The sequence below is a fragment of the Somniosus microcephalus genome, chromosome 24 (genome assembly GCF_052327205.1).
Source record: "Somniosus microcephalus isolate GS21.2 chromosome 24, FLI_Smic_1.0, whole genome shotgun sequence".
In the NCBI taxonomy this organism is placed as follows: domain Eukaryota; kingdom Metazoa; phylum Chordata; class Chondrichthyes; order Squaliformes; family Somniosidae; genus Somniosus; species Somniosus microcephalus.
Window position 1 is genome coordinate 56712405 of NC_141010.1, and position 71895 is coordinate 56784299.

At 48.8% G+C, this 71895-nt stretch overlaps 1 protein-coding gene across 1 annotated transcript; it reads right to left on the minus strand.

The window, feature by feature from the left end:
* Window positions 1–4934: 4934 nt before the first annotated feature.
* On the minus strand, window positions 4935–48608 carry cyb561 (cytochrome b561). Its single transcript, XM_085966627.1, has 6 exons — window positions 48297–48608; window positions 21235–21473; window positions 13876–13974; window positions 12552–12655; window positions 11304–11461; window positions 4935–9714 (listed from the first exon to the last, which is right to left on the minus strand). The coding sequence occupies exons 2-6, from the start codon at window positions 21440–21442 to the stop codon at window positions 9513–9515; spliced, it is 771 nt and encodes a 256-aa protein (XP_085822753.1). The 5' UTR covers window positions 21443–21473; window positions 48297–48608; the 3' UTR covers window positions 4935–9512.
* Between the last annotated feature and the right edge of the window lie 23287 nt (window positions 48609–71895).

A 71895-nucleotide genomic window follows, 5' to 3' on the forward strand; every position in this document is an offset into this window, starting at 1 on the left:
CTTGGCAGCTGAGAGAACGGCCACCAATGGTGGAGCGATTAAAATTGGGGATGCGCAAGAGGCCAGAATTGGAAGAGTGCAGATGTCTCGGAGGGTTGTGGGCAACGTTCCCTTTAAGATGCGCAGCCACATGGCCACGCAGTGCTCTGTGGCTCCTGCGGAGCCAGCTCACGGGCTTTTAGGAATAAACTCGCATGCGCAGTATTTTGAATGGGCCGCGCAGCCCTTTAAAGGTGCCGCGCACCCAAAAAAATATTAAAGGGAACATTGGTTGTGGGGCTGAAGGAGATTACAGAGATAGGAAGGGGCGAGGCCATAGAGGGAATTGAAAACAAGGATGATAATTTTAAAATCGAGGCGCTGCATAATCGGGAACTAATGTAGGTCAGTGAGGGGTGATGGGTGAGCGGGCCTTGGTGCGAGTTAGGACATGGGCAGCTGAGTTTTGGATGACCTCAAGCTTACATAGGGTAGAACATGGGAGTCTGGCCATAAGTTCACTGGAATAGTCAAGTCTAGAGGTAACAAAAGGCAATGAATGAGGGTTTCAGCAGCAGATGAGCTGAGCCAGGGCGTGTCGGACAATGTTATGCAGGTGGAAATAGTCGGTCTTAGTGACAGCTTGGATGTGTGGTCGGAAGCTCATGCTCAGGGTTAAGTATGGCACCAAGTTTGCAAACAGTCTGGTTTAGCCTCAGACAGTTGCCAGGGAGCGGGAGGCGAGGGAACTGATTTGTGGCTGGGACTGAAGACAATGGCTTCTGTCTTCCCAATATTTAGTTGGAGGAAATTTCTGCTCATCCAGGACTGGATGTTGGACAAGCATTCTGACAATTTAGAGACAGTGGAGGGGCTGAGAGAAGCGGTAGTGAGGTCGAGCTGGGTGTCGTCAGCGTACATGTGGAAACTGACGCTGTGTTTTGGGTGTTGTCGCCAAGGGGCAGCATGTAGATGAGAAATAGGAGGGGCCGAGGATAGAGCCTGGGGGGGACGGTGCGGGAGTGGGAAGAGAAGCCGCTTGCAGATGATAATAATAATTCAACTTTATTGTCATTGTACAATGCACAAGTACATGAACAACGAACAACGAAATGTGATCTTGCAAGCTTCCATGAGTCCAGTACAAATAACATTAACAAAGCCGCTGCGTCTGTGCGCGCCGCCATTCCATTTCCACCATTCCTCCTGTCCGACAATCTTCAGTCCAACGCCCAGGCCTGCTCACCAGCCGCCCCTCCCAGGGCTCCTTCCGTGACCTTCTGCACCTGGTCTTACGCTGATGGTCACCCCTCCAGGTACTAACCAGGCCTGGCTCTACTTAGCTTCCAAGCCTTGCCAGTGACCCTGTCCCTAGTCCCAGGAACAGGGCTACGATTAGATAGATAAGAATGGAACCAGGCCAGTGCAGTCCCACCCAGCCGGACAATGGTGGAGAGACGTTAGAGGAGGATGGTGTTGTCAACCGTGTCAGAGGCTGCAGACACATAGGATGTCATTTGTGACTTTGATAAGTGCCGAAACCCGATTGGAGGGATTCAAACATGGAGTTCTGGGAAAAAGGGACATGGATTTGGGAGGTGACAACACGTTCAAGAACTTTGGAGAGGAAAGGGAAGTTGGAGATGGGGCAGTAGTTTGCAAGGACGGAGTTGTCAAGGGTTGTTTTTTTTTAAGGTGTGATGATGGCAGAATTCAAGGAGAGGGGGGCAGTACCTGAGAGAGAACCGTTAACAATATCAGTTAACATGGGAGCCAGGAAGGGAAGTTGGGTGGTCAGCAGTTTAGTGGGAATAGAGTCAAGGGAGCAGGAGGTAGGTCTCATGGACAAGCTGAGCTCAGAGAGGGCATGAGGGGAAATAGAAAAGAAACTGGAGAAAGATGTGAGGATTTTAAATGAGGCGAGAGGGATGGAACAAGGTGAGATGCTCAGAGGAGAAAGTGTCAGAGGAGTAGTGGGGTGGACCAAGGTGTGACCACCGCGACGGTTTGGCTGGGGCAAGTGGTGAAAAGCAAGAGGCTTCATTTAGGGGGAAAGCGTCATCGCCCCTTAGCCAGGCCATGATGTCGATGCAATCATCCACAATAAGCTCATGGATGGCAAGGGCCTTGTTCACAAGTGAATGGACATTCTGGAGGGAGGGGCGGAGAAGGGCGGTGACAACTGATCCGCTAGCACAGTCCACAGGGTCAGCACTGGGAGGGGCGAGTTGGAGGGGGAGGAGATTGTCAAGATTAGCTGGGCGGGAAGGTCGGCGATAGAGTAGGATGGGGCAGTTGTGGTTGTTGCTCGTGAGGAGGCAGCGACCAGTGTCTCGATGGGCCCTTCTGACGATGCCAAGAGAGGCACAGAGGGAAGCTGTAGGCTTATCTAAGAGGGAGTCAAGTCTGGGATGGTAGTAGGAGAGTAGGAAGTTTGAGGAATACTGAAGGTTTGGGTAGGGATTTGGGAGGGCAGAGTACCCGAGGGGTGAGAAATGAAAGGAGGCATGGCGACAGTTGAGAGAGGGGTAAAGAGGAGAAAAAGTGATGGGCTCGGGTCCGGAGCGGCAGCCAAAATGCGCACATGAATGAACACAGGGAAAACTTGAGTTACATAGACCTGCTGATGGAGCAATTATTAGGATACATATAGCCTGGTAGTAAACAGGGAATAGGAGACAATAGGTGGGAGTCCAGAGTTAAAGTTAATGTGGGCAGGGTGGAGTCCGCATGGAGCATCAACGAACTGTTGTCCAAGTTCGGAGACAGTTGTGGCGGGTGAGTGAAGTCCAGAAGCTATAAGAAGCGTAATATGCTGAGATGTACAAGACCAGCTTTCTCCTGTTTCAATTAGTGTGGAGGAACTACAGCGGAACTGATGCTCATCAGAAGATCTAAATGCAATCTGTCTCTGGGTGGCAATGGTCAGGTAGTGCGACCTCAGCCAAAGGTCAGGTAGTGTGATCTCAGCCAATGGTCAGGTAGTGCGACCTCAGCCAAAGGTCAGGTAGTGCGACCTCAGCCAATGGTCAGATAGTGCGACCTCAGCCAATGGTCAGGTAGTGCGACCTCAGCCAATGGTCAGGTAGTGCGACCTCAGCCAATGGTCAGGTAGTGCGACCTCAGCCAAAGGTCAGGTAGTGCGACCTCAGCCAATGGTCAGGTAGTGCGACCTCAGCCAATGGTCAGGTAGTGCGACCTCAGCCAATGGTCAGGTAGTGCGACCTCAGCCAATGGTCAGGTAGTGCGACCTCAGCCAATGGTCAGGTAGTGCGACCTCAGCCAAAGGTCAGGTAGTGCGACCTCAGCCAAAGGTCAGGTAGTGCGACCTCAGCCAATGGTCAGGTAGTGCGACCTCAGCCAATGGTCAGGTAGTGCGACCTCAGCCAATGGTCAGGTAGTGCGACCTCAGCCAATGGTCAGGTAGTGTGATCTCAGCCAATGGTCAGATAGTGCGACCTCAGCCAATGGTCAGGTAGTGCGACGTCAGGTAGTGCGACCTCAGCCAATGGTCAGATAGTGCGACGTCAGGTAGTGCGACCTCAGCCAATGGTCAGGTAGTGCGACCTCAGCCAATGGTCAGGTAGTGCGACCTCAGCCAAAGGTCAGGTAGTGCGACCTCAGCCAATGGTCAGATAGTGCGACCTCAGCCAATGGTGTATGGAGGTTTGGTAGGACATGTAACGGGGAAGCTGAGGATTGGATCGGTTGGTACATGTGTAAGAGTCAAATACCGAACAAGAGGTGGCAACTGCATTCGGTTATTCCCGAAGATATACAGGGTGTAGAGTTTCCGCTCGGTTGTGCAGGTTATTAGCCTCAAATTGGCCAAAAAAAATCCGGAATTTTAAGGGAAAATTACATTCAGCCTAAATCGAGTTTCTGCGACCTTTTGCGCTGGTTTAAAAAACATCACACTGGAAGCCGGCCCCGCCCACAAATCGAATTAATCACCGTGGCGAGTTTCTGCCCATTTCCCGGCCTTCGAGGAGGCTCTTAAAATTAAGCGCTTTTTTGGTGCAAGAGCACTAATAGGTACCTTTTTAAAAGCTTTTAAATATTAAAATATATTTAATTTACTAAGAAACTGACTACAGTACACCAATGTAACAGTAAATGGTTCTATAGTTTTTTTAATTATTTATAATCGGGTTACTCACAGGTGGTGAATTAGAGACACTGATTAAAAATGTTTGTGATGAACCCATTTTCAGCTGCATTAATCAAACTTGTCACCACTCTTAAACATATCAAAAAATGTTTTTTAATGGAAGGGAAAAAAGTAAACAATTATGTTCTAAAACGCTGCCCGATTGTGTTGGTTCAGGACTGAACTTTGTAAAAACAGCAACAGTTTGAGCGCAATTTGCACCCGGATTGCCGATTGCGCCCAAAGCAGAAACTTTACCCCAGGATATCTCCGAGGGACCTGCTTTTCCCCAAGGAATCTGTGGCAGCTCATGTTGCATTCTAGAGTTTAGACTTTACAAATACCCACACGCTCTATCAGCCCGAAAATAAGGCAAAACCAGTCACCCTGCCTCATTATATACCACTCCCTTCTTGTACCAGTCACTCCCTGACCCTGTGCCCTCGGCTCGTCACCCCCGATACCTCACACCTTCTGAAAAATGTTATTTATTTTTCCCCTTGTAACTTTTTCTCAATTCTTGGTTCCCTTGATGCCCTCCCCGTCCCCGCTCCCCCTCCCCGCTCTCCCTCACCCTCCCCGCTCTCCCTCCCTCCTCTCCTCCCTCTGAAGTTAATGGTGCCTGAGCGGGTCAATCCCCATAGAAATTCCCGGCGCTAGTGACCCGCTCCCATCGGGCCCCAGATTTTAAACCTCACTTCGAGAAATGACAGCGCAGAGGGAGGGAGGACTTTGGAGTTTGTGTCGGAACAGCTGAACAAATGGGTCTCCCGAACCGGCAGGTTAGGAGCACATGGAACACAGATTTGTTTTTTTTGCTGCAACATTTATTTAATAACCTAACAGTATTGCACAGAACAAAGTGTAGAAGTAAGTATTTGACCAGCAGACGCACATTCCCAGCTGAAAATCATTCACAGAAAAATAAACAAACGGATGATGGGAGGCCGATTTCCCTCTTCGTCTCCTTCTGTTGCTGATGTCGGGACCAGCAGGGTTCTGCCCTGGCCGGAATACTTGATACTTACTCTGGTAATTGACAATCTTCATGTAACATCCTTCAGCCTACAATACTAGCACGGGGGCCCAGCTTGTGCGATTCAGGGTGGGGGTCTCGCTTGTGGCAAACGTGGGTCGGAGAGTCAACGCTAAACCGTATTCTCTGCTCGCAAAGCCACTGGTTCCGGAGTGAGATGGTGGATCAGGACAATAGAAGCCCTACACCCAGGCTGCTCCGCTCGCCCTGGGGGTTAGAGTCTGGATCACCTCTTCTGACCCTGAAGGAGGCCCAGTGGAACGTGGAGACTGGAAATTATGGAAAACAAAAACAGCTTTCAAGAGGAGATGGTTTCTCCAAGAGTTGCCAACTCTCCAGGATTGCCCTGGAGTCTCCAGGAATTAAAGACTAATCTCCAGGATACTGCTGTGAGCAACCCAGGGGAAAAATCAGAGGGCCATGGACAAAAATTGGGTTTTATGATATTTTTGAACTTTAATAAAAATATTGGATAGGAAAAAAGGCTGTTTTGTGACAAGTAACATTCATCCCCTCAGGTACTGTAGTCTGATCGCTTTCCAATCGGCGCGGAAGGGCTTTGTCAGGTGATCAATGGCGGCGGTTTGAGAGCGAGGCGGGAGGTCATGTGACGATATCCTCCAGGAATACGTCCAACCAGAGTGGGCGACCCTAGTTGGATTATGGGAACGTATTTTCAAAGCTGACAGAAGGAACCATTCACTGAGCAATGTCCCTTTGACAAAGGCAGTGTAAGCAAAAGGTATCCGAGACTTGCCGTTCACTGATGCGGCACCTTGAGTCACACGGGGGGTCATTTTAACCCAACTCAGGTGGTGGGAACTGGGCAGGTGCCAGTTGGACGCCCATTTTACACCCAGGTTGCTGCCACTTTCCCACGGGGTGGCGTTAGGCTAAAGTTACCCCTCTCTGAATAAAATCGTCAAGTGAATACAAATAAATCTCTCGTTTAATATGGAAATTGAAATAAATAAGGCAGATTAAAGGTTGTGCTCACAGGAGAGGCTTGGTACTGGGCGGAGGGCACGGTTTGATACTCTCTCACTAATCGGTTACTACGACTATACAAACAGACCTTCTCACTAATAATGCCGTTGGTCCCACCCCTGTCGACAGGTCTATCTGGATCTGAGCTGGTACAGTTCAGCGCTACTTCGTGAAAGGGGCTAAAGTGCAGGCATCAGCCAGCGGGAGAGAGGAGGTCAATCGCGCAGTAGTGGTTCGTGACGCTGTGACTGGAATTTGAAAGCCTGGACATTATAGGAGGGAGGGGAGGAGTTCCACGGTCTAAAGGCCCCGGGATAGAAAGAGGGTGAGAAAGGAAAACTATTACTACACCACCTTAAGACGCTGGGATAGAATTCCCTGGGGCTATTGGATCGGTAGGGCCTAGCACATACAGGGATCTCGGACGGAAAGTCAGGCAGGCTCCGTCAGGGATTGCATGCTCCAGTCCCGTTCCAATTTCTCCCTATTCACTGTCGCCGGCCATTCCAACAACCCCAGGGAGCAGGAGCAAGACCAGGAAAATCAGATCCATTGTTATCACTTCTCAAAGTGCCTCACTGTTTGGAGTGTAGTAGACTCCTGGGGGTCACCATTGAAAGGAAACTTAACTGGGCCAGCCACATAAATACTGTGGCTTCAAGAGCCAGTCTGAGGCTGGGTATTCTGCAGCGAGTGTCTCACCTCCTGACACCCCAAAGCCTTTCGACCATTTACAAGGCACAAGTCAGAAGTGTGATGGAATATTCTTCACTTGCCTGGATGAATGCAGCTCCAACAACACTTAAGAAGCTCGACACCATCCAGGACAAAGTAGCCCGCTAGATTGGCACCCCATCCACCACTAGCGTACCGTGCCTGCAGTGTGTACCATCTACAAGATGCACTGCAGCAACTCGCCAAGGCTTCTTTGGCAGCACCTCCCAAACCCGTGACCTCTACTACCTAGGACAAGGGCAGCAGGTATATGGGAACACCACCACCTCCAAGTTACATACCATCCTGACTTAGAAGTATATCGCCGTTCCTTGTCACTGGGTCAAAATCCTGGAACTCCCTCCTTAACAGCACTGTGGGAGTACCTTCACCACACAGACTGCAGCGGTTCAAGAAGGCGGCTCACCACCACCTTCTCAAGGGCAACTGGGGATGGGCAATAAATGCTGGCCTTGCCAGCGACGCCCACATCTCAAGAACGAATAAAAAAAAGCCTCTTTCCACACAGCAACATCCCACAAACAGCAGTGAGGTTTTCCAGCCTGTGTTCAGTGGTGTAGGCTGAGGGAGGAATGTTGGCAAGGAGACCACTAATGGTAGCCGTGGGATCTTTAACATCCACCTGAACAAGCGGATGGGATCTCTCTTAATGTCTTATCCAAAAGTCTGCTCTGTAACGGCAGCACTCCCTCGGCATCACGGGTCACTGTCGACCTAGATTATGCACTCACACCCACAACCCTGGCCCAGAGATGGGCCAGTTTGGCACAGGGGTCCTTCAACAAGCGTTCGGCTCCTAATTAATATATCGAAAGGGCCTAATGCCTGATTTAGGTGGCCATCCGGAACGCCAACAAAATGGGCCCGACGAATTTAGCAGTGGGCCGAACACCTGCGTAGATTGGACACAGGCCCTCCCACTGGTAAGCATTGGGCTCGTTTTACACCTGAGAAAAGGGCGCGATGCGTACCGATTTCTACCCCCCTGGAGTGTGGAGGGAAGGGGAAGTGACGGCATGTTAGGAGTGGCATTGGCATGGTGGCATAGTGGTTAGCACTGTTGCCTCACAGCGCCAGGGACCCGGGTTCAAATCCGGCCTCGGGTGACTGTGTGGAGTTTGCACATTCTCCCTGTGTTTGTGTGGGTTTCCTCCGGGTGCTCCGGTTTCCTCCCACAGTCCAAAGATGTGCGGGTTAGGTTGATTGGCCATGATAAAAATTGACCCTTCGTGTTAGGGGGGATTAAATATGTGGGGTTACGGGGATAGGGATTGGGTGGGATGGCTGTCGGTGTAGGGACCGGGTGCTAGGGTTTGGATGATCAGCCATGGTCTCGTTGAATGGCGGGGCGGGCTCGGGGGGCCGAGTGGCCTGCTCCTGCTCCTATCTTCTATGTTTCTATGACAGTTAGTGACAACTCCTTGGGAGGTCAGGGATCATCATTGGCCTCCTTTAAAACCCCTACAGGCTAAACAGTGAGTCAGCTCAAACCAGGAAAACAAAGAGCGCAGTCCAGTGAGCGAGGGAGTAGTCTGTCCCTGTCTGACTGACCACTGCCGGGGACAGGGTGGACCCCACAGACCGCGTCTGTTATACTCACCCGATGGTTCCCTTGGGTTGGGTGGTGTGACACTGACCCATACAGACCAGGAGGGTGCAATTCCTTATCCGTGGCTTAGGTTGCTGATCCAGGCTGTAGTGGGAGAATGGGGCTGTATGACTGGCCACCGTGCCCCACGGGTTAGTGAGGGGAAAATCAGCCTGGGGTCCTGCTCCTCCTCACTGCCTAGCCACCCTGCTGGAAAGTGCCGAGACATTGAACGAGGACAACATCTAGCTCAGCAATGATGCCTCTTGAAAGAAAGAAGACCTGCATTTCTACAGCGACTTTCACAACCTCAGGACGTCCCAAAGCGCTTTCTAGTCAATGAAGTACATCTGGTGCAGACCGGAAGTGGTCAATTCAGGGAAATTAATCAATCTTACCCATTTATTTGGACTTATTCTCAAAGTCCAGTCTACACCGCGGGTGTAAGCTTTAATTTATTGTTGTGTGCGTGAAGGTGAGGGATGTTGGTGTTGGGGAATCTCGTGCCAACATCACACAGCCCACGTACAGCAGAGTAAACCTCCCTCTACTTTGGCCTAACCCCATGCCCCAGCCTGACCTCGAGAGAGAGAGAGAGAGAGAGAGCACCTTAGTGTGGTCCCATGCCTATTGGGAGCTGGGCTGAGACTGCTCGAGTTCATTCCACAGAGGGCCCTTCCCACCAGCAGACGGTCGTCCCATCAGCCTGGACTGGATCTGGTCCCAGAGGCGAGAGGCCCACTGCGCCATCCGACTCCCCAGGCTAAATTTTTAATCATTACCCTTCGATTCATCCAGCTTTTTTTTTCTTCCATGTTGCTGGGATAAGACGGCCACTAATGGACGGCAGACACAACCTATTGGCGGGGAATGAGACGACTTGGCATTCGAGAAGAAAATCAGCACAGGTCTTATTAACCAAAAGTGACAGAGTGAGACACCAATGGACCCCATGCTTTTCACAGGCACTCACTCACATGGCATCACCAGGGTCGTTATTTGTGTTCACTTGACGCTACTGATTTGAACTTTGACCTTTATGATCCCTCTGGTGATCCAGGGCTGTCGCCCTCGGTCAAGCTTTTGAAATGCATGGAGAGGGCCTCCTCCTCGGGACTGGCGACCCGCCTCCACTCGCTGCGCGTCACGATGTAACCGACTGTTAATCCAAACCCGACCAGCACCAGGCCCAGCGTGTTCGCCAGGATTCCCTCGGGCGCGAACTGCGAGTAGGTGGCTCTGCAAGGGAAAAGGGTTAAACCAATCACAAACCGTGGCACTCTGAGCCGCCGCATCTGGCAGCGTTGTCAACTCTGGTTGGATGTATTCCTGGAGGCGTGATCGCGTGACCTCCTGCCTCCAACCGCCCCGCCCCCCACACTCCCGCCATTGGTCGCCCGACACGCCTGTCCCCACGAGGCTCCGCCTACCAACGGCCAATTGGAAGGCAAACAAGCTCTCAATCACCCGATTGGGTGATGCTTGATCAAACAGCTATTTTATCCCGTCTCCAACATTTTAAAAAACAAAACGAAAAAAAAAATCAGTGTCTCGTCCCCCCAACTGTGGGAATGGTTGGCCTGTTTCTCTCCGGTAAAGACCCAAGAGTGGGCATCCCAGGGCAACATAGAGGGGGCAGAGACCCAGAGTCACGGATCTTTGCTTCTCTTTCATAGACCTCTGTGCCTGGGGGGACCCCACGAAAATCTCGCAGTGGAACAGATGTTGATTGCCTGAACGAACATCGGCCACATTAAGGGCTACCGATGCCCGGGTCCCAAAACAGAAACCTGAACAGGATCCAAATACCCCAAAACCAGTAGAACTTAAATAACAGAACATGCAAATTGATCTAATCTGACCTACAAACTGAAAAACAGAACCTGGAAGAACTGATCCAAACCCCCTATCAGTAAAGCAGACACCAGGACGAGACAACCCAATCTTTAGGCGAAATAAACCTGAATGTGTGTTGTTGAGCATCATTGGGAGCGGGAGGAAGAGACAACGTGACATTGTACCTCTGACTGTCCCTTTTAAGCATGATAAGGTCACATGGGTTCTCCGGAACCAATCAGACTAGACTCGGTTCCTATTTTGTGCTAAACCAAGACTTTGTTTTTACATATAAAGAACCATTTTTAACCATAAAGCAAAATATTAGAACTGTTTCTTATTTTTTTAATTTTAATTTTCCAGTTTCTACCCGGCCCACTTAAAGGCCTGGCTCCTCCTGGAGAGCGGGCCTACAGTCCGTAGGCAGCCTCCTCCCGGAGGGCGGGGCCTGCGGGCAGCCTCCTCCCGGAGGGCGGGGCCTGCGGGCAGCCTCCTCCCGGAGGGCGGGGCCTGCGGGCAGCCTCCTCCCGGAGGGCGGGGCCTGCGGGCAGCCTCCTCCCGGAGGGCGGGGCCTGCGGGCAGCCTCCTCCCGGAGGGCGGGGCCTGCGGGCAGCCTCCGCTACCCTGCGTCAGTGGTTGTACTTCATGTGGGATCCTGGACAAGGTTGGGGAGCGGCTACTCTGTGGTGGCATCATGGCCAACCTCAATCCTATCCTCCGCTGACGTCCACCTGCACACACTCTCCAGCACGAGGTCGCTAGGCAACCATCAGGGAATTCTGGGTAATCACCCCCTTGCATAGGCCCTGGGTAACTGAGGCTAACTAGAGCACTGTTACCCAGGCTGAGATCAACCAACACGGAGTAGACTGAGGATTGAACCTGCCACCTTCTGCCCCATTTGGACACTGTGCCCTTAATGTGAGCACCGAGCGTTGCTCGGGCGCCTTCCGAATATCCTATGACCCTACCAGTGCCCCACTGATCCTTACTTGATGGAGAAGAGCAGCTTCTCTGTGATCCCAAGCAGGCAGGTCCCGATGGCCAGAATAAATAGTCCGAGTCCGAAGTACTCGTGGAGCGGTCGGTAGCGGGCTCGGAGAGAATAGGCCGTGACAGGAAACAGGAAGAACATCAGTCCCATAACCCACTGTAAAAGGAGGGCCAACAAAAGACACTTTAACCTTTAACCCAATACTAACACAGCATAACAAGCACGGTACAAAGAGCATCTCAGAGGAGTTTCAGTGTCAATCGATGAGGGAACAGACCTGGTTTCAATTGAATCTTCAGGTAGTTATAGGGTACACGAGGAATCTCGGTCCCCTCATCTCATCCTCCCAATCCCTTCGTATGTCAGCCCCCTCCCATTAGATGTCGATTTCAAGTACGCCAACAGATTCTGGATTCCTCCAGCTATCTGCTTGTCCCTCTTTGAGTGCATGTATTATATTTTCATGACTATTCAGAATCTCTGGCCTTATTTGTATACCTCCACTTTCAGAAACTCCCTCCCTAAATTACCCTCTTTCTCTTTAAGAGACTTTGGTCCCCTCTCCTGACCCTCCTTCAATGAGCCGTGTGTGTTTCTCCCTTCCTCACTATATAAATTCAAGTTATCTGAGTTGTTGCTGTTTGCTCATTCACGCTAGCAAGGCCAGTGTGGTTGCTATGGTGATGAGAATGAGCAAGCGTTTCCTAGTTACCAAGGTTGCTTAGTTTTAGCTTGTTACCAAGTGCGACTGTTTTGTAAGTTCTGATCACTGTTTGCTCAACATCATGTGGGAGTTGCCCTGAAACCAGATATCATCAGATCCCTGAGGAAGTGTCTTTGGAGCTGAACCATCAACTGACTGACTTCTGTTTCTCCACAGATGCTGCCGGACCGGCTGAGTGTTTCCAGCTTTTTTCTGTTTCCAGATTTCCAGGATCTGAGGTATTTTGCCTGTTGTTTATTAGGAGATTCCAGTCAGCAGCCAAGGAGGAGGTCACTCAGCCCCTCCAGCCTGTTCCACCATTCAATTAGATCACGGCTGATCTGTATCTTAGCTCCATTTACCTGCCTTTGGTTCTGTATCCCTTAATACCCTTGTCTAACAGATTTTTTTCAATTGACCCCCAGCCTCAACAGCTTTTTGGGCAAGAGAGTTCCAGATTTCAAGGTGAGTCTACCCTACCTTGGAGTGCCTGTGGGTGACTGCCCCTGGAGGGCAAAGAGTGGCACAGTGAAGGGGACTAACCTGTGTACAGAAGAGAATGATGGTTATGAGGCCACACCAGCTGTGTAGGCTGTACATATCGGGTATATTTTGTGCTGAATGAAAACCAAACACAGCGACCATACCTAGGAGTGGAAAAAAACACAATCAGAGTCCACACACTCCAACCCTGGTCACCAATCAGAGCCACTGACCCTGGTCACCAATCATAGCCACTGACCCTGGTCACCAATCAGAGCCACTGACCCTGGTCACCAATCAGAGCCACCGACCCTGGTCACCAATCAGAGCCACCGACCCTGGTCACCAATCAGAGCCACCGACCCTGGTCACCAATCAGAGCCACCGACCCTGGTCACCAATCATAGCCACCGACCCTGGTCACCAATCAGAGCCACCGACCCTGGTCACCAATCCACCGATCCTGGTCACCAGTCACACACTGAGCCCTAGGATACACGGAGCCCAGGTGCCACCTCACGCTGTCTGCGTTTGTCATCCCGTACCGACTGGTCATCACACGCCGATTCCAGTCATAATAAAATGTTTGTCTCGGTCCCTAATCCCACTCACCACAACCTAAATTTTGATTCAGGCCCTTCCACCATTCAGATGAGAGGGATCGCAGTCCCAAATCAGAAGCAAAACACCTTCATTTACCACCCAGCAACAGGGTCACTCATTCACAAGCACATTCTCTCTCCGTCATACTCTCTCTCTCATACTCTTTCTCTCACTCACGCTGTCTCTCTCTCCCTTGTGTCTCTTGCGTCTCTCCCAATTTTGATTTCCATTGGCTTCCCAATGACCTACCCCATGCATGTGCACTCACACACGAATGTGTGCACACACACCCCCACACGTGCACTCACAGCCACATACGTGCTGACACACACACACACACGCACACATGGACTCACACTCGCACACACACGTGGACTCACACTTGCACACGTTGACTCACACTCACCCACATGGACTGATACACACACACACTCGGACTCACACTCACCCACATGGACTGACACTCGCACACACACATGGACTCACACTCGCCCACATGGACTGACACTCGCACACACACACTGACTCACACTCGCACACGTTGACTCACACTCACCCACATGGACTGATACTCACACACACACACACACACACATGGACTCGGACTCACACTCGCCCACATGGACTGACACTCGCACACACACATTGACTCACACTCACCCACATGGACTTACACTCGCACACGTGGACTGACACTCACACACACGCATTCACCCGCAGGTTGACACTCCCATTCTCACTGCACACTGAGTGTCGCTGTCCTTTGCCACCCCAGACTTACCAACAATGGCTGCCACCAGTGCGATCAGGTGGATGGCTGCGTGGAGTATCTTCACTGTGGTTTTACTCTCGTTTTTGAAGACTCTGTACACCAGGATTGCTGCAAGAGAGAGACACTAGGTTGTCAGTAACCTTCAGGACAGGGTGAGATGGGTTGCTCCACGTCTGTTGCAGCTCTGGTGATGTTTTCATGGTTTTATTTGAGGGGGAGGTTCTGAGTGAAACATGGGGTCTGGTTAATAACCAAGATGCTACACCGTGAACAAAGGACACTGTGCCTGACCTCAGTCTCCCTCAATGCTCTGCTTTTCTTTCAAAATGTTGTTACTTTTAGTGGCCCTGAATGGATTTAAGAGCATACAGGCTGACCTAGTAAACCAGCAATAGCTGGGAACTGAATGCCAGCCCTGAATATAGCCTCTGAAGTATTGTCCCACTGAACACGGTAGAGTACAGGTTTGGACATAACAGGAACCGCGGTGAATTCCAGTGTCCCTCCTGTTTATAATGAAGGATTGGGGAGATTTCCCCTCATTTCTTGTGTGGAAACTGCTGGCTCTGTAGTTATAGATTGTCACAAAATCTGATCTGTTCAATTGCTTTAAAATTGCTTCCATGATTGTCACAAAGACACTCCTCTTCCCCTCCCAATCCCATCCACCCCACTTGGCACAATCCCATTCTGCCTAATCCCACCGCCCTGAAGAGATGGAGCAGCTCTGAAAATCTCTGGGCCTTCTGTTGGGCAGGAGTGTGGTGGAAGGCCTGTGAATTGGGCTGGGTCCCCAATAGCCCAAGTCCCAGCCTCAGCGCAGAGCTCCTGGTGGAGGGAGAGGGGAGGGGGGTGGCTGTTTGGGGCGGACCCTCTCGAGCATAGTCCCCCATGTCTGAGGGGACACAGCTGGGTTGGAGGGGGCGGTGGGGGACAGCCTTGGCATGGAATCAGCCAGGTGGTCAGTACGCCAGGTAGGTGAAAGGTGGCATACTAGCTGGCAGAAATTATGCCCACCTAGAATTCCTGGCCTGAACCCTTGAAGAACACACCAAGATGTATAAAGAGATCAGCTTCCTCATAAAGGGGACCAATTAGGTTGACAATGTGTCGGTGCTTCCCAGGGACTAGCCAGTGCCTGGACTCCGCGCAATACCATCATTCTCTTTCCACCCCCCCAACTTGGGCACCCAGGTTGCATCTATAGTTCACGAGGATAGGAATGGGAGGAGGCCATTCAGCCCCTTGAGCCTGGTCCGCCATGTTATTAGGTCATGACTGATCTGTACCTTAGCTCCTTTGATCCATATCCCTTGATACCCTTACCCGGCAAAAATCTAGCAATCTCAGTCTTGAAAATTTTAATTGTTCCCCTAGCATCCACAGCCTTTCGGGGAGAGAGTTCCAGATTTCGCCTACTCTTTGTGTGGAAAAAGTGCTTCCTCACATTTCACTCCTGAACGGCCTGGCTCTAATTTTGAGACACTGCCCCCTTGTTCTGGATTCTCCCCACCAGAGGAAATAGTTTCTCTCTATCTATTCCATCAAATCCATTATCATTTTAAACACCTCGATTAGATCTCCCCTTCACCCTCTACACTCAAGGGAATACAAGCCTAGTCTGTGTAACCTGTCCTCATCATTTAACCCTTTTAACCCCGGTATAATTCTGGTGAATCTGCGCTGCACCCGCTCCAAGGCCAATCCATCCTGTGGTGCCCAGAACTGAACACCGTGCTCTAAACTCAGTCTGACCAAGGCGCTGTACAACTGAAACATAACTTCCTGAATTTAGAATTCGAACTCCTTCGAGATGAAGGCCAACATTCCAATAGCTCTTTTGGTTACTCTTTGGACCTGTACACTAGCTTTTAGCGACAGCGCTCACCCGCAATGTAGAAGAGCGAACTTGCTCCTGACCCCGGCTACTTTGGCAGGAGGCAGGGGTCAGTGTCAGAGGCTCCTGGTGGACTGATCCCAGCACTTTCACTGGCATCAAGGGCCTGTGGTGAAGGGCTTGATCACACTGTGTTAGTCTGTATCCTTTGAGTCGTGTTGCGAGGCAGGCCGGTGTTGGTGAAAGGGAGGGGAGGTTGGATTTGTAGAGTGCCGTCACCTTCGCCATCGATTTGGGTTTTACTGCGGAGAGAACGCGGTCAGCTCACAAAGGGTCAATAGGCAAATGCGGCTGGGTTCCGAAGAATGGATTCATAAGTCAAACAGAGCCCCTCCTGGTCAACGGGCTGAGTGAGTGGAATGGTCAGGGCTGATCTGATTTGAGTTTGTCCTGAGGCTGTAACTGAGAAAGCACAATTATACTGAGTGTACATCAAAATATCTTCCTCTTTCCATAGTCCAAGAGATCAAAATTGAATTCACCAAGCCCAAGGCCACAAGCTGATCTGATTTCCCATTCCTACCGTCTGTGTATGATTCACAGTCAGCACACTGATCCATCCAAGAGCACATTTACCATTCACTTTGTAGCTGTAAATCTCATTAAAGGCAACAGCCTCGAGGCAGAGTGTCAACTCTGGGCTGGGTTAATGAATCCTTCACATAAACAACCAGGCCCTATTCCTGGGGTCTCAGGGTGGAGACAGGATGTGCGCCTCTTCCAATTGTAGTAATGACATGAACGTGGCTGTTATCGCACCAGATGGTTGGTGTCTGTCCGTGAGTGAGCAGTCCTCTGTCGCAACACGTACTGACCAAGGTTCCTCATGGACATTCTGGCCCAGTTTCATTGACCGAGTGTATCAGGTACTGCACTTCACGTAACTCTCAACTCTCCTGTTTCACAACAACAGCTTGCATTTATGTAGCGCCTTTAAGATACTAAAACGTCCCAAGGCGCTTCGCAGGGGCGTTATCAGACAAAAGAGGAAATAGCAGAGGCCCTGACCATCATTTTTCAATCCTCTCTGGCTTCAGGTGTGGTGCTGGAGGACTGCTAATGTGGTACCCTTGTTTAAAAAGGGAGAAAAGGATAGACCGAGTAATTACAGGCCAGTCAGCCTAACCTCGGTGGTGGGAAAATTATTGGAAAGAATTCTGAAGGACAGGATAAATCTTCATTTAGAAAGACACGGATTAATCAAGGATAGTCAGCACGGATTTGTTAAGGGAAGGTCGTGTCTGACAAAATTGATTGAATTTTTTCAGGAGGTAACAAGGAGGGTAGATGAGGGTAGTGCATTTGAACTTTAGCAAGGCTTTTGATAAGGTTCCACATGGCAGACTGGTCATGAAGTTAAAAGCCCATGGGATCCAGGGCAAAGTGTCAAGTCGGATTCAAAACTGGCTCAGAGACAGGAAGCAGAGGGTAATGGTTGATGGGTGTTTTTGTGACTGGAAGGCGGTTTCCAGTGGGGTTCCGCAGGGCTCAGTACTAGGTCCCTCGCTTTTTGTGGTATATATCAATGATCTTGACTTGAATATAGGTATGATTAAGAAGTTTGCAGATGATACTAAAATCGGCTGTGTGGTTGATACTAAAGAAGGAAGCTGTAGACTGCAGGAAGATATCAATAAATTGGTCAGGTGGGCAGAACAGTGGCAAATGGAATTCAATCTGGAGAAGTGTGAGGTAATGCATTTGGGGAGGGCTAACAAGGAAAGGGAATACACATTAAATGGTAGGACACTGAGTAGTGTAGAGGAACAAAGGCACCTTGGAGTGCATGTCCACAGATCCCTGAAGGTAGCAGGCCAGGTAGATAAGGTGGTTAAGAAGGTATACGGAATGCTTGCCTTTATTAGCCGTGGCATAGAATACAAGAGCAGGGGGGTTATGCTTCAACTGTATAAGACACTAGTTAGGCCTCAGCTAGAGTACTGCGTGCAGTTCTGGTCACCACATTACAGGAAAGATGTGATTGCACTAGAGAGGGTACAGAGGAGATTTACAAGGATGTTGCCGGGAGTAGAGAATCTTAGCTATGAGGAAAGACTGAATAGGCTGGGTCTGTTTTTCTTGGAACAGAGGAGACTGAGGGGAGACCTTATTGAGATGTATAAAATTATGAGGGGCATAGATAAAGTGAATAGAAAGGACCTATTTCCCTTAGCAGAGGGGTCAAAAACCAGGGGGCACAGATTTAAAGTAATTGGTGGAAGGTTGAGGGGGTTTGAGGGGAAATTTCTTCACCCAGAGGGTTGTGGGGGTCTGGAACTCACTGCCTGAAAGGGTGGTAGAGCCAGGAACCCTAACCACATTTAAAAAGTACTTGGATGTGCACTTGGGATGCTGTAACCTGCAGGGCTACGGACCAAGAGCTGGGAAGTGGGATTAGGCTGGATAGCTCTTTGTTGGCCGGCGCGGACACGATGGGCCGAATGGCCTCCTTCCGTGCTGTAACTTTCTATGATTCCATGAAAATTTGACACCGAGCCACATAAGGAGATATTAGGACAGGTGACCAAAAGCTTGGTCAAAGAGGTGGGTTTTAAGGAGCGTCTTAAAGGAAGAGAGAGAGGTAGGGAGGTTCAGGGAGGGGGTTCCAGAGCTTAGGGCCTAGACGGGATCAGGATCTCCCAACTTTAGAGAGCTGGAAAAAGCAGGCGTGGTGTGCAAGCCTCAAGTTAGCAAATCAGGTAAATTGGGGATTGTACAGAAATCCACAATCCCAGTGAGTACCGATCATGTTCCACCCTTTTAGGACGTTGCTCATCGAGGCTTGTGCTTTGGGTTCTACCTTACCATCCTCTCCCCATCCCATTTTTGATTTCTACAATACTGGTGGGGTGAACCAGAGCACAGAGGCTCAAGCTTAGGTGACGGAAGGTGCAAAGAGGATTCAGATTTAAAGAGGCAGATTTTCCTTTGGAGCAACAATGGAGTAACAATCCAGTTTCCGGATCCCAGGAGTGTGGCAGTATTTACAGGTCTTCTCTCCACTGCGACAGGATTGCACGATTACACGGTGGTTTTCAGTATGGGTGATACTCTGAAAATATTGACACAGCTCTGGGGATCCCTCTAAGTACTGCCACACACCTGGGATCTCTCCTGCAAATAACGCCAGCCCATCCCCCCACTTTGCTGGAGCTAGATTGAGGAGCCATTGAAGAGAAGTATTTTCATGCGGGTGCCTGATCGGCATAGTCCGCTGCAGCCCAGAACTCCTGACCTCAAGCAATCCTAGGCTTATATTCGCTGGAGTTTAGAAGAATGAGAGGGGATCTCATTGAAACTTATAAAATTCTAACAGGACTAGATGCAGGAAGGATGTTCCCGATGGTCGGGGAATCCAGAACCGGGGTCACAGTCTAAGGATAAGGGGTAAGCCATTTAGGACTGAGATGAGGAGGAATTTCTTCACCCAGAGAGTGGTGAATCTGTGGAATTCTCTACCACACAATGCAGTTGAGGCCAACTTATTAAATATATTCAAGAAGGAGTTAGATATATTTCTTAAGGCTAAAGGGATCAAGGGATATGGGGAGAAGGCAGGGACAGGGTACTGAATTTGGATGATCAGCCATGATCTCATTAAATGGCGGAGCAGGCTCGAGGGGCCGAATGGCCTACTCCTGCTCCTATCTTCTATGTTTCTACAGCCTCAGCCCCCGAGCAGCCGGATTGCAGGTGCGCGCCACATTCCTTCTGGACTCAACATCGAGTTCAACAATTTCAGACTATAACCTTGGCCCCTATATATTTTTTCCCTTTTTTTCCCTCACATGGCAGCTGTCGATCATTCTGCCATCGCCATTTACACATCATCTTGAGTCATCTTTTGTTTCTTAACTTGTTTCATTACCATCTCCTTTTGCTTTGTAGAATCATCCCTTCTGTCATTTAATCTCTCCTGCCTTCCACCCGATCACAGACCTTCCCTTTTGTTCTTTCCTCCCCTCCCCCCCTCTCCCTGCCCCTGCACTTGCTTAAAAACCTGTTACATCGCTAACTTTTCCCAGTTCTGACGAAGGGTCATCGACCCGAAATGTTAACTCTGTTTCTCTCTCCACAGATGCTATCTGACCTGCCGAGTGTTTCCAGCATTTTCTGTTGTTATCTGAGGCGCCATTGTTGCTCCATTTTTACTTCAAAGGAAAATCTGCCTGTTTAAAACTAAATCCTCTTTACATCTTCCGTCTCCCAAGCTTGAGCCTGTGTGCTCTGGTTCTAGAGTCTGGTTCTAGGTATCTGGAACCTATTATCTGGATTGAATTGACGTACTCCCTTCACAATGTTTGAAACCTGACTAATGGGGCAGATTTTCCTCCATTTTGTTTGGATATTAAATGCAGACTAACCCGGCTGTGGATGGACAGAAGTCTTGGGGGCCTTACTGACCACTGGGATCTCATGACCCCCTCGCCACGCAGAGTAAGTGGACCCCTGTTTGAACATCTCTGTGTTAGGGGGAATTGCTTTAATGTCGACCGTGATCAGTGGAATTGGAGCAGCAGAAAAAAGGTTAAAAACAACAGAGAGGTAACTCTTAATAAAATTCCATTTCTAAAAAAGCCCGATTTTTTTTTTTATATTGTATTCAGGTCCTGGTAAATGGTGGAACCAACAGGTGTTTCACTGGGATATTCATCAGCAACAGGTGGAATTCGGCGATGACAACCTGGGCCATCCACAATGACAGAAGAGGCATCAACCAACCGACTCCGTCACTGACCGTGTCCTCATTCTTAATGAAAACAGGAGGAGCTTGATACGTCAGTGGCCAACACCATCCAAACCCACACCAAACCCACCTGTGTTCTACACTCCCAACCCACGCAAATCTTGCACGCCCACATCCCACATTCTTAACACACCCATTTCCCACACTCTTAAGCCCATTTGCTTCCCATATTCCCAACTCACTACGTTTAGTAGTTCAATCCTGTCCACATTCTGCATTCCCAGTCTACCTGCACTCCCACACACTCGCTGGACCAAAAAAACACACTCTTCATTCTCCAAAACTGGCTGGATTATCTAGTCATGCTGGTGTTGCTGGTCTCTGCCAGAGAGCCCTTGAAATAAATTGATTTGTTGAGCTGTTTTAGGTGCAAAGCAGATGGCCACATAGAACAGATCTAAGGGTAGTGATCCAGAGGGGCGCAACCTGGCTGAGATCTGAAGGGAGGAACCTGACTAGGCGAATTTACCCTTGAACTTTAGCTTTGAATAGATATTTGGAATGGGGAATGGCAGGATTGTAGTTGCATTTCTTGCTGTTTCAATCATTGGTACATTAACAATCATGAATTGTGGTCCAGACAGATATAAATCACTGTGTTATACACGTACAGGTGTCATCAGTGTGGGAGGTGAGGGGTATTTTTCATCAGGTTCATAATCCTCTTAACAAAATGTAATTCTTCAAACTGAAGCACAACATGCAGAAAGTATCTGGTACTCACCATCTCCATAGAGGAAGACCATGCCAATCACCATACAGAGAGGGTGGACATTGAACTCATGGGCACTTCCATCCCACGCAAAGCCCCCTTCATAGTGACCCATCCACACACCAGTCATGATCACAGCAGCCAGGCCAAGGATCTGGGTTGCGGCCATAAACCAGGGCAGTGAACCCAGGCTGTGTCCTTCCAAGGGACTGCTTTCCATTGCAGCGTGTAGACCTCCGGGGTCCACGGGCCTGTAGAAGAAATAGTTACAGGTCAAAAGATCAATTAATTGTGAACCAACTCCAGGTTAGCACTCGGGTTTGAGTAAAGTGCACTGGTACTACAGGCCTGAGTCTTCTGGGGTGATCCCCTGGCGTCCCCCCCCTCCCCAGGGCAGCCCATGACCCCACAAGAGTAAATGCTTGCCTACACTAAGTGTTGAGCATAATATATCTGTAGTGAGGTGACAGCTGTGGCTCATTGGTAACATGATATAAATTTGTCCAGGAGAGGGGTCAGCCAGCATCAAAACAGAAGAGGCATCACGTTCATCATCTTAACCTGGGTCAGCACAACATATTTCAAATCTCACTGGGCGTCATTTTATCCTTTGGCGATAGTGTAAAACGGGTGATCAGATTGGGCGCCCGTTATCAGCCGTGGCTCAGTGGGTCGCACTCTCGCCTCGGAGTCAGAAGGTCGCGGGTTTGAGTCCCGCTCCAGAGACTTGATCACAAAACCTAGGCAGTGCTGTACTGAGGGAGTGCTGCACCGTCAGAGGTGCTGTCTTTCGGATGAGACGTAAAACCGAGGCAGCGTCCGCCCTCTCAGGTGGACATAAAAGGTCCCTTGGCATTATTAGAAGAAGAGCAGGGGAGTTGTCCCAGTTATTTATCCCTCAACCAACATCACCAAACTAGTTTAGTGAGACTGAGTCAGAAGGTTGTGGGTTCAAGTCCTACTCCAGAGACTTGAGCTAGGCTGACACTCCAGTGCAGTGCTGAGGGAGCGCGGCACTGTCGGAGGTGCCGTCTTTTGGATGAGACGTTAAACCGAGGCCCCGTCTGCTCTCTCAGGTGGATGTAAAAGACCCCACGGCCACTACAGTCATCCCTCCTCAACCGCGGGGGATACAACCCCTGAAAACCCCCGTGGATAGTAAAACCGCGATTGGCAAATACAGTATAAATGTTCAAATAAGACAATAAAAAATATAAAAGCAATAAAATCATGTTACTTACCTTAATCCTGAATTTAAAAATGCGTATACGCAAAATTCACTGCCGCGGTTGGCAAAAGTTGTCGCAGAGAGGAAACCGCGGATACTTGAAATCAGCGTATGGCAAAACCGCGGTTGAGGCGGGATTCCTGTATTTCAAAGAAGAGCAGGGGAGTTCCCCCGGTGTCCTGGCCAATATTTATCCCTCAATCAACATCACAAAAACAGATGATCTGGTCATTATTGTATTGATTTCTTTGTGGGTTCAATGACGAGACATTTATGAAAGAGAATGTCTTTTAATCTAAAGTATGTTCAACTCTGGTTAACAGCCTTACAGGAGACACCATGCTAGAAATCCATCTAAAACTAAACTGCTTGTCTCTGTCACATGCCCTCTGCTGGTCAGGCATAAGTAATCAATCAGGCAAATATGCTGGTAAGGCATAAATAATCAAACAGGCAAATACCATCACTATTTGCTGATATCATTACATCTCCCTTTCTTAAAACAAAAGTATTTTACTTTTATCTAACAACATGTTTTCTTTGTATTAATCTGCATTTTAGCTGTAACACTTAATGACCTTACATTATCATTATCATGATCAAGGTTTTTTAACCTTGCTTTGTGTGTTCACATGAAGTATGTAAATACACTACAACTTGAAGAAAGAATAAGATAACATTACTTCCTTCTATAACAATAGTCCTTAAATTTGCTCAATGAGTCTCTCAGGAGGCTTCACGCGTCTTGAGGATTTTTTGATTGATTGTCCTTGAATCTGAGTTGTTGCCTCAGATGATGGTTTCTCAGCTGTGTGATCAGGTTGTTCAACAGTATCAGTCTTTTGACCTGCTGTGTGATCAGGTTGTTCAACAGTATCAGTCTTTTGACCTGCTGTGGCTGGTCCCATGAGAAGATCCCGACAATTTCTTCTCAGAACAGCACCCTCATCTGTCTGAATGGTGTATGATCTTGGTTGAACTTCACTCAGGACAGTTCCATTCTGAGTCCATATGTTTGTTTTGTCTTTGAACCTTACTTGGTCACCAATGTGGAGTTCAGGTAGGTTTTGTGTTCCTCTGTCATAGTAGTACTTTTGCTTTTCTTTCTGTTGTTCTTTGAACTTCCTCACATTCTCCCCCTCTTTTGTTTTCAGGAGGTTCTCCGGGATGGGTAGGTTTGACCTTAGCAGACGTCCCATAAGGAGTTGGGCTGGTGACATACCACACTCGAGCGGCGTTGTGCGGTATACAAGCATGCTCTGGTAGAAGTCAGTTCCACTGTCTTTTGCCTTGTACATCAGTCTTTTCACTGTCTGGACCGATTTTTCCACTAGTCCATTGGACTGTGGAAAGTGAGGACTTGACGTTGTGTGGACAAAGTCCCACTCTTTGGCAAAGTGTCGGAAACTTGCATTGTAAAACTGGGGTCCGTTGTCTGTGAAGACCTCGCTTGCCACGCCATGTCTGGAGAATATGGCTTTCATACATGTTATCACAGCATCTGCAGTGGTGGTGTACAGTCGACAAACCTCTGGATACAGGGAGTAATAGTCTGTGACTACAAGATAGTCCTTCCCTTGACATACGAATAGGTCAGCGCCTACCTTCTGGTAAGGTCTGTCTGGCGCTGGGTGTGGCTTTAGTGGTTCAACAGGATTGCTTGCTTGATATTTCAGGCATATTGTGCAGTTTGACACCTCATTTGTCACAGCTTGGTTGATTCGTGGCCAGTACATCACCTCTCGTGCTCTTTTCTTACACTTTTCGATTCCCAGATGTCCTCCATGGATCCTTTTTAGCATCTCTTTTCTCAGGCTCTTTGGGATAAGTATTTTACTTCCTTTGTAGATGCTGTCTTCGACCGCTGATAGAGTACTGGAACTGCAGGGCGGAACTGCCATGTCAGGTGAGCAGTCTTGCTTCATGTTGGGCCATCCATCCAAGATGCTTTTCCTCAGTCGTCTCATTGTTTCATCTTTGTTTGTCTCAGTCTTTATGAGCTCCATTTTTGCATCTGCCATGGGCAGTGCACTTGTGATCATGTCCACGTAGGCGTTCACTTTTTCATCCATTATGGTGTTTGCGGGCTCACTTGGGTCAACAGCTCTGGACAACGTGTCTGCTGTATACATCAGCTTACCCGGTGTGTACGCAACATTCAGTGTATAGCGTTGCAGCCTGATCATCATTCTTTGTATTCTAAGCGGACAGCTATATAGTGGCTTTTGGAACAATGCAATCAAGGGCTTATGGTCAGTCTCTACACTGATTGCTTGTCCTGCCACAAACTGGTGAAATCTTTCACAGGCGTATGTGATGCTGAGCAGCTCCTTTTCTATTTGAGCATATCGCGTCTCCGCGTCCGTCATTGAGCGCGATGCATATGCAATAGGTTGCCAGTGGTCATATTTTTGCAGAAGAACAGCACCGAGCCCACTCTGTGATGCATCTGATGATATCTTGATGGGTCTCGCTGGGTCATAAAACCTCAGAACTGGTTCCTCTGTGAGCAGTTTCTTTAGATCGCTCCATGACTTCTCATGCTCATGATTCCATTCCCATTCTATGTTCTTTTCAGTTAGTCGTCTCAGTGGCGCCATCTTTTCTGAGAGGTTGGATATGAATTTACCCATGTAGTTGATCATTCCATTAAACCTCTGCACATCCTTTTTGCATTGTGGCTTTGGCATATTCTCAATGGCGGACACCTTTCTGGGATCTGGTCTGATGCCCTCACTGCTAAGGATATCTCCCATGAATGTCAGTTCTGTCACCCCGAGCTGGCATTTCTCTCTCTTCAGCTTCAGGTTTGTTTTCCTTGTTGCTTCCAGCACTTTTTTCAGTCTCTCGTCATGCTCAGTTCTCGTGGTTCCCCATACAATGATGTCATCCATTGATGTATCAACTCCCTCCAGATGCTCATAGATCATATGGATAGTTTTGTGATACACTTCAGGAGCTGAGGCAATGCCAAATGGTAACCTTAGGAATCTGTATCTGCCAAATGGACTGTTGAACGTGCACAGTCTTGAACATGCCTCGTCCAATTTCATCTGCCAAAATCCTGATGATGCATCTAACTTGCTGAAATACTTTGCATTTGCAAACTGTGACATGATTTCCTCACGTGTAGGAAGCTTGAAGTGCTCTCTCTTTATTGCTCTGTTTAGATCTCTTGGATCCAGGCAAATTCTGAGCTTTCCATTCTTTTTGTCCACAACGACGAGGGAACTCACCCACTCAGTTGGCTCATCTATCTTCTGAATCACGTTCAGGCTTTCCATCCTGTCCAACTCTGCCTTCAGTTGCTTTTGAAGAGCAAACAGAACTTTTCTGCATGGATGTATGACCGTTGGCATACTTTTATCTACTCTGATCGTGTGCTCTCCTGGAATGCAGCCTAGACCCTTAAATAGGTCGTTGTACTCTTTCATGATTTCATCATAGACTGTCTCTCCTTCGCTTTCCACAACGAGGACTCTCTTTACCAGGTTCAGTCTCTCACAGGCTTTTAAACCTAGTATGGCTTGCACATCCTTTGGCACCACGATTAATGCTAGCGTGTGCTCTCTGTCCTTGTGTGTCACTTTGACAATGCATCTTCCTTTCACTGGTATATCAGTACCTGAGTATCCTGTCACTTTCACTTTTATTCCATGTATCTTTGGTCTGGGTCTAATTTTCTTAAAATCAGTCTCTGATATCACATTAACTTGTGCTCCAGTATCCAATTTAAATGGAATATGTATGTCATTCACTTTTAGTTTCAACATCCAGTCTCTTTTTTCTTCTTTGTTTTCAGACACAACATCTACATTGAACTCCTCTATCTCACCTTCATCTACTGTATGGACCTTGCTTTGTTGCGCTTGGTTCTTACAGCAACGGGCATAATGGTTGTTTTTGTTGCAACTATTGCATGTTTTACCATATGCTGGACACTTTTTTGGTGGATGCTGTGTACCACATCGACCACATGACTTTTGATTGCCCCTTTCATTTTTGTTCGCTGGCCACGCCTCTTTTTTCATATTGGCGCTCTTTTCGTTAAACGGTTTGTGTCCGTTCATTCTCACTGCATCCACGTTGCAGCTACTGTCACTGAGCAGCTCCTTTGCCTGCAACTTCACAGTCTCTGTAGCCCTACACAGTGCTATGGCTTTTCCCAGGTCTAGATCTTGCTCTCTTAGCAGTCTTTCCCTTAGACCATTATCTGGAATACCACACACCAGTCTGTCTTTCATCAGCGAGTCTGTCAGTCCCCCAAATTCACACGATTTGCTTCTGTTTCTCAGTTCAGTAACATACTGATCAATAGTCTCACCCGTTTTCTGTACACGTGAAAAATCTGTGCCTCTCAAAGGTCACGTTACGTTTAGGTATGCAGTAGGCCTCAAACTGTTCCATTATTTTATCCAGCTTCATTCTGTCTCCATCAGCAGCGAATGTGAATTTATTATACACCTCCAGCGCTTCATCACCCACGACATGTAAGAACACTGACGATTTCTTTTTATCACTTTTCTCGTCAGCTCCGATTGCCGCTAAATACAACTCTAAACGTTGTTTGAACCTCCTCCAATTTTCAGCCACATTACCTGTCAACTGAAGCTTCACCGGTGGGAGTAAACCTTCCATTTTTTCACTTCGTTAGCTATTCTCCAAAGGTAAGTAACGATGTTCTCTTTCGGCTTGCTAATATGTGGAGAGCTGATTTCGCTGGGTAGCTTACTTCCACTATCTCGTCGAGTTGCTAACTTCAGATTTTTCCTCTTCATCTCTTTCAATCACTTCTGACACCATGTATTGATTTCTTTGTGGGTTCCATGATGAGACATTTATGAAAGAGAATGTCTTTTAATCTAAAGTATGTTCAACTCTGGTTAACAGCCTTACAGGAGACACCATGCTAGAAATCCATCTAAAACGAAACTAAAACTAAACTGCTTGTCTCTGTCACATGCCCTCTGCTGGTCAGGCATAAGTAATCAATCAGGCAAATATGCTGGTAAGGCATAAATAATCAAACAGGCAAATACCATCACTATTTGCTGATATCATTACAATTATCACATTGCTGTTTGTGGGAGCTTGCTGTGCGCAAATTGACTGCCGCATTTCCCACATTACAACAGTGACTACACTCCAAAACTCCTTCATTGGTTGTAAAGCACTTTGAGACATCTGGTAGTCGTGAAAGGCGCGATAGAAATGCAAGTCTTTCTTTCTTTAATTCGCCATTGTTTCATTTATGTTTGTGGGAGCACTGTTGGCGAGGAGCCTTCAAAGAAAGAGGCCTGGAGAAGCTGATTGGACTGAGTCACACTCGATTTTTGTTAGATAGAAATCAATAGAGAAGGGGACCTAATGGAGTAAAATTCCTGGAGTTAGAGTTTAAGCACCAGAAAGTGGTGTGAGGGAAGACATCCCTGTTACAGTGCACTTCAGGTGCGAATGTTGTGATGTACAGCTGATTATTCCAGCCTGGATATTTCCACCCCATATTTAGCATCAATTAACCTGAGTGTGAAACAGGCCATCGATTGGCTATCGCCCTTTGGGCCGAGTGTGAAACAGGCCGTCGATTGGCTATCGCCCATTGGGCTGAGTGTGAAACAGGCTGCTGATTGGCTACCACCAAAGATAATTTCTACCCCGATGTTTTTAACTACACATGTCTGACGCTGGTGTCTAATTGCGGTAGAAATGGAGAGAGAGAGAGAGACGGTCGAGGGGAAAAAAACAAGCAATGTCCCTTTGTGACAGACAAGATCTGATGCCTAACGCCATTTCTAATGGGTGTGACTGTTATGGAGGATGACATAGAAACATAGAAACATAGAGATAGGAACAGGAGTAGGCCATTCGGCCCTTCGAGCCTGCTCCGCCATTCAATGAGATCATGGCTGATCTTCGTCTGAGATCATAGCTGATCTTACCAGTTCAGTACCCCGTCCCCGCCTTTTCTCCGTAACCCTTAATCCCCTTAGCCTTCAGAAATATATCCAATTCTCTCTTGAAAATATTTATTGAATTAGCCTTCACAGCCCTCTGTGGCAGGGAATTCCACAGGCTCACCACTCTTTGAGTGAAGAAATTCTTCCTCATCTCTGTTTTAAATGATTTGCCCGCTATTTTTAGACTGTGGCCCCTGGTTCTGTGCTCCCCGGCCATTGGAAACATTCTCTCTGAATTCAGCCTGTCCAGGCCTGCCATAATTTTATATGTTTCGATGAGATCCCCTCTCAATCTTCTAAACTCCAGTGAGTACAAGCCCAAACTATTTAATCTCTCTTCGTAGGTCATTCCCGCCATTCCAGGTATCAGCCTGGTGAATCGCCGTTGCACTCTTTCCATGGCAAGAACATCCTTCCGCAGATGGGGCGACCAAAACTGTACACAATACTCCAGATGCGGTCTCACCAGCACCTTGTACAGCTGTAGTAAGGTATCCCTATTCCTATACTCGAACCCCCTTGATATGAAGGCCAACATACCATTTGCCTTCTTGATCGCCTGTTGCACCTGCATGCTCTCCTTCAGTGACTGGTGCACAAGAACACCCAGGTCCCTCTGCACTTCCCCATCTCCCAATCTATTGCCATTTAGATAATAATCTACCCTCCTGTTTTTACCCCCAAAGTGGATAACCTCGCATTTATCCACATTATAGTGCATCTGCCACGTATCCGCCCATTCCCCCAACCTGTCCAAATCGCACTGTAGCCTCCTGACATCCTCATCAGAGCCCACCCCTCCTCCTAGTTTAGTGTCGTCAGCGAATTTGGAAATATTGCATCCAATTCCCTGATCCAGATCATTTATATATATTGTGAACAGCTGGGGTCCCAGGACAGATCCTTGCGGCACCCCGCTGGTCACTGCCTGCCACTCCGAAAACGAGCCGTTTATTCCAACTCTCTGTTTTCTATCCGCCAGCCAGTTCTCTATCCACGTTAATACTTTGCCCCCAATCCCATGAGCCTTAATTTTGCATGATAATCTTTTGTGTGGAACCTTATCGAAGGCTTTCTGGAAGTCAAGGTACACCACATCCACTGGCTCTCCCCCATCTATTTTACCAGTTACTTCCTCAAAAAATTCCAGCAGATTAGTCAAACACGATTTACCCTTTGTAAATCCATGTTGACTCTGTCCGATCCTTTCCCCATTTGTCAAGTGCTCCGCTATTTTATCCTTAATAATGGACTCTAGCATTTTGCCCACAACCGATGTAAGGCTTACTGGTCTATAATTCCCTGCTTTCTCTCTACCCCCCTTTTTAAATATTGGGGTAACATTAGCTACCCTCCAATCCACGGGTACTGTTCCCGAGTCAATGGAGTTCCGGAAGATGATCCTTAGAGCATCTGCTATCTCCAGGGCCACCTCCTTAAGTACCCTAGGATGTAGTTTATCAGGCCCCGGGGATTTGTCGGCCTTCAGTCCCCTCAACTTACCCAACACCATATCCCTAGAGATACTAATTTCTGTCAGCTCCTCCCTCTCATTAGTCCCTATGTTTGCCGATATTCCTGGGAGGTTATTTGTGTCCTCCTTTGTGAATACAGAACCAAAGTATGAGTTTAATTGGTCTGCCATTTCCTTATTCTCCATTATATATTCTCCCGAATCGGACTGCAAGGGACCGACTTGGGATTTTACCAGTCTTTTCCTCCTGATATACCGATAAAAGCTTTTGCAGTCTGTCTTTATGTTTGCTGCAAGTTTACTTTCGTATTCTATTTTCCCCTTCCTGATTAATCCCTTTGTCCTCTTTTGCTGTATCTTGTACTGCCCCCAATCTTCCGGTCTGGTGCTTTTTTTTGCCAGTTGATATGCCCTTTTTTTTGATTTTATGCTGTCCCTAATTTCCCTCGTTATCCACGGTTAACGATTAAAGCAGGAATTTTCCTGGATCCCCGGAGCAGCAACTGATTTGCATTGAATATGACTGGCAAAGTAACCTCTTGCACATTTCAGGGAGAGAGGCCGAGTCCCAGGCAGGCAGTCAATCCAGTATTACAGAGGATCCCACAGGTTCGTCTGTGTTTCTTTTTGTGGGGCCAGGAGGGGCAGGAATGTTCCCCCAGGCCCCAGGAAAATATGGTGGGCCCCTGGCGGCCCGAACTCCACACCCCACCTCGGCCTTGTCATGCACCCTCCCCCCCCACCCTCTCAGGCTCGCCCCGGACCCCTCTTCCAGCTGCCCGATATTCCTGTGGAACACTTGGCTCCTCCGTTGAATTCAAATCAGGCCCGGGACCCCCTTCGCAGCTGGAACGGGCGACCAATCGACGCACTCTCCTGATTGGCCAAAAGTCAAATTCTACTCGCAATTCTCCAGTGTTCTATTCGCCAGCTCCTGTTCTCCCTGCTCTCTCAGGTGGACGTAAAAGATCCCACGGCCACTACAGTCATCCCTCCCCAACCGCGGGGGATACGCCCCTAAAAACCCCCGTGGTTAGTAAAACCGCGGTTGGCAAATACAGAATAAATGTCCAAAAAACACAATAAAAAATATAAAAGCAATAAAATCATGTTATTTACCTTGATCCTAAATTTAAAAACCGCGTAGTCACAAAATTTACTGCCGCGGTTGGCAAAAGTTGTCGCAGAAAGGAAACCGCGGATACTTGAAATCCGCGTATGGCAAAACCGCGGTTGGGGCGGGATTCCTGTATTTCGAAGAAGAGCAGGGGCGTTCTCCCTGGTGTCCTGGGGCCAATATTTATCCCTCAATCAACATCACAAAAACAGATGATCTGGTCATTATCACATTGCTGTTTGTGGGAGCTTGCTGTGCGCAAAGTGACTGCCACGTTTAGAAACATAGAAGATAGGAGCAGGAGTAGGCCATTCAGCCCCTCGAGCCTGCTCCGCCATTCGATGAGATCATGGCTGATCATCCAAACTCAGTACCCCGTACCTGCCTTCTCCCCATATCCCTTGATACCTTTAGCTCTAAGAAATATATCTAACTCCTTCTTGAATATATTTAAAGACTTGGCCTCAACCGCCTTCTGTGGTAGAGAATTCCACAGGTTCACCACTCTCTGGGTGAAGAAATTCTTCCTCATCTCTGTCCTAAATGGCTTACATTAGACTATGACCCCTGGTTCTGGACTCTCCGACCATCGGGAATATTCTACCTGCATCTAGTTTGTCCAGACCTGTCAGAATTTTATAAGTTTCGATGAGATCCCCTCTCATTCTTCTAAACTCCAGCGAGTATAAGCCCAATCGACCCAATCTCTCCTCATACGTCATTCCTGCCATCCCAGGGATCAGCCTTGTGAATCTTCGCTGAACTCCTTCCATGGCAAGAACATCCTTCCTCAGATAAGGTGACCAAAACTGCACACAGTACTCAAGGTGTGGTCTCACCAAGGCCCTGTACAATTGCAGCAGGACATCCTTGCTCCTGTTCTCAAACCCTTTTGCTATGAAGGCCAACATACCATTTGCCTTCTTTACCGCCTGCTGCACCTGCATGCTTACCTTCAGCGACTGGTGCACAAGGACACCCAGGTCTCGTTGCACTTCCCCTTCTCCCAATCTATTGCCATTCAGATAATAGTCTGCCTTTCTGTTTTTGACACCAAAGTGGATAACCTCGCATTTATCCACATTATATTGCATCTGCCACGCTTCTGCCCAATCACCCAACCTGTCCAAATCATCCTGGAGTTTCTCGGTAGCCTCCTCGCAGCACACACGCCCACCTAGCTTTGTGTCGTCTGCAAATTTGGAGATATTACATCTAGTTCCCTTATCTAGATCATTAATGTATATTGTGAATAGCTGGGGTCCAAGGACCGATCCCTGCAGTACCCCACTAGTCACTGCCTGCCACTCGGAAAAAGACCCGTTAATTCCTACTCTCTGCTTTCTGTCCACCAACCAGTTCTCTATCCAAGTCAATACCTTGCCCCCAATCCCATGTGCCTTAACTTTACACACTAATCTCTTATGCGGGACCTTATCGAAAGCCTTTTGAAAGTCCAAATACACCACATCTACTGGTTCTCCCTTATCTATTATCCTAGTTACATCCTCAAAAAATTCCAGTAGATTAGTTAAGCACGATTTACCTTTTGTAAATCCATGTTAACTTTGTCCGATCCTGTCACTGTTTTCCAAGTGCTCAGCTATTACATCCTTTATAATGGACTCTAGCATTTTCCCCACTACCGATGTCAGGCTTACCGGTCTGTAATTCCCCGCTTTCTCTCTACCACCCTTTTTGAATAGTGGGGTAACATTAGCTACCCTCCAATCCATGGGTACAGTTCCAGATTCCAGCGAATTTTGGAAGATGATCAGCAATGCATCTACTATTTCTAGGGCCACTTCCTTAAGTACCCTAGGATGTAGATTATCGGGCCCTGGGGATTTATCGGCCTTCAATCCGATCAATTTCCCCAACACCATTTCCCTACAAATACTGATTTCTTTCAGTTCCTCCCTCTCATCAGACCCTATGCTCTCCAACATCTCTGGGAGGTTATTTGTTTCCTCCTTTGTGAAGACAGAACCAAAATATGCATTTAATTGGTCTGCCATTTCTTTGTTCCCCATTATAACTTCCCCTGCTTCTGACTGCAAGGGACCTACACTTGATTTCACTAATCTTTTTCTCTTCACATATCTATAAAAGCTCTTAGTCAGTTTTTATGTTCCCTGCAAGCTTACTTTCATATTCTATTTTCCCCTTCTTAATTAATCCCTTTGTCCTCCTTTGTTGAATCCTAAACTGCTCCCAATCCTCAGGGTTACTGCTTTTTCTGGCCAATTTATATGCCCTCTCCTTGGATCTTATGCTATCCCTAATTTCCCTTGTTAGCCACGGTTGAGTCACCCTTTTTGTTTTATTCTTATCCCAAACTGGGATGAACAACTTCTGTAGTTCATCCATGCGGTCTTTGAATGTTTGCCATTGCCTACCCACCGTCAACCCTTTGAGTGACATTCTCCAATCAATCCTACCCAATTCGCACCTCATACCATCGTAGTTTCCTTTATTTAAATTCAGGACCCTAGTCTCCGAGTCAACTACTTCATTCTCCATCCTTATGAAGAATTCTATCATATTATGATCACTCTGACCCAAGGGGCCTCGTACAACAAGATTGCTAATTAATCCTCTCTCATTACATAATACCCAGTCTAAGATGGCCTGATCTCGGGTTGGTTCCTCGACATATTGTTCCAGAAAACCATCCCATAAACATTCTAGGAATTGCTCCTCCACAGTATTTTTACTAATTTGGTTAGCCCAATCTATATGTAAATTAAAGTCACCCATGATGACTGCTGTGCCCTTATTGCACGCATCTCTAATTTCCCATTTAATGCCATCCCCAACCTCCGTATTACTGTTTGGAGGTCTATATACCACTCCCACTAACGTTTTCTGCCCCTTGATATTTCTCAGTTCTACCCATACAAATTCCGCATCATCAGAGTTAATATCCTTCCTTTCAATTGTGTTAATCCCTTCTTTAACCAGCAATGCTACCCCACCTCCCTTTCTTTTTTGCCTATCCTTCCTAAATATTGAATACCCCTGGATGTTGAGTTCCCAGCCTTGGCCATCCTGGAGCCATGTTTCTGTAATCCCAATCAAATCATATTCGTTTATCTCTATTTGCGCAGCTAATTCGTCCACCTTGTTCCGAATGCTCCTTGCATTAAGACACAAAGCCTTCAGGCTTGTTTTTTTAACGCTCTCGGACCTACATGAATTATTATTTACTGTGACCATGTTTGATTTAAACCGTTGGGTTCTTTGCCTTCTAATTTTGTTTTTCTCCTTCCTGTCTTTTGCTTCTTTCCTTGTTTCCCTTTCCTCTGTCTCCCTGCTCAGGTTCCCAACCCCCTGCCACTTTAGTTTAAACCCTCCCCAACAGCACTAGCAAACACTCCCCCTAGGACATCGGTCCCGGCCCTGCCCAGGTGCAAACCGTCCCATTTGTACTGGTCCCACCTCTCCCAGAACCGGTTCCAATGTCCAAGGAATTTGAATCCCTCCCCCTTGCACCATTCCTCTAGCCACGTATTCATTTGAAATATCCTCCTATTTCTACTCTGACTAGCACTGGTAGCAATCCTGAGATTACTACCTTTGAGGTCCTATTTTTTAATTTACCTCCTAACTCCCTATATTCTGCTTTTAGGACCTCATCCCGTTTATTACCTATATCGTTGGTGCCTATGTGCACCACGACAACTGGCTGTTCGCCCTCCCCCTCCAAAATGTTCTGCAGCCGCTCCGAGACATCCTTGACCCTTGCACCAGGGAGGCAACACACCATCCTGGAGTCTCGATTGCGGCCGCAAAAACGCCTATCTATTCCCCTTACAATTGAGTCCCCTATCACTATAGCTCTTCCACTCTTTTTCCTCACAGCCTGTGCAGCAGAGCCACCCATGGTGCCAGGAAGTTGGCTGCTGCTGCCTTCCCCTGATGAGTCATCCCCCCCAACAGTATTTAAAGTGGTGTATCTGTTGGAAAGGGGGGTGGCCGCAGGGGATTCCTGCACTACCTGCCTGCGCCTCTTACTCTGCTTGCTGGTCACCCATTCCCTTACTGCCTGTACACCCTTTACCTGCGGTGTGACCAACTCGCTATATGTGATATTCACGATGTCCTCAGCATCGCGAATGCTCCAAAATGAATCCATCCGCAGCTCCAGTGCCGCAATGCGGTCTGTCAGTAGCTGCAGCTGGACACACTTCCCGCACACATGGTCGTCAGGGACGCAAGAAGCGTCCCTGATTTCCCACATAGAGCAGGAGGAGCACACTACGGGGCTGGGCTGTCCTGCCATGACTTACCCTTTAACTAATTAATTAAAATTAAATGAATCCCACCAATTTCACTACAGTTAAATGATATATTTAAGGGCCCTGGTTTACAAACTGTCCCCGCTACACCACAGAGACTTTAAAAACTATAAACCACAGACTTAAAGTTTTAAAAGAGAAATACTCCAACCAATCACCTACCTGTTTTGTGGTGACGTCACACCTTGAATACTTTTTACCTCTCTCCTTCCCTGAGATTGGAAATTGGTGAGGCCTACCTGAGCCTCTGGGGCCTTTTGTAGTCGCTCTGCCGCTCCGCTCCGCCTCCCGCCGCTGCCGCACTGAGGCCCACCTGAGCCTCTGGGGCCTTTTGTAGTCGCTCTGCCGCTCCGCTCCGCCTCCCGCCGCTGCCGCACTGAGGCCCACCTGAGCCTCTGGGGCCTTTTGTAGTCGCTCTGCCGCTCCGCTCCGCCTCCCGCCGCTGCCGATGCCGCACTCACACCCACATTACAACAGTGACTACACTCCAAAAAACTCTGTCATTGGCTGTAAAGCGCTTTGAGAAGTCTGGTGGTCGTGAAAGGCGCTATAGAAATGCAAGTCTTTCTTTCTTTAATTGGCCATTGTTTCATTTCTGTTTGTGGGAGCACTGTTGGCGAGGAGCCTTCAAAGAAAGAGGCCTGGAGAAGCTGATTGGACTGAGTCACACTCGATTTTTGTTAGATAGAAATCAATAGAGAAGGGGACCTAATGGAGTAAAATTCCTGGAGTTAGAGTTTAAGCACCAGAAAGTGGTGTGAGGGAAGACATCCCTGTTACAGTGCACTTCAGGTGGGAACGTTGTGATGTACAGCTGATTATTCCAGCCTGGATATTTCCACCCCATATTTAGCATCAATTAACCTGTCCACAGTGGACTGACAGAGAACTCGCAGAGCTGGCAGAATTTAAAGGGCTGCAGCAGCCATTTAGTGAGACAGCAATATTCCAGCATAATACACACACACACACACCCAGATGCTGCACTGGGATTCACTGGATGAAATGAACCAGAGGACAGCTCCCTCATTGTCAGCTAAGAGAGGCCTGAAGTGCCTGGCGTAAGATAGCTGGCAGGGTGCATGCTGTTCACAACACCCAGAGGACCTGGAGCTGCAAGAAGCAGCACAGCTAGCTGCCAAGGTAGGCCTACCCGAGAGTTTCCTATATCAAGTGCCCGACCCAAGCATGTCTGCCCATCCCAGATGTGCAACACAGACCGGCCGCAGGGTTTCTGAGGGGGTCCAGGACCTCCGCAGTGGGTTGGCATAACTTCCGCTCTGCCTCCAATCCCTCTGCCCCACCCCCCCCACCCCCGCTGTCCATATCCACATCAGAAATCCAACCTCTAGCAAAATGGAATAGTCGGCTTATTCAATCATTGTGGGTAAAGCCTGCTGAACTGTGTCTCTCTGAAACTAGTTTTAATTTGTCTAAATGTTGTTCAGAACATTGTATTTTGTACCTCGAACCATGCAGGAAGAATGGGAGGAACTGTAAGGGAGTTTATTTAGTATCTAGAATAGCAAAATACTGCGGATGCTGGAAATCCGAAATCACAACAGAAAACGCTGGAAATACTCAGCAGGCCAGGCAACATCCGTGGAAAGAGAAACAGAGTTAACGTTTCAGGTCAAAGACCTTTCGTCAGAACTGGAAAAAAACAGGAAAGGGGATAGACTTTAAAGCAAGTAGGGGCTGGGAAAAGGGGGAGGGGATGAAAGAACAAAAGGGAAGGTCAGCGACAGGATAGAATGGAGGCGAGATTGAGAGACATTGAGAGAGATTCAAGGAACAAAGGCTGGCTGTGGATGAAGTGTGAATGACCCTGGCCGAATGAAGGACAGCTGCCATGTGGGAGGGAAGAAAAAAGCTCAGACGAAAGTGTGGATTAAAACAAAGAGAAAATATATATATATGATAGGGGCCGAGGTTATGATCTGAAATTGTTGAACTCGATGTTGAGTCCAGAGGGCTGTAAAGTGCCTAATCGGAAGATGAGGTGCTGTTCCTCGAGTTTACACTGAGCTTCCGTGGAACAATGCAAGAGGCCGAGTACAGTGAGGTCTGAGTGGGAATGGAGCGGTGAATTAAAGTGACAGGCCACCGGGGGCTCGGGTCACCCTTACGGACTGAACAAAGGTGTTCCGCAAAGCGGTCACCCAATCTGTGTTTGGTCTCCCCGATGTAAAGGAGGCCACATCCTGAGCAGCGAATACAGTTTACTAATTTACAGGAAGTACAAGTAAATCACTGTTTCACCTGGAAGGGGTGTTTGGGGCCCTGGACAGTGGGAAAGGGAGAGGTATAAGGGCATGTGTTACATCTCCTGCGCTTGCACGGGAAGGTGCCGGGTGAAGGGGAAGGGGTGCTGGGGGTGGTAGAGGAGTGGACTAGGGTGTCTCGGAGGGAGCGGTCCCTACGGAATGCTGAAAGGGGAGGCGAGGGGAAGATGTGTTTGGTGGTGGGGTCACGCTGGAGGTGGCGGAAATGGCAGAGGATGATCCGTTGAATGTGGAGGCTGGTGGGGTGAAAGGCGACGACAAGGGGAACCCTATCGTGGTTCCGGGAGGGAGGGGCAGGGGTGAGGGCAGAAGTGCGGGAGATAGAACGGACACGGTCAAGGGCCGTGTCAACCACGGTAGAGGGGCATCCTCGGTTGAAGAAAAAGGAAGACATGTCGGAAGCACTGGTATGGAAGGTGGCATCGTCAGAGCAGATGCGGCGGAGATGGAGAAACTGGGAGAATGGAATAGAGTCCTTACAGGAGGCGGGGTGGGAGGAAGTGTAGTCCAGGTAACTGTGGGAGTCAGTGGGCTTGTAGTGAATGTTTGTCAATAACATAAGAACTTAAGAAATAGGAGCAGGAGTAGGCCGATTGGCCCCTCGAGCCTGCTCCGCCATTCAATAAGATCATGGCTGATCTGATCCTAACCGCCAATCCACTATGACAGGACTATCTCCTGAATCTAACAGAATTAGACACACGAAACAGGAGCAGGATCAGGCTACACGGCCCCTGGGCCCGCTCCGCTACCCACAGGGCCATGACCGATCCGAACCTAGACTCATGTCCAAATTCCTGCCCGCTCCCCGTAACCCTTAATTCCCTTTTCTTCTAGGAAACTGTCTATTTCTGTTTTAAATTTATGTAATGATGTAGCTTCGACAGCTTTTTGGGGCAGCATATTCCATGGACCTACCACCCTCTGAGTGAAGTAGTTCCTCCTCATCTCAGTTTTGAAAGAGCAGCCCCTTATTCTAAGACTATGCCCCCTAGTTCTAGTTTCACCCATCATCTGGAACATCCTCCCTGCATCCACCCGATCCAACCCCTTCATAATCTTATATGTTTCAATAAGATCGCCTCTCATTCTTCTGAACTCCAATGAGTAGAGTCCCAATCTACTCAACCTCTCCTCATATGTCCATCCCCTCATCCCCGGGATCAACCGAGTGAACCTTCTTTGTACTGACTCGAGAGCAAGTATGTCCTTTCTTAAGTATGGACACCAAAACTGTATGCAGTATTCCAGGTGCGGTCTCACCAATACCTTGTACAACTGAAGCAATACCTCCCTATTTTTATATTCTATCCCCCTAGCAATGAAAGCCAACATTCCATTGGCCTTCTTAATCACTTGCTGCACCTGCATACTAACCTTTTGAGTTTCGTGCACCAGGACCCCCAGATCCCTTTGTACTTCAGTACTTTCCAGTTTCTTGCCATTAAGATAATAACTTGCTCTACGATTTTCCCTGCCAAAGTGCATAACCTCACACTTTCCAGTATTGTATTCCATCTGCCAAATCTCTGCCCACTTACTTAGCCTGTCTATGTCCCCTTGCAGGTTTTTTATGTCCTCCTCACTCACTACTTTCCCTCCCATCTTAGTATCATCTGCAAACTTTGATGTGTTACACTCGGTCCCCTCCTCCAAATCGTTAATATAGATTGTAAAGAGTTGGGGACCCAGCACTGACCCCTGCGGAACACCACTGGTTACTGATTGCCAGTCTGAGAATGAACCATTTATCCCAACTCTCTGCCTTCTGTTAGATAGCCAATCCTCTATCCATGCCAGAATATTACCCCCAATCCCGTGATTTTTTATCTTAAGCAATAATCTTTTGTGTGGCACCTTGTCAAATGCCTTTTGGAAGTCTAAATACACTACGTCCACTGGTTCACCTTTATCCACCCTATATGTTACTTCCTCAAAGAACTCCAGCAAATTTGTCAAACATGACTTCCCCTTCATAAAACCATGCTGACTTTGTCTTATTAAATTATGATTATCCAAATGTCCTGTTACTGTCTCCTTAATAATGGGCTCCAAAATTTTACCTACCACAGATGTTAGGCTAACCGGTCTATAGTTTCCAGCCTTCTGTCTACTGCCCTTTTTAAATAAGGGTGTTACATTAGCAGTTTTCCAGTCTGCCGGGACCTATGCCCAGAGATGGAGACGGAGAAGTCGAGGAAGGGAAGGGAAGAGTCGGAAATGGACCATGTGAAGGTGAGGGAAGGGTGGAAATTGGAAGCAAAGTGAATGAAATTTTCTAGTTCAGGGCGAGAGCACGAGACGGCATTGATACAGTCATCACTGTACCGGAAAAAGAGGTGAGGGAGGGGACCCGAGTAAGACTGGAACAATAGATAAGGGAGAACCAGTGGATGTGGTGTATTTGGACTTTCAGAAGGCTTTCGATAAGGTCCCACATAAGAGATTAGCGTGCAAAATTAAGGCACATGGGATTGGGGGCAAGGTATTGACTTGGATAGAGAACTGGTTGACAGATAGAAAGCAAAGAGTTGGAATAAACGGGTCGTTTTCCGAGTGGCAGGCAGTGACTAGTGGGGTACCGCAAGGATCGGTCCTAGGACCCCAGCTGTTCACAATATATATTAATGATCTGGACGAGGGAATTGGATGTAATATCTCCAAATTTGCAGACGACACAAAGCTGGGTGGGAGGGTATGCTGTGAGGAGGATGTCGTGAAACTCCAGTATGATTTGGACAGGTTGGGTGATTGGGCAGAAACATGGCAAATGCACTATAATGTGGATAAATGTGCGGTTATCCACTTTGGTGGCAAAAACAGGAAGGCAGATTATTATTTGAATGGCAATAGATTGGGAGAAGGGGAAGTGCAAAGAGACCTGGGTGTTCTTGTGCACCAGTCCCTGAAGGTAAGCATGCAGGTGCAGCAGGTGGTTAAGAAGGCAAATGGTATGTTGGCCTTCGTAGCAAGAGGGTTCAAGTACAGGAACAAGGATGTCTTGCTGCAGTTGTACAGGGCCTTGGTGAGACCGCACCTTGAGTATTGTGTGCAGTTTTGGTCGCCTTATCTGAGGAAGGATGTTCTTGCCATGGAAGGAGTGCAGCGAAGATTCACCCGGCTGATACCTGGGATGGCAGGAATGACGTATGAGGAGAGATTGTGTCGATTGGGCTTATACTCACTGGAGTTTAGAAGATTGAGGGGGGATCTCATCGAAACCTATAAAATTCTGTCAGGCCTGGACAGACTAGATGCAGGAAGGATGTTCCCGATGGCCGGGGAGTCCAGAACCAGGGGTCATAGTCTAAGGATAAGGGGTAAGCCATTTAGGACTGAGATAGGGAGGAATTTCTTCACCCAGAGAGTGGTGAACCTGTGGAATTCTCTGCCACAGAGGGCGGTGGAGGCCAGTTCATTAAATATATTCAAGAAGGAGTTGGATATATTTCGTAAGGCTAAAGGGATCAAGGGATATGGGGAGAAAGCAGGGACAGGGTACTGAATTTGGATGATCAGCCATGATCTCACTGAATGGCGGAGCAGGCTCGAGGGGCCGAATGGCCTACTCCTGCTCCTATCTTCTATGTATGTTTATGTTTATGTTTCTATGTAAAGAGTGTTCCACATATCCCACGAAAAGGCAGGCATAGCTAGGACCCATGCGGGTAACCATAGCAACACCTCTGATTTGGAGGAAATGAGTGGAGTTAAAGGAGAAGTTGTTCAATGTGAGAACAAGTTCAGCCAGGGGGAGGAGGTTGGTGGTGGATGGGGACTGGTCAGGCCTCTGTTCAAGGAAGAAGCGGAGCGCCCTCAGGCCATCCTGGTGGGGGATGGAGGTGTAGAGGGATTGGACGTCCATGGTGAAAAGGAGGCGGTTGGGGCCGGGAAACTGGAAACTGTTAAAGTGGCGGAGGGCGTCGGAAGAGTCGCGGATGTAGGAGGGAAGAGACTGGACAAGATGAGAAAAAATAGAGTCGAGATAGGAAGAGATAAGTTCCGTGGGGCAAGAATAGGCTGAAACGATGGGTCTGCCAGGGCAGCCCTGTTTGTGGATCTTAGGAAGGAGGTAGAGGCGGGCTGTGCGGGGTTGGGGAACTATGAGGTTGGTGGCCGCGGGAGGGAAAGATCTCCAGAGGAGATGAGGTCAGTGACAGTCTTGGAAACGGTGGCTTGATGTTCGGTAGTGGGGTCATGGTCCAGGTGGAGGTAGGAGGAGGTGTCGGAGAGTTGGCATTCAGCTTCCACTAGGTAGAGGTTGGTTCGGCAAACAACAGCTCCACCCTTGTCAGCAGGTTTAACGACAATGTTGGGGTTGGATCTCAGAGAATGGAGTGCTGCAAGTTCAGAGGGAGGTAGGTTGGAGTGAGTGAGGGGGGCAGAGAAATGGAGACGGCCGATGTCACGGCGGCAGTTTGCAATGAAAAGATCGAGAGAGGGTAGGAGGCCAGAGGGAGGGGTCCAGGTAGAACGGGAATTCAGAAAACGGGAGAAAGGGTCAGCCGTGCGGGGAAGACTGTTTCACACTCCACCCAAAGGGCGATAGCCAATCGACGGCCTGTTTCACACTCCACCCTAGTATCTAGGTCTTTAGTTTGTTGTAAATATTGCTATTTTCTAATGGTCTGTTTAATTGATAATTACACTATGGTGACACAGTGGGGGTTCATTTCCTCGGGGCTTTACCCACTGGTGGAAATTCCAACAGGACAGCAGGGGAAGCACCGAGAAATTTACCCCCCCGCCCGGTGGGGAATAAGAGCTGGTGGATAAAGATGTGCCCTGAGCAGTGGCGCTGAACAGAAGCTCTGCAATTGGCAGCTTGTTTTACACCCTGCCCCATTTTCCTTTCCATGGAGAAGAAGATCGGGCGGAGTGTGAAACAAGCCGTCGATTGGCTATCGCCCTTTGGGCGGAGTGTGAAACAGGCCGTCGATTGGCTATCGCTCTTTGGGCGGAGTGTGAAACAGGCCGTCGATTGGCTATCGCCCTTTGGGCGGAGTGTGAAACAGGCCGTCGATTGGCTATCGCTCTTTGGGCGGAGTGTGAAACAGGCCATCGATTGGCTATCGCTGTTTGGGCTGAGTGTGAAACAGGCTGCTGATTGGCTATCATCAAAGAGAATTTCTACCCCAATGTTTTTAACTACACATGTCTGACGCTGGTGTCTAATTGCAGTAGAAATGGAGAGAGAGAGAGAGAGAGACGGTCGAGGGGAAAAAGAAACAAGCAATGTCCCTTTGTGACAGACAAGATCTGATGCCTAACGCCCTTTCTAATGGGTGAGCTGACTGTTCTGGAGGATGACGATTAAAGCAGGAATTTTCCTTGATCCCCGGAGCAGCAACTGATTTGCATGGAATATGACTGGCAAAGTAACCTCTTGCACATTTCAGGGAGAGAGGCTGAGTCCCAGGCAGGCAGTCAATCCAGTATTAGAGGATCCCACACGTTAGTCTGTGTTTCTTTTTGTGGGGGCAGGAGGGGCAGGAATGTTCCCCCAGGCCCCAGGAAAATATGGTGGGCCGCTGCCGGCCTGAACTCCACACCCCACCTCGGCCTCGTCATGCACCCTCCCCCCCCCCCCCACCTCTGCCTCGGGCCCCCCCATCACCCTCTCAGGCTCGCCCCGTACCCCTCTTCCAGCTGCCTCCGGTGTCCCAGACGCCCGATATTCCTGTGGAACACTTGGCTCCTCCGTTGAATTTAAATCAGGCCCGGGACCCCCTTCGCAGCTGGAACGGGCGACCAATCGACGCACTCTCCTGATTGGCCAAAAGTCAAATTCTGCTCTAAATTCTCCAGTGTTCTATTTGCCAGCTCCTGTTCTCCCTCCTCCATGAATTCCAGTTTGCCCAAAGCTCAGATGCCGATATCCTGACTCATACTACACCCCGATCACTGCTGCCCTCACTACCCCACACTAGCTCCCTGGCCCGAATGCATTGAATTTAAAATCCTTCTGCGCTTTAGCTTTCTTTCTATTTGAATGGCTCCTCTCCCCACCCCTTGTCCTCTGGGTGGAAGAGCCTTTGAATGCCCTGGCCTCACTCTCTGAAACTCCCTCCCCAAACCTACTCATTGCTCCACCTTCAAAAACCTAGCTTTCTGACCATGCTTTCAGTTACCTCATAGAATTATAGGCCTAAAAATTCAGTTGCTTTGCGCCTCCCGTTCCCTCCCGCAAAGCAACGAGCGCCTGGGCGTGGCGCCAATTCGCAGCGCCCCACTGGCGCCCCGGCCGCGATCTTCAGTAGCGCCCCCTGACTTCCCGCTAGACGCTATGTCTGATGGGGTCGGGGGAGCCTACCTGCGGCCGGAGCGGCGCAAATTAAAGGGGAGGTGCCGGTCGGCCATTTTTGTTGCTGGCTGCCTGCCAGCACCTGCCCCCTCTGCAGCACCCCCCTGCCCCGCCCCCCGCAGGGTGCCGGCTGCGCTCCATGAGCCCGGCACTTTTCTTGAGTGCCGGGTTCTTTTGCCGGCACTCCCGATCCCTGGTGGCCCAGCTGGGCCCCGGGTCGCACTGCGCTAGGCCCCTCCCCTTTAAGAAGGGGAGGAAGGCCTGCAGTACCACGACGTGACGTGCCGCAGAGCGTGGCGCTGCGGCACGTAGCACCGCGATATTCACTCGCAGCGCCCCAAGAGGGAGATGGGGCGCTTCCATGAGCATCCTGCTTCCTTCTTGGGGCGCTACCGGTGAATTTCGAACACGGTGGTGCTAATTTTTTCAGGGCGGCAAAGTTAGCGTTACTCAGTTTTCCCCCCCTAGAATCTTACAGCACAGAAGGAGGCCATTCGGCCCATCGTGTCTGTGCCGGCTCTTTGAAAGAGCCGTCCAATTAGTCCCACTCCCCTGCTCTTTCCCCATAACCCTGTATTTCTTTTTCCTTTGCAAGTATATATCTAATTCCCTTTTGAAAGTTACTATTGAAGGTGCTTCCACCGCCCTTTCAGCCAATGCATTCCAATCATAACAATTTGCTGCATAAAGATTAACTCCTCATTTCCTCTCTGGTTCTTTGCCAAGTACCTTAAATCTGTGCCCTCTGGTTACCAACCCGCGTGTCAGTGGAAACAGTTTCTCTTTACTTACTCTATCAGAACCCTTCATGTTTGAACACTTTTATTAAATCTCCTCTTAACCTTCTCTGCTCCAAGGAGAACAATCCCAGCTTCTCCAGTCTCTCCACATAACTGAAGTCCCTCATTTCTGGCACCATTCTAGTAAATCTCTTCTGCACCCTCTCCAAGGCCTTGACATCCTTCCTAAAGTGTGGTGCCCAGAATTGGACCCAATACTCCGACTATGGCCTACTTTTTTGTTTTTGTACTCCATGGGGGAGAAATTCAGTATCGCCCCGTTTGAGGCGCCATTTTCGGCCGTGCGCAAAGTTTAGCGCCTGGTGCAAATTATCACCTCTGACAGCAAACTTGGCTTTTATCGCCCCTGGAGGTGATTGGAGCGCTAAATCAGGCACTTCACACCTGTCTTAAGGCGCAAAGGCCGAGGAGCGAGGCGCTACCTCAGAGCGCTGGCGAAGCAAGGAAGGGCAAATCAAAATAAACCTGCAAAGTGCTGCTCAGTACCCAAAACTCCTTCACACAGCGTTGAATCTCTCCAGAAGTCTCTCTCTCTCTCTCTCTCAGAATGCGTGGTGCAAAAATGTCACCAACAAAAAAAGGCAGGAAGCGGTCGCCTTTAAATAGCACTCCCCCAGTCCCTTTCTGACAGCATAACGCTCCCCTCAACCGGTCGTTGCTAGCGGCAGGCGGTAAGGCAGGGGGCGCCACGGGGCGCCACTCAATATCCAGTCCGGGGCGTTGCGCACTCGACTGACATCACAATCTGCCGGCGCAGAAGATCGTGGCGGTAGTGTTTAGCGGTGCAAACATCGCCGCGCACGGGCGCTAGTTGCTTTGCGCCTCATTAGCGCCCTCTTAAGGCGCAAACAACTGAATTTCCCCCCCCCCACCATGTCTCTATTTATAAAGACCAGGGTCCCGTAAGCTTTTTCAAAAGCCTTATCAACTTGTCCTGCTATCTTCAAAGATTTGTGTTTGTGAATCCCCAGGTCTCTGTTCCTGCACCCCCTTCATTTAGTTTATATTAACAGAATAAGTCCAGGGAACTATAGACCAGTTAGCTTAATGTTGGTGGTAGGAGACTCCCAAAACAAGCGCTCTACTCAGAGCTCCGGCACGGCAAGAGAGCCCCAGGTGGGCAGAGGAAACGCTTCAAGGACACCCTCAAAGCCTCCTTGAAAAAGTGTAACATCCCCACCGACACCTGGGAATCCCTGGCCCAAGACCGCACAAAGTGGAGAAGAAGCATCCGGGAAGGCGCCGAACACCTCGAGTCTCTTCGCCGGGAGCAAGCGGAAGCCAAGCGCAGGCAGCGCAAGGAGCGCACGTCAACCCAAGCACCCCACCCACCCACCCCTTCAACCACCGTCTGCCCCACCTGTGACAGAGACTGTAGGTCCTGAATTGGACTCATCAGTCACCTGAGAACTCATTTTTAAAGTGAAAGCAAGTCATCCTCGGTTCTGAGGGACTGCCTAAGAAGAAGGAGAAGGTGGTAGGAGAGATAACAGAATCTTTGCTCAAAGATGTAATAGAAAAACATCTAGAGCCTGAAAATATAACAAAGAGTAGTCAGCATGGATTTCTAAAGGGAAGGTCATGCTTGATCAAAAGTCTTTGAAGAAGTAACAATAAGAGTAGATTAGGTCAGTTTGTGAGAAATGGAAGTTCACAAATAATGCTGCGGCCGTCAGATAGCGATGGCGCTGCCCAACGGAGACCCCTCTGTGCCCAGGGGCAGGTTGTCCGACATTCGCTATCAGTCAGGCCCTTGCATCAGGACAACCACAGGAGAGCACAAAGACACTCTTAAGAGGGCACTTTTAAGATAACTGGCGAAAGAGCAAAAAAGGGAGATGAGAATTTTCTTTACGCAGCGAGTTGTTGTGATCTGGAATGCGCTGCCTGAAAGGGCGGTGGAAGCAGATTCAATAGTGACTTTCAACAAGGGAATTGGATAAATACTTGAAAAGAAAACATTTGCAGGGCTGTGGGGAAAGAGCGGGGGGGGGGTGGGGGGAGTGGGACTAATTGGGATAGCTCCACCAAAGAGCCGGCACAGGCACAATGGGCCGAATGTCTAAGACGTTTTGCACAGGTTTTGGGTTTTCTGAACACACTTTGACTTTGTGCTTTTTTAATAACTCCGTGAGCTGGCCGCTTGTTGACACTCGGAGTGTGCAGGGCTCTGTGTGTGTGTGCGTGCAGGGCTCTGTGTGTGTGCAGGGCTCTGTGTGTGTGTGTGTGTGCAGGGCTCTGTGTGTGTGTGCAGGGCTCTGTGTGTGTGTGTGCAGGGGTGTGTGCGTGTGTGTGTGTGCAGGGCTCTGTGTGTGTGTGTGCAGGGCTGTGTGTGTAGGGCTGTGTGTGTGTAGGGCTGTGTGTGTGTGTGTGTGTGTGTGTAGGTGTGTGTGTGTGTGTGTGTGTGTAGGTGTGTGTGTGTGTGTGTGTGTGTAGGTGTGTGTGTGTGTGTGTGTGTGTGTAGGTGTGTGTGTGTGTGTGTGCAGGGCTCGCTCTGTGTGTGTGTGTGTGTGTGTGTGTGTGTGTGTGTGTGCAGGGCTCGCTCTGTGTGTGTGTGTGTGTGCAGGGCTGTGTGTGCGCGCGCAGGGCTGTGTGTGTGTGCAGGGCTCTGTGTGTGTGTGCAGGGCTGTGTGTGTGTGTGTGTGTGTGTGTGTGCAGGGCTCGCTCTGTGTGTGTGTGCAGGGCTCTGTGTGTGTGCAGGGCTCTCTGTGTGTGTGTGCAGGGCTCTCTGTGTGTGTGTGTGCAGGGCTCTCTCTGTGTGTGTGTGCAGGGCTCTGTGTGTGTGTGTGTGTGTGTGCAGGGCTCTCGTGTGTGTGTGTGTGCAGGGCTCTCGTGTGTGTGTGTGTGCAGGGCTCTCTGTGTGTGTGTGCAGGGCTCTGTGTGTGTGTGTGTGCAGGGCTCGCTCTGTGTGTGTGCAGGGCTGTGTGTGTGTGTGTGTAGGGCTCGCTCTGTGTGTGTGCAGGGCTGTGTGTGTGTGTGTGCAGGGCTCGCTCTGTGTGTGTGTGCAGGGCTCTCTCTGTGTGTGTGCAGGGCTGTGTGTGTGTGCAGGGCTCTCTCTCTCTCTCTCTCTCTCTCTGTGCAGGGCTCTGTGTGTGTGTGCAGGGCTCTCTCTCTCTCTCTCTCTCTCTGTGTGCAGGGCTCTGTGTGTGTGTGTGCAGGCGCTCTCTCTCTCTCTCTGTGCAGGGCTCTCTCTCCTGTGTGTTTGAACAGGGAGCCCCCAGACCCGGCAATCGGTCAGCGCTTCTACACAGCTGGAGAGAAAGCGCAGACTGCCCCGGCAGCAAGGTTGGGCGGCGGGGTCTGGCGGCTCCTGGGGTTGTTTGCAGGAGCCTGCTGCCAGATACACTCCTTCAATCAGGAAAGAATGGTCGATCGACAGAGGCGTCGGCCCAACATGACAGGAGCGCTGTGCAAAGCTCAGCTTGGGCCATGAGAGTTGTGGCTGTCTTTTGAAAAGTTAATGTGAAAGTGCCGCTCCTACTCGCCCAGCAACACATTTAGATATTTTTTTTTACTAAACACACAGCCTATTTCCAAGAGTTAAGCCACTGTGAAGTCCCACAGGATGACAGCAATGCCTGGACTCTGTGCAATCTTAAAATGCTTACCCTGTGCTCCTGATCAGCTTTTCCAATGGCTTGCTCCTGCTGTCCCACCGTCACAGGATGACACGCCCAGACCGAAGGGGAAAAATAAACAATCTCCTGGGTGGTGACTGCTCCGAGGAGGAAGACAGACCGAGGGAATTGTTGACACTGAGAGTTCAGTAACTTGCGATCAAAGCTCAGGCAGCTTCTGCTGAGCTGCAGTCATACACTTAGGAAACAGGCTCAGCCAGTGCGATTTGATTTGCCCAGAAACCTTGCACTGAACAAGGAAGCACATAGGTTGGGCCAGGCACAGCCTCTGGGCCTAACTGGTTGCCATGGTGATGCAAAAGGCTGTCGAGTAATGTTGCTGGCTGTTGCTGCACCTGCTGATTCCAATCAGCAACTCTGAGTCATACTTTCTCCATCAGAGTTGAATCTATATTGAGGCACGTCCCTCTCCTTATCGATAGGTGTGCGGAACGAGTTCTGTGGGAGGAGACCGTACACAGTCGCACCCCCTCTGTATATTTAATGCACAATCAGCTCCGATGGACGGGTCACATTGTCCGCATGCCCGATACGAGACTCCCAAAACAAGCGCTCTACTCGGAGCTCCGGCACGGCAAGAGAGCCCCAGGTGGGCAGAGGAAACGCTTCAAGGACACCCTCAAAGCCTCCTCGAAAAAGTGCAACATCCCCACCGACACCTGGGAATCCCTGGCCCAAGACCGCACAAAGTGGAAGAGAAGCATCCGGGAAGACGCCGAACACCTCGAGTCTCTTCACCGGGGGCAAGCGGAAGTCAAGCGCAAACAGCGGAAGGAGCGCACATCAACCCAAGCACCCCACACACCCGCCCCTTCAACCACCGTCTGCCCCACCTGTGACAGAGACTGTAGGTCCCGCATTGGACTCATCAGTCACCTGAGAACTCATTTTTAGTGTGGAAGCAAGTCATCCTCAGTTCCGAGGGACTGCCTAAGAAGAAGAAGAATGCACATAATGCTAGGCTGACACTCCAGTGCAATGCTGAGGGAGTGCTGCACTGTCGGAGGTGCCGTTAAACCGAGGCTCCGTCTGCCGTCTCAGGTGGACGTAAAAGATCCCATAGCACTATTCTGAACAAGAGCAGGGGAATTATCCCCGGTGTCCTGGCCAATATTTATCCCTCAATCTGTCTTGTTTTGCACACTTTGTACAAAAATAATAACTTGCAGGACAATGGAGTATTACAGTTTAACTCTTATTAAGCATTAGGTCTGATCTTACTCATAGCAGCATCCGTGGGGAAAGCCTGGCATTAGGACCCCTAGCCTGGGTCTTCAAACAATAGTTGTCCTTACAGATGCCTGCAAGCCAATGACAACTCAGCATGTGATCACATGTGAATAATAGGTATTCCTTACAAATGCCTGTGGGCCAATGATAATTCAATATGCAAATGTTACATCCCCTTTTAAAAGAAAAATGTTATGCATTACTTTTAAACCTTTCTTCTACATAATGTTCTCGGTAGCATAAACATATAAGTAAGCTCAGCATTTAACTAGCACTGAAAACATCTCAACGTTTCGATAACGATGTACAGTTTTTGTTCAGGGTAGCGATCCGCCTACACCCTTTGACAGTTCATAAGTCAAGGATAACTCTAGGCTTGATCTCTCGTCCCGACCTTGTGTGAAATCCCATGCCTTGGCAAACGACTCGAACTCTTTTGATTTGTATTGGGGGCCATTGTCTGAGACTAAAGTCTCTACCATGCCATGCCTGGCAAAGGCTGCCTTTAGCTTGTGGATCCCAGCTGCAGATGTGGTGCTGTGAAGCTCGTCCAGTTCAAAAAATCTGCTGTAGTGATCAACAGTCACTATGTAGTCCTCGTTGTTCCATGTGAACAGATCCGTTGCCGCGAGCTGCCAGCGCCTGTCTGGGGTATGGTGAGGTATCATGGGCTCTTTGACATTTGATGGGCGGCGTTCTAGACAAATGGAACATTTTCCGACAATGTGCTCAATGTGTTTGCACATTCCGGGCCAAAACATAATGTCACGTGCTCTTTGTTTGCATTTTTCCATGCCCATATGACCAGCAGGAATTTTTGTCAACATCTCTTCTTTGAGACTGGTAGGAATGATGATTTTCTCCCCTTTGAAGATGATTCTGTTGATTTATGACAGTTCATCTCTGTGGTTCCAGAATTCAGATATGCTCTGAGGGCATTTCCTCCTTTCCTCAGGCCATCCTTCATGTATGAATTTGCTCAGCAGTGTGAGTTGTACATCTTTCTCTGTTCCTGCTCAGATCTCCTTCAGTTTTGAGTCACTCACAGGTAAGCTGTTGTACACCATGTGCATCTGCACATCCATGCCTTCACTGAGGCTGCTGTCCTGGTAGCTAAGAGACTTTCTGGAGAGCGTGTCTGCGACAGGAATGTCTTTGCCTGGACGGTGAATGATTGTGAAGTTGTACTTCTGTAGCTGAAGGATCATTCTCTGTAGCCTTGGTGGGGCTGCGGCTAGTGGTTTCCTCATGATTGACTCGAGGGGCTTGTGGTCGGATTCCACAATGACTTGTCGCCCATAGACGTACTGGTGGAAACGCTTACATCCAAACAGAATTGCATATAGCTCTTTCTCGATTTGAGCATAGTTCATTTCACTGTCTGTGAGAGATCTGGAAGCGTAGCCGATGGGCTTTCCTTCTTGCAGTAATACTGCGCCTAGTCCGTACTTTGACGCGTCCACTTGTAGTCTGAGCTCTTTGTTGGGGTCGAAGTAGGCAAGAACTGGTCCTGGTTCTCTGGTGATTAAGTCTTTCATTTTCTGAAATGCTGTGTCATGTTGTTTGTCCCACAGGAACTCAATGGATTGTTTGAGCAACTGACGCATGGGTGCATTGATTTCGTAGAGGCTCGGGGCAAACTTGGCTAAGTAGTTAACCATGCCTAGTACTGTCTCTAGCTCTGCGCGGTTCTTCGGCGGCTCCATCTTCTTGATGGCGGAGATTTTCTCTGGATCCGGCTTAATGCCATCAGTTGAGAGGCGATGCCCGAAATAACTGATCTCGGTGGATCCGATTATGCTTTTCTCGGGTTTGAGCCGGATACCTTTCTCCCGTGATCTTTGTAGCATCGCACGGAGGTTCCTGTCATGTTCCTCTCTATTCCTGCCATAGATGAGGATGTCATCTACGATTGCGACTACTCCGTCGAGGCCTTCATAGGTTTCGTCGATCTTCCGCTGGAATTCATCCTGAGCGGAGATAAGACCAAATGGTAAACGCAGAAATCGGTAGCGTCCAAATGGTGTGTTGAACGTTGTTAGCTTAGATGACTCTTCCGTGAGCTTGATAGTCCAGTATCCTGATCGTGCGTCCATTACACTGAAGTAACGTGCTCCCACTAGCTTGGGTGTGATGTGATCTAGTGTTGGTAGAGGGTAGTGAGGGTGTTTGATAGCCTTGTTCAAATCTCTGAGGTCGAGACAGACTCTGAGATTGCCTGTACATGGTTTCTCAACCACTACTAACGTGTTGACCCACTCTGTCGGTTCTGTTTCCCGGACGATGATTTCTGTATGCTCCATGTTCTGCAGCTCCTCCTTCAGGCGACTACGTAGAGCAAGGGGTATCCTTCTCGGTGGGCAAACCACAGGGGTTGCTGCTGGGTCAAGGTGAATAGTGCATTCACCTGGGAATAGTCCGATTCCTTTGAAAACATCAGCAAACTCCTCCATGACTGTCTGCTTCTCAACTGGTGCTGTCAATGATAGCACTAGCTTGACGAGGTCCATATCTAAACATGCCTTTAGACCTAGCACTGGAGGTGCTTGAGTGTCAAAAATGTAAAAGTCCAACATCATGTCACTTTCTTTGTACTTGCATTTCATCACGCATGTGCCTTTTACAATCAGCTGCTCACCCCCGTAGCTGGTCAGTCTGTGTGAGGTGGGCTGCAGCTCACACTCATCCTTTAAGCTGTGATACTCACTCAGAGGAATTACATTAACCTGAGCTCCAGTGTCTAGTTTAAACTTAAGCTCTGTGCCCTGTTTTCCTATCTCAATATCTGCAAAGGCTTGCTCAGTCTCTGAAATCTGTTTTTTCTGTGACACAGAATCAATAAACAGTTCCTCTGCATTTGGCTCTCTATCTGGCATTTGTCTGTCACTCACTGTGTGTACTGCTATTCCAAAAACAGTGCTGCAAACTTTAGCAAAGTGGTTTACCACATTTAGCACATTGCCTTCCTTTGGCAGGGCAGTGCTCCTTTTCTCCATGCATCTTGTTTCCACAATATCCACAGTTTTTGAAGCGTTTTGTGTCTGTGTCGCTCATTTTTAGAACTCTCCCTGTTCTTTCTGTTCTGAAACACGCTCTCTGGGTGGTGTTCTTTGGTGTATGTCTATTAACTGCATGCAATGTCTGTTCACGCAAGCTGCTCGTGGCGCCGGTTATGGTTTTCAACTGTGCTTGGGCTATCTCGTGCGATCTAGCTATGTCCATAGCATTGTCCAGCGTTAGCCCGGACCCAACATTCAAAAGTTTCTCTCTCACTTTAGCTGAATGTATTCCAAACACGATGCGGTCTCTGACCATCTCATCTTTATCTGCATATTCACAGTCTTTTACCAGCAGTTTTAACTCAGTCACGAACTGTTCAAATGACTCACTAGCTCCTTGTACTTTCTCCTGAAACTTGTTCCTAGCGAATATCGTATTTGTCTTGGGCATCACATATGATTCAAAACGGTCAAAATAACTTTTCAGTAACTTTGCTTCATCCGCGGTGAGAGACCATGTGTTAAAAATGTCTCTCCCTTTTTCTCCGATCCACAGGAGTAGGTAGCTGCATCTTTCTTCCTCCCCTTTGCTTTTCAGCGGACCCGAGAACATCAACTCCACGTGTTGCTTGAACTTGCGCCATTCTACAGGTAAGTTCAAAGATCCCCAATCCATTCGAGGGAAGGGAGCTCCAACAATGTCCATTTTCAATCCCGGTTCTGACACCATGTCTTGTTTTTCACACTTTGTACAAAAATAATAACTTGCAGGACAACGGAATATTACAGTTTAACTCTTTTATTAAGCATTAGGTCTGATCTTACTCATAGCAGCATCCGTGGGGAAAGCCTGGCATTAGGACCCCTAGCCTGGGTCTTCAAACAATAGTAGTCCTTACAGATGCCTGCAGGCCAATGACAACTCAGCATGTGATCACATGTGAATATAATAGGTATTCCTTACAGATGACGTAGATAGGACAAGGAAGACGGTTCTGTTAAAGGAGTATGAGCAGCTAGGGGTCAAATTAAAAAACAGAACCTCAAGGGTAATAATCTCTGGGTTATTACCTGAGCCACGAGCGAATTTGGCTAGGATAAATAAAATTAAAGAGTTAAATGCGTGGCTCAAAGACTGGTGTGGGAGAAATGGGTTTTGCTTCTTGGGACACTGGCACCAGTACTGGGACAGGAGGGAGCTGTTCTGTTGGGACGGACTCCACTTGGCCAGTGCTGGGACTAGAGTCCTGGCGAATCATATAACTAGGGCTGTAGAGAGGGCTTTAAACTAATTAGTGGGGGGGAGGTTTCTAGAGAGCAAATAATAGAAATGACAACAGAGAAGGTCATAGACTTAGGTAGCAGTGGGGGAATTAAAAAACAGAATGTGTCAGGAAGGGACAGAAGGTATGAAGTAAAAAGTAAAGTACTAAAAAGGGAAAAAACAGGAACTAAGTGTTACAAAACATATTTGAAAGTTCTTTATCTGAATGCACGTAGCATTCGTAACAAAATGAATGAGTTAACGGCACAAATAATGACATATGGGTATGATCTTGTGGCCATTACAGAAACATGGCTGCAGGGTGACCATGACTGGGAATTAAACATACCAGGTTATTTAACAATCAGGAAGGACAGGCAGGAAGGGAGAGGAGGTGGGGTGGCTATGTTAATAAAGGAAGGAATCACTATAATACAGAGAAATGATATTGGGTCAAAGGAGCAGGATAGTGAAACAGTTTGGGTGGAGGTAAGGAATAATAAGGGGAAAAAAACACTAGTGGGTGTAGTCTATAGGCCTCCGAACAGTTGCAACTCTGTTGGACGGAGTATTAATCAGGAAATAGTTGAGGCTTGTAATAAGGGAACAGCTATAATTATGGGGGATTTTAATTATCATATTAACTGGACAAATCAAATTGGGCAGAGCAGCCTTGAGGAAGAGTTCATTGAGTGTATTAGGGATGGGTTTCTTGAGCAGTATGTAACTGAACCGACCAGGGGGCAAGCAACCTTAGATTTGGTCCTGTGTAATGAGACAGGATTAATTAAAAATGTCCTAGTAAAGGATCCCCTTGGAATGAGTGACCATAACATGGTTGAGTTCCATATTCAATTAGAGGGTGAGAAGGTTGGATCTCAAACAAGCGTGCTGAGCTTGAATAAAGGAGACTATGAAGGTATGAGAGCGGAATTAATTAGAGTGGACTGGAAAAATAGATTAAAGGGTAAGACGGTACATGACCAGTGGTGTACATTTAAGGAGTTATTTTACAACTTCCAAAAAAAATATATTCCACTGAGGAAAAAAGGGTGTAAAAGAAAAGATAGCCATCCGTGGCTAAGCAAAGTAATTAAGGATAGTATCCGACTAAAAACAAGGGCATATAAGGTAGCCAAATCTAGTGGGAGGATGGAAGATTGGGAAAACTTTAAAAGACAGCAAAAAATAACAAAAAGATTGATTAAGAAAGGGAAGATAGATTATGAAAGTAAATTAGCAAAAAATATAAAAACAGACAGTAAAAGTTTCTATAGTTATATAAAAAGAAAAAGGGTGGCTAAAGTAAATGTTGGTCCCTTAGAGGATGAGACCGGGAAATTAATGGTGGGAAACATGGAGATGGCAAAAACACTGAACAATTATTTTGTATCAGTCTTTACAGTAGAGGACACTAAGAATATCCCAACACTGGACAAACAGGGGGCTCTAGGGGGGGAGGAACTAAATACGATTAAAATCACTAAGGAAGTGGTACTTGGTAAAATAATGGGACTCAAGGCGGATAAATCCCCTGGACCTGATGGCTTGCATCCCAGGGTCTTGAGGGAAGTAGCGGTAGGGATTGTGGATGCATTGGTAATAATTTTCCAAAACTCACTGGACTCAGCAAAGGTCCCGGCAGATTGGAAAACTGCTAATGTAACACCCTTATTTAAAAAGGGTAGTAGGCAGAAGGCTGGAAACTATAGACCTGTTAGCCTAACATCTGTGGTTGGTAAAATGTTAGAGTCCATTATTAAGGAGACAGTAACGGGACATTTGGATAAACATAATTTAATAGGGCAAACTCAGCATGGTTTCATGAAGGGGAAGTCATGTTTAACAAATTTGCTTGAGTTTTTTGAGGAAGTAACATACAGGGTGGATAAAGGGGAACCAGTGGACGTAGTGTATTTAGACTTCCAAAAGGCATTTGACAAGGTGCCACACAAAAGATTATTGCTCAAGATAAAAAATCACGGGATTGGGGGTAATATTCTGGCATGGGTGGAGGATTGGCTCTCTAACAGAAAGCAGAGAGTTGGGATAAATGGTTCGTTCTCAGATTGGCAACCAGTAACTAGTGGTGTTCCGCAGGGGTCAGTGCTGGGTCCCCAACTCTTTACAATCTATATTAACGATTTGGAGGAGGGGACCGAGTGTAACATATCAAAGTTTGCAGATGATACAAAGATGGGAGGGAAAGTAGTGAGTGAGGAGGACATAAAAAACCTGCAAAGGGACATAGACAGGCTAAGTAAGTGGGCAGAGATTTGGCAGATGGAATACAATACTGGAAAGTGTGAGGTTATGCACTTTGGCAGGAAAAATCATAGAGCAAGTTATTATCTTAATGGCAAGAAACTGGAAAGTACTGTAGTACAAAGGGATCTGGGGGTCCTGGTGCACGAAACTCAAAAAGTTAGTATGCAGGTGCAGCAAGTGATTAAGAAGGCCAATGGAATGTTGGCTTTTATTGCTAGGGGGTTGGAATATAAAAACAGGGAGGTATTGCTGCAGTTGTACAAGGTATTGGTGAGGCCGCACCTGGAATACTGCATACAGTTTTGGTGTCCATACTTAAGAAAAGACATACTTGCTCTCGAGTCAGTACAAAGAAGGTTCACTCGGTTAATCCCGGGGATGAGGGGGTGGTCATATGAGGAGAGGTTGAGTAGATTGGGACTCTACTCATTGGAGTTCAGAAGAATGAGAGGCGATCTTATTGAAACATATAAGATTGTGAAGGGGCTTGATCGGGTGGATGCGGTGAGGATGTTCCCAATGATGGGTGAAACTAGAACTAGGGGGCATAATCTTAAAATAAGGGGCTGCTCATTCAAAACTGAGATGAGGAGAAACTTCTTCACTCAGAGGGTGGTAGGTTTGTGGAATTTGCTGCCCCAGAAAGCTGTGGAAGCTACATCATTAAATAAATTTAAAACAGAAATAGATAGTTTCCTAGAAGTAAAGGGAATAAAGGGTTACGGGGAGCGGGCAGGAAATTGGACATGAGTCTGGGTTCGGAATGGTCATGGCCCTGTGGGTAGTGGAGCGGGCCCAGGGGCCGTGTAGCCTTGTTCTGCTCCTACTGTGTTCTAATTCTGTTAGATTTCAGGAGATGGTTTTATTCCTGTTCCTGGCTGGGGTGGAGATCGCCTTTACAGAAGGTAAGTACTGTAGAAAATATAGGGACAGAGTGATCTCCTGGAAGAATTTCGATCGCCTAGATGGGTCGGAGAGGAATTTCCCAGATTTTTTTCTCCCAAATTGGCCATTGGGTCTTTATCTGGTTTTTCGCCTCTCCCGGGAGATCACATGGGTTCGGGTGGATGCAGAGTGATAGAAGATTTGAGGTTAGGATCAGATCAGCCATGATCTTATTGAATGGTGGAGCAGGCTCGAGGGGCCGATTGGCCTACTCCTGCTCCTATTTCTTATGTTCTTATGTTCTTATGTTCTTATGCCTGCGGGCCAATGATAATTCAATATGCAAATGTTACACAATCCACATAACCAAAACAGATTATCTGGTCATTATCACATTGCTGTTTGTGGGAGCTTGCTGTGCGCAAATTGGCTGTCGCGTTTCCCACATTACAACAATGACTACACTTCAAAAAGTACATCATTGGTTGTAAAGCGCCTTAAGATGTCTGGTGGTCGTGAAAGGCGCGATAGAAATGCAAGTCTTTCTTCTTTCTTATAATGATCCAGGATTGAATGAAGCAGGACAAAGAACCGCCTGGGTGCTACGATATACGATATCCATGTACGGATACAAGATGCTTAGCGGCAGTTCTTGCAGCCTCTGTTTTAGCCGATGTGGATTCTAGGGCTGCCAGCCCTCCAGGATTGCCCAGGAGGCTCCAGGATTTAAAGATTAATCTCCGGGGCAACTCAGGTGAAAAAATCATGGGGGTGTTGAGATACCGCGGCAAACGTGGGAGTCGAGACCAGAGTTGGTGAAACACAACTGCTTTAATCAACCTCATGGCAAAGAGAAACTGGAAAAGCCCGCGCAACCACTTAAATACTCCCCAGACAGGAAGTGCTCCCGGCAGCCTGTCCCTGCGGGAAACAAGTTGCTGGAGGAAAGGGCCCCCGGCTGGGGGTGTCTGCTTAAACTGTCCGTGCCGCCGTGAGCAGATTATGTCCCGTGGTGGTGTGTCGCCACAGAGCTCCCCCCAGAATCCGCTTAGGAGGAGTGGACGAGTCGTGACGGTGGTCTGATGGTTCTGCCGGAGCGGCTCTGAGTGGTCGCCGGTCTAGTTGGTGGGGCCGGGCAGTTCACCGCCGGCTGTGCTGGCTTGCTGGTGGGACGGCCTCTAGTTGGAGGTCGGGCCACGGAGACCTGTCCCCCTGGTTCTGCGTGTGCTGGTTTGAGCCGGTCGATGGAGACTGTGTCGACCCTGTCGCCGAGTCACAGCTTGAAGACCTTGTCCCCGGTTTGTAGTACCTCATACGGTCCGTCGTACGGGGGTCACAGGGGTCCGCGGTGCGCGTCGTGTCGCACGAAGACAAAGCGTGCCTGCTGTAAGTTTGGCGGGACGTGAGGTGCGAGTTCGCCGTGTCAGTTGACTGGAAGTGGGGCGAACTGTTGACTGGAAGAGAAAGAGTTGAGCCGCTGCTGTTCGGCCGACCAAGGCGTGGTAGCCTCCGGGAGGAATTCGCCTGGTACGCGCAGCGGTTGTCCGTAGACTAACTCCGCTGCTGAGGACTGGAGGTCTTCCTTGACCGCGGTGCGTAGGCCTAGTAGCACCCACGGTAGGCGGTCAGTCCAGGTACTGTCCTGCAGGCCGGCGCGGAGTGAGGCCTTGAGTGACCTGTGGAAGCGTTCACACAGCCCATTGGCCTGCGGGTGGTACGCCGTGGTTCGGTGGAGCGTCACCCCGAGGTTGCGCGCTGTGGCCGTCCAGAGTTCGGAGGTGAACTGGGCGCCTCTGTTGGAGGTTATGTCGGCTGGTACGCCGAACCTTGCGACCCAGGTGTTAACGAACGCCCTGGCGATGTCGGCTGTGGTGGTGGAGGTCAGCGGCACTGCCTCAGGCCAGCGTGTGTAGCGGTCGACCATCGTGAGGAGATAAGTTTGGCCTTGCGATGGCAGCAGAGGACCGACGGTGGTGAGCGCGACCCGGGCATCGGCCCTTGGGTGCGCGAGCAGGGTGGCATCGGCGAGCGCGTTTTTGGCGTCGTTGAGGCGGCGGTAGTCCCCGCAGGGGCACCAGCCTCCGCCGGGCTTGGGGGCAATGTGGAGGGGCGAGGCCCAAGGGCTGCTGGAGCGGCGGATGATGCCGAGTTGCTCCGTGGTGGTGAACTCGGCCCGCGCGATTTCCAGCTTGGCCGGGTTGAGTCTGCGGGCGTGGGCAGAAACCAGGGGGCCGGTGGTGGGGATATAGCGCTCCACACCGTGTTTGGCGGCTTTGGCCGAAAAGGTCGGGTTAGTGAGGGCGGGAAACTCGGCTAGAAGTGCCGAGTAGTCGTCCGTGGCTCTGGCGAGGCAGTAGGTCGTCAGGCAGGCCGAACGGGCCGGGGTGAATGTGCCAGGGATGGGGGCCATAGTATTGATGTCGATGAGGCGGTGCCTCGGAATGTCGACAAGGAGGCCGTGGGCACGTAGGAAGTCGGTGCCGATGAGCGGGCAGAGGACCCTGGCTGTGAGGAACTCCCAGCGGTAGCGGCGGCCTGCGAGGTCGAGCATGACCATGCGGGTGCCGTATGTGCGGATGTCAGAGCCATTGGCTGCGGCCAGCGTGATACCCTGTGCGCCGCGTTGGATTTCGAGGGCGGAGGCGGGGGTGATGCTGTGCTGGGCCCCTGTGTTGCACAGAAAGCGGCGGTTGGTGCTGTCGTCGGTGACGTACAGTAGAGGCCCCTTTTGCCCCGCGGCCATCGTGGGGGCCGGTGCGGGGGGGGGTTTGAAAGTGCACGGTGGCGTGCAGCGTTGGGCCCTAGTGCCAAAACGGGTGTGGTAGTAGCAGTGACCCGGAGTGGTAGGGCGGTCGGGCCTAGTGGGCCGGGGAGACCGCGTGGTCATTGCCGTGAGGTCGGGCGCGACGTCGCGGGCGGTCTGCGCAGAGAGCAGCCGGTCAGCCTTTGCGGCTATCTCATTCAGGTCCATGGAGCCAGACTCCACAATGAGCGGGCGGATGCTGGCGGGGAGCTGCCGAATGAAAAGCATGCGAAAGAGGGCGCCGGGGTTTTTGTCGTCCGAGAGGGACAGCATGTGGGAAAGTAGATCCGATGGTGAAGCATCACCAAGGCCGGGGAGGTCGAGGAGTTAGCAGTTGCGCTGGTAAGAGGACGCTTGAAATTTTTTAAGGAGCGCGGCCTTCAGATGTTCGTACTTGCCTTCCACCGGTGGATCCTGCAGCGCTGCCCAAACCTTGGGGACTGTGGCGTAGGTGAGAGAGGCGACGAGGTAGTCGTACTTTGTGGCGTCGACTGTAATGTTTTTCAGCCGGAATCTGGACTTGGCTTGAACGAACCAGGCCTCGGCCAGGTTCTCCCAAAAGTCCGGTAGTTTAACCGTGACTGCGTTTGTATCCGCCATGCTAGCTTAGGATTCGTCCTGAGCGTCGGGGTCACCAGTGTTGAGATACCGCGGCAAACGTGGGAGTTGAGACCAGAGTTGGTGAAACACAACTGCTTTAATCAACCTCATGGCAAAGAGAAACTGGAAAAGCCCGCGCAACCACTTAAATACTCCCCAGACAGGAAGTGCTCCCGGCAGCCTGTCCCTGCGGGAAACAAGTTGCTGGAGGAAAGGGCCCCCAGCTGGGGGCGTCTGCTTAAACTGTCCATGCCGCCGTGAGCGGATTATGTCCAGTGGTGGCGTGTCGCCACGGGAAATAAATTAATTGTGTGCTTTTTCCACTTGGTTGGCCCACTTTTGTCCATAAAAGTATTGGAGAGGTTGTTTGACTGGACCCTCCAGGAATACATCCAACCAGATCTGGCAACCGCTCGTGCAGAGCAGTTTAAAACAAAACTCAGCTATCTGCCATGGGTGTACCGACGCGTTAGGGGTGTCATTTCCAGGTCTGCATTTTAAACAGTTTGGCATTCACCAGCTTACAGCTGGCTGACAAATTTTATCTTGCAGACTGACAGACTCCAGTCTAGATCGAGCTGGAAGTCTATTTCCTCAGGCTGCACTCTCCACACAGTGCTGGGAATGGGCCGACACCAGCACACAGCGTTCTGGAAAACCAATCACCTGAAGGGACGCTCTCCCATTAAGACGCATATGACGTATGATTTTCGGTAGCACCTCCAAAAACCCACCTCTGCCTCTACCACCTAGAAGGACAAGGGCAGGTGGCGCTTGGGAACACCACCACCTCCAAGTTTCCCTCCAAGTCACACACCATCCCAACTTGGAAATATATCGCCGATCCTTCATCGTCGCCGGGTCAAAATCCTGGAACTCTCTCCCTAACAGCACTGTGGGAGTACCTTCACCACACGGACTGCAGCAGTTCAAGAAGGCAGCTCACCACCACCTTCTCCAGGGCAATTAGGGATGAGCAATAAATGCTGGCATTGCTAGCGACACCCACATCCCGTGAATGAATTTTAAAAATGATGTCGGAGGCATCCCTCCTATGACCTCACCTCCATTCAGTACGAAAGGGTATCTCCCGTTTAGTTCAAAGTCCCCCTAGCACTGGGAAATGTCGCTGTGGAGCTGCTGGTATCACGTGCACGAGAGGTTGGGGCGTCCAAACATGTCCCGGTGGGTTGTGTAGGTATCTACCACGAAGCCTGAGGCCCACATTATAGCCTTGGAAATTCCTGGGACTCCACTCTGCTGGTGTAAGTGGGATGGAGTTGAGCCCCTGCCTGCCCTTTGCCCAAAGCTTGAGACCCCACGCCAAGTCTCAGAGAAGGGGCCGTTTGTGTAGCCAGGGCTTGAGCCGATCCCGCTGCTTCTGAGGCAGAGTAGAGTCCCAGAGTCCCAAATGAGTTGAAGTAAAAACACAGCTTCCACTGGAGCCAGTCCAGCTAGAGGAGGTGATGGGTCCCCTCTGGTGTTGGTGACCATACTCTAGTGAAGGCTTGGGGCCTCGAGAAGGCCTCAAAGGGACTCACATCAGGCCAAACTAGCGTGAGTTCCACTGAGGCCTTTCAAGGGTGTAAAGGGAAGAATTTCCTGGGGAGGCCCTAGAACTCCCCCAATACACCTCTTGATCTGCCCACAACCCCTACCCTACCCTCGGACTGGAATAAGAAAGATTTGCATTTATCTAGTGCCTTTCAGGACCTCCCAAAGCACTTTATGAACAATGAAGTGGAGACACTGTTGTAATGTAGGAAACGCGGCAGTCAATTTGCGCACAGCAAGCTCCCACAAACAGCAATGAGATAATCACCAGATAATCTGTTTTTGTTATGTTGATTGAGGGATAAATATTGGCCAGGACACCGGGGATAACTCCCCTACTCTTCTTCAAAATAGTATTATGGGATCTTTTACGTCCACCTGAGAGGGCAGACGGAGCCTCGGTTTAATGTCTCATCCAAAAGACGGCACCTCCGACAGTGCAGGACTCCCTCAGTATTACACTGGAGTGTCAGCCTGGATTTTGTGCTCAAGTCTCTGGAGTGGGACTTGAACCCACAACCTTCTGACTCACAGGCAAGGGTGCTACCCACTGAGCCATGACATCTAGGCTGACATTTCCCGTGCAATACTGAGAGAGTGCTGCACTGTCAGAAGTGCTGTCTTTCGGGGTGATCACTGGAGCCCGAGAAATGCCGTGAGCTGGAGAAGGCCACGCAGCCGCAGGACTGCAAACACTGAGTGGACGGTATCTCCAGGAAGATCTGTCATGGAGGCCCTCACAACGCAGCCTCTAGGGGCTGTTGGTACTTTTCCCATGAATGCCCAGAGTGGACTGGGCTGTCTCTCCTGCCTTTGATAGGCTTGGGGATCACCTAAAGTCAGCGTTGTCCAATAGTAATCACTGACTCACCACAGGTGTGGCTACAATGCCATTTCAGCCACTTGCACTAATGTTAGTAGAAAGCACCTAACATACACTCGCACAGTGCAGGGAGCTGTACTTCACATGTGGATATTTACTTAACAAACATCTGCCATCATTCATTGACCCTCACAGTGATCAGAAAATGCACGCACGCTCTGCTTTTTGTCTTACCGCTTTACCAAGAAAGCACAGAAAGGTTAAAGTTCACAGCACACAACATGCAAATATGAGGATTAAGATCATATGCCCAACGACGGAGTCTATCACTCATTCTTAATTTACTAATCAGAAATGCAATTGGCCACATCTAGATTCCTAATTAGCCACATTTGGCTAGTGGCTGACGTATTGGATAACACTGGCTTAATGAGAAGGTGGGGCTTTAATGGGTGAGGTCCGCTATCCCACTGATCAGTGATTGTAATGGTAATGTCCTGTAACAGGAGTGCGGCAGCAATGGACATGGATGATAGTTAAGAACATAAGAATTAGGAGCAGGAGTCGGCCATACAGCCCCTCGAGCCTGCTCCGCCATTCAATAAGATCATGGCTGATCTTCAACCTCAACTCCACTTTCCCGCCCAATCCCCATATCCCTCAATTCCCCTAGACTCCAAAGATCTATCGATCTCAGCCCTGAACATACTCAACAACTCAGCATCCACAGGGTAGAGAATTCCAAAGATTCCCAACCCTCTTGAGTGAAGAAATTCCTCCTCATCTCAGTCTTAAGATCCCAGGGTTAAGGACATCTCCTCGGGGCTGGAGAGGAACTTGGAGTGGGAGGGGAAGGCAGTTGTCATGGTCCACGTAGGAACCAACGACATAGGTAAGACAAAGAAAGAGGTTCTGCTGAGAGAGTATGAGAAGCTAGGGTCTAAATTAAAAAGCAGAACCACAAAGGTAATAATCTCTGGATTACTACCTGAGCCACGAGCAAATTGGCATAGGGTCAGTAAAATCAGAGAGTTAAATGCGTGGCTCAAGGATTGGTGTGGGAGAAATGGGTTTCGATTCATGGGGCACTGGCACCAGTACTGGGAGTCAGGGAGAACGGGAGCGAGAGTCAGGGAGAGCGGGAGCAAGAGTCAGGGAGAGCGGGAGCAGGAGTCGGGGAGAGCGAGAGCGGGAGTCTGGGAGAGGATACCTGGAGTAATACACAGGTTATCAAGTCTTCACAAGATGGCGGCTAGTGACCCCACTAACCCGGGTGGTCACTAACCGAGGCAAACACAGGGCCTGTGGGCTCTTAGTAGGGATTTCAGGCCTACACTGCGTGTTTGAGGCTCAGGAGCGAGGTCGAGACCCAGGAGTGAGGTCGCGACCCAGGAGCGAGGACGGGGCCCAGGAGCGAGGACGGGGCCCAGGAGCGAGGACAAAGCCCAGGAGTGGCGCAGCATGGACCAGCAGCGGGGTCGGGAGGACCACACTGCAGCCTATGAAACCCAGGCAGAGAGGACCTGCGGGAAGGAGGGAGGAGGACAGTAGGAGTATGTTTGTGTGTGTGTGTTAGGCCGATGTAGCAGAGCCTGGTCTCCAATTGCCTTGGATCCCCTTGTCATTGGACCAAGACCTTGCTCTGTCAAGCCTGTGTGGGAGCTGGTGTGCAACGGCCACCCCACATTAACAGAATTCACACACAGGCATCTTCCACCCTTAAAATGAAGTTCAGGACCTGGAATGTCAGGACCCTCATGGACAACCCCAACAGCGACAGACCGGAACGCCGTACTGCTGTCATTGCCCGGGAGCTCAGACGTTTCGACATAGACATCGCCGCCCTAAGTGAGACCCGGCGGGCAGGGGAAGGCCAGCTCAAGGAGCAAGGCGGTGGTTACACCTTCTTCTGGAAAGGCAAACCTGAGGAAGAACGCCACCTCCATGGGGTAGGCTTCACCATAAAAAATGAGCTAGTTGAACGTCTGAGAGACTCCCCTTGTGGAATAAGCAAATGCCTCATGACTCTACGGCCCACCCTAGCCCGGAACCAGTGCGCTACGGTCATCAGTGCGTACGCCCCTACACTGGAAGCCACTGACAAGACCAAAGAGGAATTCTACTCCAGCGTCGAACAATCCCTGTCCCGAGTCCCAATGGCCGACAAGCTGATCCTCCTTGGCGACTTTAACGCCAGAGTTGGAAAGGACACAGACCTCTGGGGAGGTGTGATCGGCAGAGAGGAGGTAGGGAAAGCCAACTCCAGTGGTACCCTCCTCCTGACGAAATGCTTAGAACATGGCCTTGTCATAACCAACACCTTGTTCCATCAGAGAGACAAGTACAAGGCTTCATAGCAACACCCTCGCTCCAAACACTGGCATCTGCCAGACGTCTACATCACCCGCACCATGACAGCAGCTGATGACTACTGGACAGACCACCGCCTAATCCGCTCTGTCATCTCCATCAATGTAGCCCCAAAACAGCGGCGGCAACAGAAGCAATGCCGCAGGAAAATTAACACTGGAGCACTCAAAGACCCTGCTAAGAAAGCCCTATTCAGCCTGCGCCTCAAAACCAACCTGGCAACTCCCAGTGATGCAAAGTCACAGAGTGTCCACAGCGCCTGGTCTGCACTCAAGGCCTCCATAATCAGCACCTGTGAAGAGACGCTCGGTCACTCGACCAGGAAACACCAAGACTGGTTCGACGAGAACGACCAGGAGATCCAGGAAACATAGAAACATAGAAGATAGGAGCAGGAGTAGGCCATTCGGCCCCTCGAGCCTGCTCCGCCAGTCAATGCGATCATGGCTGATCATCCAAATTCATTACCCTGTCCCTGCTTTCTCCCCATATCCCTTGATCCCTTTAGCCTTAAGAAATATATCCAACTCCTTCTTGAATATATAAAATGAATTGGCCTCTACTGCCTTCTGTGGTAGAGAATTCCACAGGTTCACCACTCTCTGGGTGAAGAAATTCCTCCTCATTTCTGTCCTAAATGGCTTACCCCTTATCCTTAGACTGTGACCTCTTGTTCTGGACTCCCCCACCATCGGGAACGTCCTTCCTGCATCTAGTCTGTCTAGTCCTGTCAGAATTTTATAAGTTTCAATGAGATCCCCTCTCATTCTTCTAAACTCCAGCGAGTATAAGTCCAATCGACCCAATCTCTCCTCATACATCATTCCTGCCATCCCAGGTATCAGCCTGGTGAATCTTCGCTGAACTCCCTCCGTGGCAAGAACATCCTTCCTCAGATAAGGCGACCAAAACTGCACACAATACTCAAGGTGTGGTCTCACCAAGGCCCTGCACAACTGCAGCAAGACATCCTTGTTCCTGTACTCAAACCCTCTCGCTACAAAGGCCAACATACCATTTGCCTTCTTAACCGTCTGCTGCACCTGCATGCTTACCTTCAGCGACTGGTACACAAGGACACCCAGGTCTCGTTGCACTTCCCCCTTCTCCCAATCTATTGCCATTCAGATAATAATCTGCCTTCCTGTTTTTGACACCAAAGTGGATAACCTCGCATTTATCCACATTATATTGCATGTGCCATGCTTCTGCCCAATCACCCAACCTGTCCAAATCATACTGGAGTTTCTCGGCATCCTCCTCACAGCACACATGCCCACCCAGCTTTGTGTCATCTGCAAACTTGGAGATATTACATCTCGTTCCCTCGTCCAGATCATTAATATATATTGTGAATAGCTGGGGTCCAAGGACCGATCCCTGCGGTACCCCACTAGTCACTGCTTGCCACTCGGAAAAAGACCCGTTTATTCCAACTCTTTGCTTTCTGTCTGCCAACCAGTTCTCTATCCAAGTCAATACCTTGCCCCCAATCCCATGTGCCTTAACTTTACATGCTAATCTCTTATGCGGGACCTTATCGAAAGCCTTTTGAAAGTCCAAATACACCACATCCACTGGTTCTCCCTTATCTATTTTATCAGTTACATCCTCAAAAATTCCTGTAGATTAGTCAAGCACGATTTACCTTTTGTAAATCCATGTTGACTTTGTCCGATCCTGTCACTGTTTTCCAAGTGGCCTGCTATTACATCTTTTATAATGGACTCTAGCATTTTCCCCACTATCGATGTCAGGCTTACCGGTCTGTAATTCCCCATTTTCTCTCTACCACCTTTTTTGAATAGTGGGGTAACATTAGCTACCCTCCAATCCATGGGTACTGTTCCAGAGTCTATCGAGTTCTGGAAGATGATCAGCAATGCATCTACTATTTCTAGGGCCACTTCCTTAAGTACCCTAGGATGTAGATTATCAGGCCCTGGGGATTTATCGGCCTTCAATGCCGATAATTTCCCTAACACCATTTCCCTACAAATACTGATTTCTTTCAGTTCCTCCCTTTCATCAGACCCTATGTTCCCCGACATCTCTGGGAGGTTATTTGTGTCCTCCTTTGTGAAGACAGAACCAAAATATGTATTTAATTGGTCTGCCATTTCTTTGTTCCCCATTATAAATTTCCCTGATTCTGACTGCAAGGGACCTACGCTTGACTTCACCAATCTTTTCCTCTTCACATATCTATAAAAGCTTTTACAGTCAGTTTTTATGTTCCCTGGAAGCTTACTCTCACACTCTATTTTCCCCTTCTTAATTAATCCCTTTGTCCTCCTTTGTTGAATCCTAAACTGCTCCCAATCCTCAGGTTTACTGCTTTTTCTGGCCAATTTATATGTCCTCTTCTTGGATCTTATGCTATCCCTAACTTCCCTCGTTAGCCACAGTTGAGTCACCTTTTTTGTTTTATTTTTATGCCAAACTGGGATGAACAAATTCTGTAGTTCATCCATGCGGTCTTTGAATGTTTGCCATTGCCTATCCACCATCAACCCTTTGAGTGACATTCCCCAATCAATCCTACCCAACTCGCGCCTCATACCATCGTAGTTTCCTTTATTTAAATTCAGGACCCTAGTCTCTGAGTCAACTACTTCACCCTCCATCTTAATGAAAAATTCTATCATGTTATGATCGCTCCGACCCAAGGGGCGTCGTACAACAAGATTGCTAAATAATCCATTCTCATTACATAATACCCAGTCTAAGATGGCCTGATCTCGACATATTGGTCCAGAAAACCATCCCGTAAACACTCCAGGAATTCCTCCTCCACAGTATTGTTACTAATTTGGTTAGCCCAATCTATATGTAGATTAAAGTCACCCATGTTAACTGCTGTGCCCTTATTGCACACTTCTCTAATTTCCCTTTTAATGCCATTCCCAACCTCCGCATTACTGTTTGGAGTTCTATATACCACTCCCACTAACATTTTCTGCCCCATGGTATTTCTCAGTTCTACCCATACAGATTCCACATCATCAGAGCTAATATCCTTCCTTTCAATTGTGTTACTCCCCTCTTTAACCAGCACTGCTACCCCACCTCCCTTTCATTTTTGCCTATCTTTCTTGAATATTGAATACACCTGGATGTTGAGTTCCCAGCCTTGGCCACCCTGGAGCCATGTTTCCGTAATCCCAATTGTTGAGTCTGTATGTTCCAGTTAGGTTTAGGATCAATCACTGGACACAGACAACAAGAATAACTTTTAACAGGTCTTTACTATTCGAAGGTCAGGGCTGAACTGCCCAGCAAATCCTTGCACAACACTTATATACCGGTGTGGTCACCACCGGTATTACAGTCTTACAGTATACAGCAGCCAAGAGAAAGTAGTACATCTCTTAAGGTAGTTCTCTTAAGGTGGAACAGGTTACATACACCACAATCCTCCCTTTTTTAGCTTAACAGTTATATCCCCATTTAACATAACATAATAACATATATATATACAACTTCATGCAAAACAGTTCAAAGATTCAGTCTCTGAGGAGGCCTCCTGATTCGAGTTGGATAACGCCTTTCAGGGGTCTCTGATTCTCGTTGCTGGGGTGACTCATCTAGTTGGTCTCTTATGGATTGGACATCATCATCAGGTACATTCACTTCTGAGGTAGATGCTTCAGGTTCACTAACTTCTTTCACGGTTGTCTCTGCCGTAACCATGGGTTCGACCCTTGTTCTCGATTCGACCAGTTGGTCAGCATGGCGCCGTATTACATTTTCACCAATATCTACCGTGTACATCAGGGGTCCTTGTCTGGCCCGAATTGTTCCAGATTGCCATTTCTCATTTTTATAGTCCCGGGCTAACACTGGTTGTCCTATTTCGAAACTCCGAGAGGTCTTGTTATTTATATGCTGGAACTGTTTGTTTTCAACTTCCCTCCGCACATTTGGTTTTAACAAGTCCAACCTGGACCGCAACCTTCTGTTGTAGAACATCATGGCAGGACTTTGGTTTGTCACTGCATGAGTGGCGTTTCGATATGCCAGTAGGAATTTGTCCACCTTGTGTTGCAGTGGAATCTGATCTTCGCTCATGGCCTTTATTGCTTTTTTAAATGTTTGTACAAATCTTTCGGCCAACCCGTTTGTAGCCGGATGATATGGGGCAGAGGTATAATGTTTCACCCCATTCTTCTTCATGAATCCCTGGAATTCTTCTGACACGAACTGCTGTCCGTTGTCTGAACATATTTGTTCTGGCAATCCATTTCTCGCAAATATCGTTCTTAACACCGCGATCATCTTTTCCGAGGTAGTGGTAGTCATCTTAATCACTTCTGGCCATTTAGAATGTGCGTCCACTGCAATTAAAAACATGGAGCCCATGAAAGGACCAGCAAAGTCAATATGTACACGTTGCCATGGGGTTGAAGGCCATTCCCATGGATGCAGCGGTGCAATCGGAGGTGCATTTTGCACTTTTTGGCACCCTGAGCAGCTTTTCGTCAGCTCCTCTGTCTGTTGGTCGATACCCAGCCACCACACATAAGCCCTAGCAAGGCTTTTCATCTTGACTCCCCCCAGATGACCTTCATGCAGTTCCTTTAGAACTCTCTCTCTTAACTTAGGAGGAATAATCACCCTTGTTCCATACATCAATGTTCCTTGACAGACGGACAGCTGTTCTTGTCTTGCTGAGAATGCCGGTAACAGTGGATCACCATGTGCTGGCCATCCCTTCACTGTCACTTCGTAGACCCTGGACAGTGTCGGGTCGTTCCTGGTTTCTCTTTCAATACTTGCATTGGTGACTGGTAAACATTCGATGATGGTCGAGTGAAATAACTCAACAGGGTCAACCGTCGGTGCCTCCTCCTCTGTAGGTAGTGGCAGGCGTGACAGCCCATCAGCATTACCATGCTGCTTTGTACCTTTGAATTCTATCTGATATTGATGTGCCCCTAGGAAAAGGGACCATCTCTGGAGTCTCTGTGCTGTCATCACCGAAACACCCTTCTTAAGGTTAAAAATGGATACCAACGGCTGGTGGTCTGTCAGAAGCGTAAACTTTTGGCCCTGCAGGTAATGATTAAACTTCTTTACTCCCCACACAAGGCTGAGAGCCTCCCTACCTATCTGAGCATAATTGCGCTCAGCGGAGGTCAATGATCTGGATGCGAACGCAACTGGCCTCTCCTGGCCATTTGGCAACTTGTGTGAGAGTACTGCCCCAATACCATATGGAGAAGCATCACAAGCCAAACGAATAGGCAGCGTTGGGTTGAAGTGAGCCAACACTTCCTCTGAGGTGATCAATGCCTTGCTTTCGCGAAAGGCCCTCTTACAGTCCTCGCTCCACTTCCATGGTACTCCCTTCTGCAAAAGAGCGTTCAGCGGGTGCAGCACCGTGGATAAATTTGGCAGAAACTTATGGTAATAGTTAATCAACCCTAGAAACGACCTCAATTGGGATACATTATCCGGAGCGGGAGCCTTTACAACAGCTTCAATCTTGTCAGGAGACTTATGAAGCCCCTCCTGGTCAATGACATGACCACAGTACGAGATCCGCTTCTGAAAGAATTCACATTTCTGGCGATTAACTCGAAGACCATATTCTTTCAATCTGGTGAGCACCAGTTCCAAGTTTGCAAGGTGTTCCTCGTCATCATCTCCTGTAATCAGAATATTGTCCAGGTAACATTGTGTACCTGGAATTCCCTGTAATACCTGCTCCATGGCCCTCTGCCAAATTTCTGGAGCCGATGCCACTCCAAAAACCAGTCTATTATACCGGTACAAGCCTCTATGCGTGTTGATCGTGAGATACTGGCGTGACTCTTCCTCAACTTTCATCTGTAAGTACGCCTGCGCCAGGTCTATCTTGGTGAAGTGTTTCCCGCCAGACAATGAAGCGAAGATATCCTCAATCCGTGGAAGCGGATACTGCACCGTGTGAAGCACCGGATTAACAGTGATCTTGAAATCACCACAGATGCGAACCTTCCCCGGTTCCCCCGGCTTGTTGCTCGATGAACGCTTCATGACTGGGACAATGGGCGTGGCCCACTCACTCCAGTCTACCTTAGACAGTACTCCTGAACGTTCTAGCCCTTCCAGCTCAGCTTCCACAGCAAGTCGTATTGCATAATGCAGTCTGGCTTTGAAAAATTTCGGGTTTGCATGTTCTTCAATCTTGATGTTTGCCGTAATTCCTCTCAGTGTTCCCAGTCCTTGTTGGAACACCTCTTTAGCATCGTCCAATATTCTGGACAATCGTTTAGGTTTGATATCTTTTGTACCGGAATCTACCGTTAGTGCTTTTAAGGAATGCCAGTCCATATTTATTTTCCTAATCCACTCCCGTCCCAGTAGTGGTGGACCTCCCTCAGGTAACACATATAAGTCCATTCCTCGGCTTTCTTTGCCCTTGTGGACCACCTTTACCTCTATCTTCCCGATGGGGTATACTCTTTGCCCCGTGTATGTTTTCAATACAATCTCTGTATCCCGTAGGGGAATATGTGGGAATAACCTTTTGTAATCTTTCTTATTCATGACCGTCAATGCCGATCCAGTGTCCAATTCCATCTTCACTTGGACTCCTGCTATCTGAAGTGTGACCCAAATTGTTTGGAGGTCTGCTTCCTTACCAACATTGTGTACTCTTAGACTACCCAGTTCATTACTGCTGGCGTCTGAATCTGACTTCTGTTCGTTCGAACTGTTCTCTGTCACCTTGTGTACCTTTTTGTACTTTTCCTGCGGTGACTTTTTGTTGCTGGTCTTCTTTCCTG

What these genes read in the sequence shown, in the direction of transcription:
- cyb561 (XM_085966627.1), bottom strand. Translation starts at nt 21,442, where the DNA reads ATGGAAAGCAGTCCCTTGGAAGGACACAGCCTGGGTTCACTGCCCTGG. An exon ending in ACTGGTGGCAGCCATTGTTG is followed by an intron (nt 12,656 to 13,875) that starts GTAAGTCTGGGG and finishes TTCCACTCCTAG; the next exon opens with GTATGGTCGCTGTGTTTGGT. An exon ending in AAGCTGCTCTTCTCCATCAA is followed by an intron (nt 9,715 to 11,303) that starts GTAAGGATCAGT and finishes TTTCCCTTGCAG; the next exon opens with AGCCACCTACTCGCAGTTCG.